At 41.1% G+C, this 65624-nt stretch overlaps 3 protein-coding genes across 3 annotated transcripts in view; 2 read left to right on the forward strand and 1 right to left on the reverse strand.

Annotated features, from left to right (window-relative positions):
• pin4 (protein (peptidylprolyl cis/trans isomerase) NIMA-interacting, 4 (parvulin)) overlaps positions 1-1683 on the forward strand; it is a 3599-nt gene extending 1916 nt beyond the window's left edge. The window contains exon 4 of the mRNA XM_056292116.1: positions 924-1683. Within this exon, the coding sequence (XP_056148091.1) occupies positions 924-1082 (159 nt within the window). The 3' untranslated portion in view covers positions 1083-1683. The remainder of the gene's footprint in view (positions 1-923) is intronic.
• Positions 1684-8380: 6697 nt separating this feature from the next.
• Positions 8381-18349, forward strand: faf2 (Fas associated factor family member 2). Its single transcript, XM_056284249.1, has 11 exons — positions 8381-8475; positions 9356-9424; positions 9634-9768; positions 10303-10379; positions 10462-10600; positions 10742-10827; positions 11106-11197; positions 13389-13566; positions 16054-16225; positions 16406-16549; positions 16813-18349. Exons 1-11 carry the CDS (start codon positions 8413-8415, stop codon positions 16993-16995), a joined length of 1338 nt encoding a protein of 445 aa, XP_056140224.1. The 5' UTR covers positions 8381-8412; the 3' UTR covers positions 16996-18349.
• A 4470-nt stretch (positions 18350-22819) lies between these two features.
• rnf44 (ring finger protein 44) lies at positions 22820-57203 on the reverse strand. Its single transcript, XM_056290199.1, has 11 exons — positions 56796-57203; positions 55888-56080; positions 31419-31641; positions 31083-31202; positions 30302-30475; positions 30031-30192; positions 25437-25552; positions 25210-25297; positions 23391-23512; positions 23197-23296; positions 22820-23085 (listed from the first exon to the last, which is right to left on the reverse strand). Exons 2-11 carry the CDS (start codon positions 55992-55994, stop codon positions 23023-23025), a joined length of 1275 nt encoding a protein of 424 aa, XP_056146174.1. The 5' UTR covers positions 55995-56080; positions 56796-57203; the 3' UTR covers positions 22820-23022.
• Between the last annotated feature and the right edge of the window lie 8421 nt (positions 57204-65624).

Here is a 65624-nt window from a genome sequence, read left to right on the forward strand (position 1 = left end):
AAAATATTTGTGCAGCATTTGTGGAGAGATAGGATAAAGACCAGAGACACATCGTGTACATGATTCTTTTGACTTAGTCAAGACTTTGGTGGCACAGCAGATCCATTCTAGTATATAAAATATGTTGTTCAATATCTGCAGTATTACTAAAGGGGAAAGTGAATTGAGGTGATCAAGATGTAAATTAAGAAGTGATTGCCGCAAGTTGTCCCTTTTGAATTGATTCGATTTTTTTTTTTTGGTAATTGTTTCATTCATAGCTTGATAATCTTCTCTTTATGCCTGACAAGTTGAGGCTAGAGTTTCTGTTATTCTCAAGGATAAATATTAATGGTCATTCCACCAAAAAAAAAAAAAAAAAAAAAGCTGATGGATTTATATGAACTTCCATATCTCAGATCAATAATGTCAAACAAAATTCACTGAAAATTGATCTGAATAAATAATTTGTGTTCTCTAAGTGATGGGTCTCTGTCAACACAAATTAAAATGAATAAAAAAAATGTCAGATCCAAAAGTACAGATTTAATAGAATGAAGTTTTTAAAAAATATACATTTTCAAGCTAATTTTGTGTGTATGTTTGTGTGTGTTTGTGTGTGTGTATATAGTATATACACAGTCCCACAGTTTACAGTTCAGTTGGTTGCTTAATGGCACCTCAATAGTTATTTTGAGTTGCCATTATTTACATTTGGAGCAACAAACATTTTCTTTCTCATTCTAATTGTGGAACTTAATCTAGTCACGTGAATGAGGTTGTAATGCTTAGAGCTGTTAGAATATTGCAAATGTAGAATGTACTAAAATCCACCTAGTAGACTTAATTGCTCATGTTTACTCTGTGGTTCAATCATTTTTGTTGCTTATCCTGAATATTCTTTGGAGATCTGGATATATAAACATTTAATTTGGTCATTACAGGGGGATCTGGGCTGGATGACACGGGGATCAATGGTAGGACCCTTCCAAGATGCAGCATTTGCCTTGTCTGTCAGTTCCATGGATAAACCTGTCTACACAGACCCTCCTGTCAAGACAAAGTTTGGCTACCACATCATCATGGTAGAAGGCAAGAAGTGAGCAGAGGACCCTCAAGACTTCAAGACTTAAATAAAGACAAGCATTGGGATTGTGGAAGTGATAATTTTTTCTCATTCACTTTTCTTCATTACATTGTGTATTTAATATGGTGCAGTATTCAGGAGCAGTTGACAGAATGAGAAATTAAATGATGAAATTGTGGAATGCCGTTTTTTTTCTTTTTTTTCTTCCATGTACACAATTATGCTATGGAAATCAGGAAAAATGTGATTCGCCAGATGTAAAATTGTAATACCTGTAGATATTCACTGTGAATACACAATTACACAAGTCTTTCAATGCTAAAACTACTACTCCTACTTTCGGCTGCTCCCGTTAGGGGTCGCCTTTCAATGCTAAAACCTCTCCTAATTTCTGTGATCATTTTTAAAAAATAGATGGTTCTTTGAACTCTTGGAATAATATAATAAACCACTGTTGTTGTTTTTTTAATAACTCGAAATGTAAAAAAGGAAGGTGAATTCAATATAATAAAACCATGAATAGATTTGTGGCTATGGCCTCGAACGACCAACGCGGTCATTTTGACCGTTTTGGATTTTCAAAGTTTAACAACATTGGGAGGGGGGGCGGACCTGCTGCTCCCTGAATGCTCCTAAAATTGCATGTTTGCATTAAAATGAATTTTAGATCAATTAAACTAAAAAGTTGTAATATCTACCTAAAACGACCACGACAGATCAAAATGACCGGGCATAAATGCGCGTCATCGCGCACGTCATGTCACTATTATGACGTATGTTGGTCATGTCATTTCCTTCGTGAAGTTCATTGCCCTGTCTAGAAACACTGGCGTTCTCCAGGGCAGAGCAGTAGTCTACATTTGAGTTTTGATTATTTCCAACATGTCTGGGTACAGCTGCCGTTTCAGACGCACCATGGCGTTGCCGTATTTACAGGCGTTGGGCAGCGGCGATTTTAAATCGTTTAAAAATCGTATTTGTTAAAATGTTAATTTTGGTGTCAGTCGTTTCATAACAGGCATACTAACATATGCAATGCATTAATATCGCAATTGGGTTTTATCTTGATAGAATATAGATTTTAAAAATCGGCGGCAATTTTGACCGCTCATGGTCGTTTTAGGTAGGAGTGAAATCCTGGTCGCAGTTTTAAAAGAATGCTAGTTTAATGAAGGAAATGTGTTAGTCTGCCTGTCAAATCTACTTTGACACTTTCCCCCAGCCTCCAAATGTTCCAGTAAATGCAAGTCATAAAAAAGAGCCACAAATGCGACCCGGGATTCTAGAGAAAGCTTATCCCAAACAACCAAGAAAGGATTGCTCAATCTTCCAAGATGGGCAAGTGCAAGTAGGGTTGCCAACCGTGGAATCGTTCCTTATTATATATGTATATGTGTGTGTGTGTGTGTGTGTGTGTGTGTATGTGTGTACTTAGTGTAACGGGGGCAGTCCTATGCTGTTCTATGCTGGTCAGCCTGCTGCACGCCCGTCACTCTCATCAGTAGCTCTGCGTTGTGTTCTATTTTGGGTGGGGCCCCAAGTGTTGTTGGGGGGGGGGCCCTCAGTCTCTCATCATCATCATCATCATCATCATGATCAAGGAAGGAGCGGGGACACACAGGACTCTATTTGGCCCACCTTGCCATTTATTTTGGTTTCAAACCCTTCGACAACCGTCCAGTCCTCCAGCGGGAGCGGTGTTTCTTACGGACGTGGGGGTCGAAGTTCAACCACTGCCCGGACTCCACTCGTGTGCGTTAGAAGTAGAAACCGTCCACGGGACTCCGATGTAAGAAAGGATAAACAAGTATTTTATCCCACAGCTTGCAGTATCTTCTTACAGGGATACTCAAGGTTACGTTCTCCTCAACCAGCAAAACTGTCCCACGGTAAGAAACACGTGTGGCTCGGCTCATTGCTGCTTGAGACTCCTCCCACAAAACAAAAATGGCCTCTCCCGCGGTCCGTCTTCCGTGTACCCATAAGACCTCTCTCTTAAAGCGACAGTACACGTATATGACGGTCGTTGTAAAACACATAAAAGTAAATAATGACATAAAATAAAATGTAGTAAACACAAATAACAGCACACAGACAGGATTTGGTGATATTTCATACTCAAACAAAATAAAATAAAAACATTAATTTTAACTTGGTTACATTAGCACAAAAAGTAAGGAAATTTGTGTTTGGTAGATTATTTCTTTGGTGTAACAATGCTTCTTGGCAATAAATCTTATACTGTTGGAAAGCCTGGTTATTTGCCTTTTAAGTAGTGCCACATTTGTAAGGGACATGCATTTGTGGGATGAGCAGCAGAGCTGAGTATGTGAGTTGCGACCATGAAAACATTGCCAAATCTTCTCTGCCAATGCCAAACAGCTAATTTTGCTGTTGCTATTGACTCTTGTTTTGAGCTTCTGGTACCCCAGGTGCTGCCTGATACAAGATTTATTGCCAAGAAGCATTGTTACAACAAAGTAATAATCTACCAAACACAAATTTCCTTACTTTTTGTGCTAAGTTTATATATATATATCTACTACTACTTTCGGCTGCTCCCGTTAGGGGTCGCCACAGCGGATCATCCGTTTCCATTTCTTCCTGTCTTCTGCGTCTTCCTCTGTCACACCAGCCACCTGCATGTCTTCCCTCACCACATCCATAAACCTCCTCTTTGGCCTTCCTCTTCTCCTCTTCCCTGGCAGCTCCATATTCAGCATCCTTCTCCCAATATACTCAGCATCTCTCCTCCACACATGTCCAAGCCATCTCAATCTTGCCTCTCTTGCTTTGTCTCCAAACTGTCCAACCTGAGCGGTCCCTCTAATATAATCGTTCCTAATCCTGTCCTTCTTCGTTACTCCCAGTGAAAATCTTAGCATCTTCAACTCTGCCACCTCCAGCTCCGCCTCCTGTCTTTTCGTCAGTGCCACTGTCTCCAAACCATATGACATAGCTGGTCTCACAACCATCTTGTAAACGTTCCCTTTAACTCTTGCTGGTACCCTTCTGTCGCAAATCACTCCTGACACACTTCTCCACCCACTCCAACCTGCCTGCACTCTCTTTTTCACCTCTCTACTGCACTCCCCGTTACTTTGGACAGTTGACCCCAAGTATTTAAAATCAAATGCCTTTGTCACCTCCACTCCTTGCATCCTGACCATTCCACTGTCCTCTCTCATTCACGCATAGGTATTCCGTCTTGCTCCTACTGAATTTCATTCCTCTTCTCTCCAGTGCATACCTCCACCTCTCCAGGCTCTCCTCAACCTGCACCCTACTCTCACTACAGATCACAATGTCATCCGCGAACATCATCGTCCATGGAGACTCCTGCCTGATCTTGTCCGTCAACCTGTCCACCACCATTGCAAACAAGAAAGGGCTCAGAGCCGATCCTTGATGTAATCCCACCTCCACCTTGAACCCATCTGTCATTCCAACCGCACACCTCACCATTGTCACACTGCCCTCATATGTATCCTGCACCACACCTACATACTTCCCTGCAACTCCTGACTTCCTCATACAATACCACACCTCCTCTCTCGGCACTCTGTCATAAGCTTTCTCTAAATCTACAAAGACACAATGCAACTCTTTCTGGCCTTCTCTATACTTCTCCATCAACATTCTCAAAGCAAACATCGCATCTGTGGTGCTCTTTCGTGGCATGAACCCATACTGCTGCTCGCTGATCATCACCTCTCCTCTTAACCTAGCTTCTATTACTCTTTCCCAAATCTTCATGCTGTGGCTGATCAACTTTATACCTCTGTAGTTGTTACAGTTCCGCACATCGCCCTTGTTCTTGAAAATTGGTACCAGTATGCTTCTTCTCCACTCCTCAGGCATCCTCTCACTTTCCAGGATTGTGTTCAACAATCTAGTTAAAAACTCCACTGCCATCTCTCCTAAACATCTCCATGCCTCCACAGGTATGTCATCAGGACCAACTGCCTTTCCACTCTTCATCGTCTTCATAGCTGCCCTCACTTCCTCCTTGCTAATCCGCTGAACTTCCTGATTCACTATCCCTACATCATCCAACCTTCTCTCTCTCTCATTTTCTTCATTCATCAGCCCCTCAAAGTATTCCTTCCACCTTCTTAGCACACTCTCCTCGCTTGTCAGCACATTTCCATCTCTATCCTTGATTGCCCTAACTTGCTGCACATCCTTTGCAGCTTGGTCCCTCTGTCTAGCCAATCGGTACAAGTCCTTTTCTCCTTCCTTAGTGTCTAATCTGTCATACAACTCACCATACGCATTTTCCTTTGCCTTTGCCACCTCTCTCTTTGCTTTACGCTGCATCTCCTTGTACTCCTGTCTACTTTCTTCATCTCTCTTACTATCCCACTTCTTCTTTGCCAACCTTTTCCTCTGTATAATTTGCTGTACTTCCTCATTCCACCACCAAGTCTCCTTGTCTTCCTTCCTCTGTCCTGATGACACACCAAGTACCTTCCTAGCTGTCTCCCTCACTATTTCTGCAGTGGTTGTCCAGCCATCTGGCAACTCTTCACTACCACCCAGTGCCTGTCTTAACTCCTGCCTGAACTCCACACAACAGTCTTCCTTCTTCAACTTCCACCATTTGATCTTCGGCTGTGTCTTCACTCGCTTCCTCTTCTTGGTCTCCAAAGTCATCCTACAGACCACCATCCGATGCTGCCTAGCTACGTTCTCCCCTGTCACCACCTTGCAGTCTCCAATCCCTTTTAGATGGCGCCTTCTACATAAGATATAGTCCACCTGTGTGCACTTTCCTCCACTCTTGTACGTCACCCTGTGTTCCTCCCTCTTCTTGAAATATGTATTCACCACAGCCATTGCCATCCTTTTCGCAAAATCCACCACCATCTGTCCTTCCACATTTCTCTTCTTGACTCCATACCTTCCCATCACCTCCTCATCACCTCTGTTCCCTTCACCAACATGTCCATTGAAGTCCGCTCCAATCACCACTCTCTCCTCCTTGGGTACCCTCTCCACCATGTCATCCAACTCACTCCAGAATTCTTCTTTTTCATCCATCTCACACCCAACTTGTGGGGCATATGCGCTGATAACATTCAGCAATAAACCTTCAATTTCCAGCTTCATACTCATCACTCTGTCTGACACTCTCTTCACCTCCAGCACGCTCTTGACATACTCTTCCTTCAGAATTACCCCTACCCCATTTCTCCTCCCATTCACACCATGGTAAAAGAGTTTGAACCCACCTCCGATACTCCTGGCCTTACTCCCCTTCCACCTGGTCTCTTGCACACACAGTATGCCTACCTTTCTTCTTTCCATCATGTCAGCCAGCTCTCTCCCTTTACCAGTCATAGTGCCAACATTCAAAGTTCCAACTCTCACCTCCACATGTCTACCCTTCCTCCTCTCTAGCTGGCTCTGGACATGCTTTCCCCCTGTCCTTCTCCTTCGCCCAACAGTAGCATAGTTTCCACCGACACCCTGCTGGTTAACAGTACCAGTGGCGGTCGTTGGTAACCCGGGCCTCGACCGATCCGGTATGTTAGTCTTATTTATGATCCGCATATTTGATTTGGCAAAGATTTTACGCCGGATGCCCTTCCTGACGCAACCCTCCCCATTTGTCCGGGCTTGGGACCGGCACTAAGGATGCACTGGCTTGTGCATCCTCAGTGGCTGGGTTACATCCCACTTCTGACACCAATATAGCGAATTCGGGGGACAACGCAACCACAGGAACTGCCGCGGCCGGGAAGCGAACCCGTCTCGCCCGCACCGCAGGAGACATCGCTAACCGCTAGACTAAAGGGTCAGACCTGCCAGCCAATGGCCAGCGTGTCTTCTTATCCGTGCACGTTACAATATAGTGTATATATATATATATATATATATATATATATATATATATATATATATATATATATATATATATGTGTGTGTGTGTGTGTGTGTGTGTGTGTGTGTGTGTGTGTGTGTGTGTGTGTGGTGTAAGACACATTATATTTGTTATGTCCGCGCCGCCCCTTCCATCCAAACCCTGTCCCTGTCCCGTTCGCGATATTATGAACCCTACATAGGCCTCGCCAAAATCCCGTTTCTGGCTTTGTCACGTGTGCGCCACCGTAGCAACGCGAAAATATGTTGTTATGGGGTTAGCGCTCATCAAGGAAACGCTGTACACCCACAATTTAACCTGTCTAAGTTATCCACAATCAACATTAACGTTTTTAACTCAATCTTTGCTTGCTCCACGTTTGAGCATAGGATACTTCACCCCTTATCATGACTACAAACAAAACGAGCTCCTATATTGTAGTAATATGACTTTTACATTTATACACAGGTAACAACTTACTGATCAGCTTTCTTAAATGTGAGAAAGTCTATTTATTAGATATATGTTCATTTTCAGACAACTAACGTTACTTACCTCCGTTCTGTTGTTGACAGCCAGCAGTCCAAAATTACAAAAGCAGCCAGCTGTCCAAAATTGCGAAAAATACAAAATTACAAAATTGAAGGTAGCTAACGTTAGCTTTGCTTCGCACCGAGTTGATAGTTGATTGTTTCCTTAGCAACGCAGCGGAAATCCGGCGTCCGTTCGCGAGATTTGGGACACGGTACGGGATTTTGGCGAGGGCTATGTAGGGTTCATAATATCGCGTCCCGTTCCTTATTTCCATTTCAAGGAGTTGGCAACCCTAAGCAAGTCATATGTTTGTGATTAGTAATGTTCCCACTTTTCATGCTGTGTTGAGGAATTTTATGTACAAATTTATGTATCGATTAATTGATTCAAAGCATGTACTTATAATGGTTTTAACTGAGCCTACCCGAAGTGAAACAAGGTACTCCTCTTGTTTCTGGAAACACTGGAACAAATGTCTATAGGTTTTAATTATTGTGGACTTGTGAACTGCTTTTTAGCTGTATTTTTGAATTGTTGTCCTGTGTTGTATTTTTGTTGTTGTGTTTTGTTTTTGTTTCTTTTTAATATGGACGTATGTGTCCGAATAAAGTAAGATTTGATTGATTTGATTCCTATTTAGCATTTTTACCCCGAGGACACAATGTGCTTAATATTGAAACGGCCGCATCACATCGCAGTTAATGGAATGGCACCTCTTTACATTTGGCAGCACAGTGCCTTGCTCAAATGGACATGCTGCCTTAACGATAGGCGCTCTACGAACCAAACCACGGATGCAGGTATGAATTTCCCTGGGGGACTGTGATCGGCGATTTTCAGCCACAGCCCAGACGACAGGTGGCAGTAGCTGGAACACAGGGGCTTTACACACACAAGGGAAGAAAGTTGACGTAGGCACGCCTTGGTAGGTGATTGGTGAGGTAAGATGGCGGCGCCAGAAGAGCAAGAATTATCTCAGGCACAGACCGAAAAACTCCTCCAGTTTCAGGTAGACAGTTTAATTTCCAGCCATGAGATATGTCCATTTGCTGCTTCTGTGATAACGGGTCATTATAGACTCCGTATGTGTTTACTCAATTTGCATGTCGCGTTTACAGAAGCGCTTTTTTGTAGTCAACTTCGATACCTCGAGTCCCCCACGGCTAGCTTACCCGTCAACTTGGACTAGCAGTCTGCTAACGGAGCTGGCTAACATTAGCTAAGCCGGCTAACGTGTTAGCGGACGTTAAAGTCCACGGTTTGCGACAGTTTAGCAAAAATATATTCAAAGATACACAAATATCTAACTTTGTCAGTCGCATATGAGGACGATTTTAATCTTGCATCTTACGAAATACACGCGTGTTAAAGTTAGCTTTGGAAATGAACTGTCAGTTGAGTTTGACAGCAGTACAGAACTGCTGTACTATAGCCAGCTATGAGATGAAATTGACAACGTCTTCCAGGTTATTTGTTAAAAGAGAATCCGCTACAATTTCACTTTGATGTTTTCATTTGTTTGCCCCCATAGTCATCAGTTAGTCAAGTGATTACTTCAATTAGACTTTTATCTGGTTAGCTGTTGAAATCTGTCTTAGCATTAACTAAGAACTAACCTGTCGACCCATTTGAATTTCGCATACTCACGTTGGGTACAAGGTTAGCTAGCTTGATAGTTTACGGCTAATTAGCAAAACATGTTACTGTCTTGTGTGTTATATGTTGACTGAGCTGGGTTGATATCGCCGCTAACTAGTTTATCTCATTGAGAACAGGACACAGCATCATCTGGTGCCTAGTTAGCCACCCAATAGCACTGTCCAAATTCAAACACAATGCATTTTTGATCAGCAAGGTCTACAGTTTGGTTTACTTCTTATGCCCAACAGGACTTGACTGGATTGGAGTCCATGGACCAATGTCGTCGTACATTAGAACAGCATAATTGGAATATAGAGGTGAGATCAGACATGGCTGACCTATTCAAATCTCTAAGAAAGTGTGGTATGAGTTCTCTTAAGCTCTAATAAATTTAATATGGGTCTCTGTGTCATATGGCCCTCACAAATATGAGAAATGCATACCTTTCCATGGCCTTGGGGTTTTCAAGTTTATTGAAATATACATGCAAGGTCTAATGTGTTTATGACAATCCTTTGTGTTTCAGGCTGCGGTACAAGACCGACTCAATGAACAGGAGGGAGTGCCCAGTGTCTTTAACCCTCCGCCATCCAGACCCTTACAGGTCAACACAGCAGACCACAGAGTTTATAGTTACATTGTTTCAAGGCCGCAGCCCAGGGTAGGTACACATTAATGTCTGTACCTCTTAAGGAGGCATATGCACTGTTATTATAGAGGGGAATAAAAATGTTCTCCCCAATAAAAAAATGGTGTACTGGACTCCTGTTGAAATAAAAAGAAAATTATATTCAGTGTTTACAACTTATAAACTGATGAACTGCTTTTAAAAATGGGTTTCAAATAAAGTTATTTATTATTCTACAAAGCTATAAAATCTTGTCATGCAGCCACATAAACAGGGATACCGCTTGACTTATTCTGCTTATCATCAACACCTAAAGACTTATTGACAAATAATAGGGATGTATAACAAAGCAAGGGTTCTTCGATCTCAGTGTGTTGCTAAGATGGCTATCTTCACAGGAAAACGTTGTTTCTTGTCACAATTTCATTTTACATTTCTGTTTATCCGTATAAAATCTAGCAAAGCCCTTAACTTAATTTTACTTCCCTGCCCCTCCACCCTAAACCTTGTGCTGTGTTGGCTGACCATGTTGCTTCTGGTTTTTTTGTTGGTTTTTTTTCCCATTAGGGATTACTAGGATGGAGCTACTACTTAATAATGCTACCTTTCAGATTGACATACTACACACTTCTTGATATATTCAGGTAAGTCTAGGATTTCCAATCATGCATTTAGAATCTCTGGTTTGACAAGACTTATTTATTGCATTATGTTTCATCCCTCAAGGTTTGCTCTGCGGTTCATTAGGCCCGATCCTCGTGGTCGTGTGACGGACCCAGTTGGGGACGTTGTATCATTTATTCACAGCTTTGAGGAGAAATATGGCCGGTCACACCCAGTGTTTTACCAGGGAACATACAGCCAGGTGAGTTTGCCAACATGGAGACAAAATGCCCTATATTCTGTAACACCTAGCTACTACTTCAAAGTCAGATATGACGTCAGTCCTTGAGCAAAGTGAAACTGTGTTGTGTTGCACTAATTTTGTTTACTTTGCAAAATACAGGCACTCAATGATGCCAAACGTGAGCTACGCTACTTATTAGTATACCTTCATGGAGAGGATCACCAAGACACTGACGATTTCTGCCGGTATATTGCTTGTTCCTATATGTCTTAAAGCCTTGAACATCGCTGTTTATCATTACTTACATTACATGGCACGTAAACTTGGTATATTTCTTGCTGTATGATGTTAAATTGTAGTTGGGTTTTATATTGTTTATCAAGTGACTATGAAGTCTTTTACATGGTTAAGGCAGTCGAGCTCACATTCACCATAAAATCAGTACTTTTGACTTATGAAACTACATGCGTAGGTCAACACTGCACTCTTAAGTAGTCTGTTCTACTGATTTCTCACTGTCTAGTTCCACATTGTGTACAGAAGAGGTTGTAGCCTTCCTCAACACGCAGATGCTCTTTTGGGCATGCTCCACCAGCAAACCAGAGGGTTACAGAGGTATTGCATTTTACTTTACAATAATCTTTTGTTGTGTGACTGTTATAATTGAAACACATTATGACTGTAATGGTAGAGTCAATTTGTGTCGATTAATTCCACACATATGTTTGCGGCACAGATTCTTTGGTCAGTAAAAATATTAATAATCTCTTGGTGTACTGTTTAAGGCTTCCCCTGCCAAAACCCGTTCTAAACAGGAACCAGTGGGGGAAGTATACTATTTCACCTTCATTATAATCAAGGCCTTTCTTTCAGTCAGGAATGCACCAAGTTCTGAGTAGTGCTTACTTAATTTGAGCCTTATTGCATTATCTGTCACTACTCTCTGGAGGATTCTTTCTCTCTCATCTTGTGAGACAATCACCCTTCTATATGTTATCTACTCTCGTTTATACAAAGAACATCGGTCTATGTCTCAGGCCAAACCAGATGGTATTTGATATAAATTCATTTACATTTTCACATTGCTGATGGAGCCAGTAAATCTATCATACTGTTGTGAATGAAATTGAGACAACTCTGAATTTAAATAACATCCTATGTAATTTGCTATTTATTCACTGTATGAAAAGAATTGCTCCTTTGCATTCGTGGAGCCAGTCATTCAGAATTACTGTACGCCCCTGGTCTCTCTTGCCCGAATTTGCAAGATTAAAGTGAATTGAAATGTTCACTCTACAAGTACCAACTTGTCGAATTTGTTTTGCTGCAGGAAATTTCTTCCACACAGTTTTAAATTAGTAAAATCTGGAGCATTGACAAGGTCCGGCGTAATCTGTTCTGCTATCTGTTCTGGAAAAATTAGGGAGTGATATTTTTGTCGCGATAAATATGGTTTTCAAGGAATTTGTGGAAATATTGCAGTCATAATGCTGCAGCTCTTTACCTTTCTCTCACTGTCTCTCTTCTTGGCTATTCTCTTTGACTAAGGGGTAGCGCTCTGCACTTACAGAAACTGGATAGGTGTTTGTATCATTAAGGTAGGGAGAACTAAACAATCTGAAGTGTGGTTAAGCTTTACCCGAATCAACGACAACGACAGTGCTCATTGCCACAAGTGCAGAATGACCTTTTAAAAGTAAGGGAAGCATAGGAGGAATTTATTCAAACATCTGTAGGCCAAACACAAGATAAATCTGCAAAAATGTACCGTTTTCAACTGCTATGCTTGTAGTCCATCCCTTGTGGTCTCATCTTTCTCGTCCACTGCAGTTATATCATAACAGCACTGCAGAAACGAAATCTGCTAGGATAATGATGAATTATTATGAATTGGCTTATAAATGAAAGTCAACTGCTAAATTAATGTTGAGCTACAAAGACATTTGAAAAATTTGCCAACTTTTTGTTGACATTGAGGCTGCAGCCATCATCATCCAACCTGCCCTCCTCTTGTCTACCACTGACTGGTCTCAGCCAAGCCCAAAGCCCCATTACACTAGCAGCTAGAGAGTAATAAACTAATGTCTATTCTATGCTTGGTAAATGGTTTTTTCCTTACAGAATATTGTAAAACAAACCAAAAACCAAAACCTTACAGGAGTATCAATAAAGTCTACTACTAGTTTCAGCTGTTCCCATGAGGGGTCACCACAGCAGATCATCCATTTCCATCTCTTCCTGTCTTGTGCATCTTCCTCTGTCACACCAACCACCTGCATGTCCTCTCTCACCACATCCTTAAACCTCCTCTTTGGCCTTCTTCTTTTCCTCTTCCTTGGCAGCTCCATATTCAGCATCCTTCTCCCAATATATCCAGCATCTCTCCTCCACACGTCCAAGCCATCTCAATCTTGTCTCTCTTGCTTTGTCTCCAAACAGTCCAACCTGAGCTGTCTCTCTAATATACTCGTTCCTAATCCTGTCCTTCGTCACTCCCAATGAAAATCTTAGCATCTTCAACTCTGCCACCTCGGGCTACGCCTCCTGTCTTAGAGTATCAATAAAGTACCAAACTAATAAGCAGTGTCAATTAGTTGTGATAGTATCGATGAAATTCGGAAAATATTTATCCCTAGTTCTGTATATCAATAAATTATCTTAACTGTTAACCCATTATCAATTCGAGAGAAAAAAATGGTTAGGTCTGGTCAAGCTCATACTTGTCAATCCATTCTTTTATTCATTGAGTTAGAGGAGGACTATGTGAAAACATTTTAAAAGCAGTCCCTGTGCTGATCTGTTTCAGTATCCCAGGCGTTGCGGGAGAACACTTACCCCTTCCTTGCCATGATCATGCTTAAGGACCGTAAGATGACAGTGGTGGGCAGGCTGGAGGGACTTATTCAGCCGGAGGACTTCATCAACCAGCTCAACTTCATCATGGAGGCTAACCAAACATATCTGATGTCAGAGCGTCTTGAACGGTAGGGGGACCCATCAAAACAAGAGGAATAGCTTGACTTAAGACTTGTGAGATCATTTTCACAGGGGGAAAATGACTTTTGAGGTCATTTTCACAGGGGGAGAGGTGTGGGCTTAAACTACATAATTTTAGCCTCAACCCGCTGACTTGTAGCCCTATGGTGTGTGACTTTGCCATTCAGTCAATTTTCAACCTTAACGTTAGACTTTATTAATTTTATCCATCCTTTGTAGTCGCCCCATACAGCTGAACCACGCCAGAAACTGAAGTGCCATTAAACGCCACACATTTCTGGCACGTCATTTTCAGTGCTTCTGTCACATTAGTCGAGCCTGGTGCGATGCGTCCCAAAATTGAAACAAAAGTTTCAGCCTTTATTCTATTGTTGGGCACGTACACTTGCTGATTCCCACAGAAAGTCCTTTTTGTTTTATATACAAATTATAGACAACACATTGACGTCTCATCACCACAAAAAATGATTTATCATACTTCAACTATATGCTGTTTTTTTTTAAATATATAAATATCGTAAAGCAGCTGAAAAACATTTACGATCCGTTTCTTTTTGTGTGTTGAAGAAAGTGGGACTGCTATTTGGTATCTCTTTGCCTCCGGTCATGTAATATGTAAATGATAATGAGCCAAACCAAATGAAGATAAGTCGTAGGGTTAAAAATGTATGGTTAAAACAAATAAGGTCAGATAACTTAGTGAAGGAAGGCTTATTGGATATTTGATGCTGGTGTGACTTATTATTAATTATAATGATAATAATAATGATAATGATAATACATTTTATTTGTGGGCACCTTTCAGAGCACTCAAGGACCTAACCTTGGTTAAAATTTTAGGTTTAAAAGTGAGGTCAAGAACCTCACCTTTTTTTTTTTTTTGGATTTTCCCCCATTTCTTCCCGATTATACTTGGCCAATTACCCCACTCTTCTGAGCTGTCCCGGTCGTTGCTCCACCCCCTCTGCCAATCCAGGGAGGGCTGCAGACTACCACATGTCTCCTCCAATACATGTGGAGTTGCCAGCCACTTCTTTTCACCTGACAGTGAGGAGTTTCACTAGGGGGACATAGCACGTGAGAGGATCACGCTATTCCCCCCCAGTTCCCCAATTCCGTTGCCTACCAACACAGGGATTGCTGGTTCGAATCCACGTGTTATCTCCAACTTGGTCGGGTGTCCCTACAGACACAATTGGCCGTGTCTGCAGGTGGGAAACTTGATGTGGGTATGTGTCCTGGTCGCTGCACTAACACCGCCTCTGGTCGGTTGGGGCGCCTGTTCACGGGGGAGGTGGAACTGGGGGGAATAGCGTGATCCTCCCACGTGCTACGTGCCCATGTCAAAACTCCTCACTGTCAGGTGAAAAGAAGCGGCTGGCGACTCCATATGTATCAGAGGAAGCATGTGGTAGTCTGCCCTCCCCGGACTGGTGGGGGTTGGGGGGTGGAGCAGCGAGCGTGACAGCTCGGAAGAGTGGGCTAATTGGCCGGGTGCAATTGAGGAGAAAAAGGGGGAAAAAACCCCCCAAAACATCCAAAGTATCTATACTGCTGGTGAATAGTTAACATCTATTGGCTTTTTTTTATTGGTCATATTTTAAAGTGTTTAAGGTAAATTTTAAAACTTGTTATCATATGAGAGTTTGTCACACACCTGAACCATAGCTGGTCACAAATGGTAAATGAGGGTACAACTGCCCGTTGATTGAAAAGAAGGCGGTCTAAGCATCAGCTTTGTGTCGATGCAGTTGCCCACTGGGGACCGGGGTTCGCACCCCGGTCTTGTCAGATCCGACTATGGCTGTATTCAATGAAGCAGAAATAATTGGCAACACTGTCTTCGGGAGGGGGCGGAGTCGGGCTTGTATTCGTCACATGAATGCGTCTCTGTGTGTGTCGGAAAAAGCAGTGGTTTGGCCTGGATTCGCTTTGTCACAAAAGTGGCGAGGCGACTCCTCCGAGACTGCCGGCCGGAGAGATGCAGTTGGTGAACGCATGCAGTACGAGGGTGGGTGTTTGAATTAGAATAGGGAGCGATTGGCCACTAAATTGGAAGAAAAAGGGAAAAATCAAAAATAAATTTACAAAAAAAAAAGATTATTAAAAACGCTACAATTTAAAACACATTAAAAGACTAAAAACGGACATCTATTAAAAGTCTTCTGGTGGAGACAGAGCTATGTGAGCCCTCATCACCACAGCTTCCAGCTCGCTCCGTGTGTCTTTGTGGGGGTGCAGTTGTGTTATAACCCATCTCGAGCAAATTCTGCCGACTGAAGACATAGTATCTGTCACAGTATTAGCATCATTGGAATTCTAACAACCCTCCTGAGCAGTATAACATCTTGTCTTTCCTTACACATCTAAAAAAAATAAAAGCTTAGAACCCTAAAACCAAAATAGCACAGCTATCATTGGTTCTGGGCAAAGATGACTAGCATATCTGCGTTTATTTGTTGGTTTTGCTACAGGGAGGAGAGGAACCAGACCCAAGTGCTGAGGCAGCAGCAGGATGAGGCCTATCTTGCCTCTCTCCGAGCTGACCAAGAGAAGGATCGAAAGAAAAGGGAAGAGCAGGAGCAGAAGAGGCAAGAAGAGGAGAAGGTTCGCCAGAGTGCTCTTGCTGAGGAAAGGCGACTAAGGGTGAGATTTTTTTTTCTTCTCCTGTTACATTTACCAGTCTGGACATCGGAAGATTTTAACTCCATCATTGGTTTAGTTGGTACTGTATATACTTCTATGAACATATTTGATGATCTCTTCTCTGATTTCAACGAGTTTGATTTATTTTATGATTTTTTTTTTAATGTTAAATCACTTCAGACTCTCGAGGAGGAGAAAGAGAGAAAGTCAGAATGTCTTCCTCCAGAGCCTCCTGCAGATGATCCAGAAAGTGTCAAAATCGTGTTTAAGCTGCCCAATGACACACGAGTAGAAAGGCGATTCCTTTTTGGGCAGTCATTGACGGTGAGAGCATAAGTCATTGGAATGAAGCATACACACTGAATTAAGCTTAGTCTAACTAGAATTGAACTCAACTAAGTAGTAGAGGTTTTGACGTGATTGTTGGTTCTGTGTGACATTTTCAAACAGTAATTTGAGACGCTGTGGAGCATAATTAACCTTATAAAATGTGCAGAAGCACTTAACTGTTATCCCATAATCATTTAGGGCAAATGTTACATTAATTTATCAACGTGGAAACTTACAGATCTTCCCCCCCCCCTCAGGTAATATATGACTTCCTCTTCTCGTTGAAAGAAACCCCAGAGAAATTTCAGATAGTTACAAACTTCCCTCGCCGTATCTTGCCCTGCCTTCCAACTGAGGAGCAGCCCAACCCACCCACGCTGAAAGAGGCAGGACTCAGCCGCTCCGAGGTGCTTTTTGTTCAGGACCTCACGGACGATTAACAGAATAGCATACCTCTCCTACATGGAAGACGAATTTTTTTTCCATCCCTTAGTCGACCCATTTTATTTCTGTTAAATGGCCATTATGCACAATGGATTGGTGACCTAATCTGAAAATCAAGATAAACCACCCCGCGTCCAGTACATATTTGGTTTTGTTTAAAGGGTTCCCAAAAGCCTGGAAAGTCTTGAATTTTATTGAAATAAACATTATTCCTTCATGTCCTTTATTGATCTTTGTATTTGTCAAGGGGAAGGACATCCTGTATCCCATTATCTGTACCTTCGTGTTTATTTTTCATAATGCCAGTGGTCCTTCCTTACCCATGACTCTTTTAATCAAATGATAAAATACAATGCTAAAATGTGCTGAAACAGTACCTTAAAAATTAGTTTTTCTTTACTCCATGGCTGGGCAATTTGAAGGAGACTGGTTACATGGTAATCATAACTAATACATATTGGATACTTCATTGGATGATATGTATGGACTCTTAGTATGAATGCTTTGGTTACCTTTTTTGTGTTTTCTTTATAAAGTCAGACAAGCTGATGTTTGATCTATTTGTCCCAATTCAACACCCTTTTGGCCTTCAGTTTTCACACATGCTTTCTTCACAGTAACCTGGGAATAGAACTGGTGTAAATGAAGTCTGTTGGTACCGATTGACGATGTGCCGTTGCAGAGAGCAAGTGTGATACTTCAGGGAGCAGGTTGATGGATTTGGACATTTAAAAGAATTGTGGGAACCCTGTTCAAAATGAGCCATGCACTGTATATAGGTTATTTAAGAACAAACCAGAAATTCACAGTACTTAACATGTCTTTTTTTTTTTAATGTGTTTGCGTTGACTCATGTAAATTGTCATAAAATGACCAAATGCGGGTTGGTTGCTATGTAAGAATTGGACTGCCTTGGGTTCAGAACAGTTGAAAAAAATGCGTTATTGAAAAGAGGCCACAGCTTTTACATGTGGTTTTATCTATAGTATAGTACGAGTCTGCCCATAGTGTGCCTGTGATTATTCATAGATGCCTACTTTGCCTGTCTAACATCTGAATGGGCTGGTCATGTAAAGATGTAATTTTCCAACTATAAATTAAACATTTTAAAAATGTTGGCTCTGAGAATACAAAGTGCTTGCACACAAGCAAGTAGGAAGCTGTCGCTTCAGCTAAGCGACACCTCTTTCAAACTTGATACCACAAATAAATGCTATGCTTGATTTGATTGCGTCCCAGCTGTGGAGGAATTCTTCAGGCAAATTGTGTAGTTTCAAAAGAGGTTTTTGGAGTTTCTCACTAACCTTTTAAAAAGGTTGGTAATTTGAAGGGCAGGGGGAATAAAATGGTCGAAAGAATTGGGTTTACCAGTATCAAAACTTTTATTTTACGGGTTTTGGCCGTTTAATATGTCAAATGAAACGCCAAAGCAAGTGTTATATTGGTATACATCATACATTTATTAGTGAACAACCCTCTCAAATCAGCCACAATAATTAAAAAAAAATATGATTGCACTACTTGGTAAAGCAGAACTAGCAACTTTCATTTAAAAAAAGTACAAATCTTAAAAATTTCAAACAGTATACAGATGTATATATAATACACTATAACTAGTAATATGTTAAATGCTACAAACAATATGATTCCAATGGAATGAAAAATTATAACAATAAGAACCATTTCCTATATATAATATATATTAGTTGTTTTTTTCCCCAAATACAAACATGGCAAAAATGAGGTAACTGTAAATGTGCAAGTACCAAAGCAAAATATCTGCCTAACACAGAACACATGCCCCTGGCTCTGCTGGCGGGTGGGTGGTCTGGTGTTCAGGCAAGGACCCCTTGAGGCCAGGGGGGAGTAAAAACAGTAAACCACTACCCCACTATAGCAAAAAAAATAAAAAATATATATATATCATTGGTAAACAATAAATGGCATATACGGAGCAATCAAAAATCACAAATCCTAAATAAATTTTAGCTGCTTATTGGAACACATGTTGCACCACACAAGCTGTGAGATTATTCAGTAATTCTTTTGACAGAAAGACTACAAGACTCTATTTTCAGTTGTCTTCTCAGAATTCTTGTGATTACCTATGCCTTATAGGGAGGCTTTTTTTCCCATTTTATTCAAAAGGGTAGTTGGATATTGTCAATTCCACACTTACTCCCAAAATAATAGTGCTAAAATTTAAGTGAGTAAAGGTAACTAGATGTGAACAATACATTTTAATATATTGATACATTAAGAGCAAGAGCCTGGTAGGCAGGTACAGTACTACATTGAAATAAATGACTTTTCTTTTTTAAATTCTCAAAACTATATTGATTTTAACTGACAATGTTAAGGGGGTATCAGTGTAACATGCTGTAAGAATACATGGGATCCATGACAAACTATTGCATTCACGTAAGTGACAGTTATCATACCTAAAGCAGAACATCTAGCACCTTTTCACTATGGCTTTTTATAAACTACAGTAGTTTCAGAGCATGTACTTTTCAGTCATTAGGGCAAATAACATTAACACAATGTATTCAAGAGTTCTCAACTCATGGGCTCAAGACCATTTTTTTCAGTGTTTTTTTTTCTCCTATAAAATGAAGGTTGCGCAATAAAATCTTGTAGTCATTCAGTTCTATTACAAATGTGTGCAGTACAATGCATGGCAGTTATCAGCTGAGCGTTAGGATCCAAACCCCCAGAACTCAAAGCCAACTAGAGCTAAAAATCAGTTGGGATCTGGTTGACAAGCATGCATATTGTGCACCGTTAAATAGGTCCCCACCAGATTTCTAGATATTCTCCACTTATCACACTTGTTTGAATTGTAAGTTGTGTTTTTTTTTGTTGTTTTGTTTTGTTTTTTTTGTTGTCATGCAAACACCTTTGAAGTCCTTTTGGATGGGATTTAGGTAGGATAGTGTGCACCGTGGCACATGTCGAAATGGGATCACAATCGCTGTCTCTGAACATGTGGTTTGAGTACAAGAACATAAGGTAAACTGTTTGAATAGTACATTTGTAATGAGTTGCAGTGTATACATTGCCTTTTTTCACTGTGAATATAACATTTTTTATTTTTTTCTTGCATGCCTGTCTTAAATGATGTAATATCTACTACTCTTAAGAAAGTATTAGAATTTGTTACCTTAATTTATTTATGGTCTGAGGAAAACAACCAGCAATTATTCAAATATACCCCTCTCATGGCATCCCTTCCATTTGAAATGGACTGTTTTCCTTTATTCTTATATATTGAGCGGCCCTGAGTGATTATTTTTTAAACTTACAATATTATGCCAGCGAATAGATATGTACACATAGGTTAATTCTCAAAGCTGTGGGTTTAACTCATTTAAATGGCTTTTTTTTTTCTCTTGAAGGTGGCACACACGTCAAAGACTCACATTCGCTAAGAAGAAAAAACAAACATGTCAAGATCCCTTTAAACGAGAAAGCAATCCTAAGGGATTTAACTGCCTATTAGTGCTTACCGGGGCAGTTATAGACGAGAATGAATCCAGAACAAAAGTTCTTTTGTTTTTTTTTTTTGTTTTTTTTTCCCCTTCCCCAAATATATCCTATTTGTTTTGTTAGTTTGAACACAAACAAGGAACTAGAAGTCTAACAGTGTATCTACACTATTGAACACTCCCATCTCCATCCGTGTTATTTAAACTAGTGCTGCACGATTAACCTAATCGCAGTCGCGATGTCAGCCTGTGCAATTATATAACCGCAAAAGGCTGCGATTTAATTAAATAATAAAATGTGCGTGTGTGAACGTCTGTCTGTGTGCAGTCTGCATATCTACGCCCGTAATTAAGAGCTGACCAATCAGTCTCTGTTTAGGCAGTGAAGCGTGTGCAGTCTACGGTCACATGACTATCCGGTGTGCTGCGTGCAGACCAGAAAAAAGGAAAAAATGGTTACCAATGACAACGAGCAGGTTAACGCTGATGAACTGGTGGCAAAAAAACAAAAAACAAAAACGCGACCTCTGTTCTATGGCGATATTTTGGATTCAAGCTCCGCGACGTTGAGCAGAAAGAGGAGGTACTGTGTAAAAATGAAAGTCGCTACATGTCACGGCAACACGACAAATCTGTATTCTTTGTATATGTATAAATTTGTTTATTATATCGCAATCACAAATTGCAATATTGTCCACAATTGCAATATGACTTTTTCACCAAATCGTGCAGCACTAATTTTAACCCTTTCCTGATCGCTGTATTCACACAACTGGCATTAGGTGGAGTGTCACCAGTGCCGTCTACACAGGTTTTCCACATTCTTCTGTCTTCAAAACAAGACCCTTACCGTTACGCATTCACACTGAAGCTATACATATGATTTATCTTTTACAACACCATTACCATGGCTGAAGACAATGACGTGAGCAAGTCTCCAGAATTCAACATATAACTATACACATTGTTAGTGCCGACTTATTTCCTTCAATGTATTTTCTCTAAAGGATAAAACCAATAAATAAACACCTTTCAAAAACGACATTTTAAAACAAGTGGAAATGACAAAGGATTTTTTTTTTTTAAAGATTAGTAATAGGTTTGTGCTTGTCAAGGTCATAAGAAGGCAGATCTGAAATCTTTAACAGTAGGCTATATTTGTATATTGGATATTTGGCTCACAAACAAAGAAATAAAAGCCCAGTCTTCCAAAAAGGGGAAGAAAATGTTCATTTAAAACTCACCACTCATTGCACATATTGCTTTCTGCACAGGCCTCCAAACTCTCCAGCATCAGCGTAGCGGTCGAAAGAGGATTACCACCCTCAACCACTGTAAAAATGGAACCACATGCTAGCCTTCCCTCCCGACGCTTTCTGAATAAACAAGCAGTTCTTTTAGTGTGCCCCTTTGTCTTTTTTTTTTCTTGAATTTTATAAATTTGGTGGCAATGCTTGATTAAAATATTGCTAGTCTGAATCAACAGTCCATGCAAATCCTAGCATGCTGCCCTGTATCCAGTGGTTACACAATGCATCGGCTCTGTGAACAGGACACACATACGCACAAAATATGCATACACGCGCACACACTTGCCACAAGGACAATACTGACATGGAGGATGGATGTAGCACTTGTGGAGTTATACCAGATGGTCTCAGAAAGAAGCAGTCCTCTGTCTCCGCCACTATTTTTCTTGGCCAAGTGCCTTGCAATAAGAAGTCTCCACTTCTTTTCTGCCTCCTTCCATCCATTAATCCATGACCACCTTTGTACAGCTTTATGTCCTGGAGTGGATTATCAGAGTAAGATACCCCACAGGTGTGTGTCCCATCATATGCAGTCCATAACCTCAGGCTTAACAGAACTGGTACTTTTAACCACAGCAAGTCACACTTTCACAATAGCATTGGCAAATCTAAAATGAATAAGGGGTAAAACTATTGAAATAATCAATACATTATTGCGAAACATACATTATTAACAAGTCACTTTGCCCAACACCTACACAAACATGCATCTATGATGGTCAGGTGTTGCCTCCAAACACAGACACTCCTGTTGACGTAATCCTATTATTTTTCTGCTAATTGCACAAGGTGTCTATCATCCGCCAGGCCCACAAACTCGCTTCTATCCTTTCCCAATGCAGGACTCCCGCAATTCATGAACACCACGATCAAAACAACTTGATAAAAATGAGACCTTGTAAACAAAAGCAGCAAAACAATGTGTTGTAGGGAAAATCTTTGGAATCTGCAACAAGGGGGCAGAGAAAGACGTTGCTGGCAATCCCAGAACTCTGGCTATAGGCTGCAATAGGCAGTGGGTTTCAAGAGACTCAGACAATGAAGCACAGCAGAGGTACGACAGGCTCCAGAAACATTCCTGGACTGCTTATTATTGAGGTGGGGCAGGAGTGGTGGGTCAGTAAGCTATATTTACTGGAGGACGTAAGTTTGGTGGCAGGTGTCCCCGGCTTCGGGACAGACTCTGGCGTGCGCAGCTTTCCAGTCAGGCACTCAGAGCCAATTCTCACTCCACCTCACGGTGTACATCGGATGCATCGGCTCGGCAGATGGGACAAGTGCGATTGGTCTGGAGGTGCAACCAGGTTCAAGTATAAAGGACATTTGATGTTGCAGTATTATTGCAAAGTACTAAGAATGATTTTCAAGTTTTGAAGAGTACATGTTGGCATCAGCTTACCTTTAACCACTTGTCTACGCACTTGGCATGGAATTCATGGTTACAAGGTAAAACCCGAAGTAGCTGCCTACACTCAAAGTCGCTAAAGCACACAACACACCTGAGGAGGAGAGGAAAGAGTTTAAGGATGCTGCAGTGTGAATGAATCCAATTCATTATGAACTCATTTTAAATGGGATTTGAGAAAGTCTCACAGCGTTTGTTCGGATAGATGATTCTCTGAGTTGAACCTGTAGGACGGAAGCTGCTCTATATCTGCCTTGGTGAGTCCACGTGGTTTTGCTTCACCCAGCCTCTCTGCCAGATTTAGTAATGCCTTCAGGGTGAAAAACAACAGAGTTGAGCTTTTGGTTCCTGTACAGACTCAGTAATTTTGAGCCAAGCATATTTACTGCCAAAATATCAATGGTGCAATAAAATTAAATAAAAAAAAATAATCTGGAAATGGAACCACACCATAGAAAATCTGATGGTATTTCAAATCTAACTACTACTACTATTACTACTACTTCCGGCTGCGCCCGTTAGGGGTTGCCACAGCAGATCATCCTTTCCATCTGATCCTGTCCTCTGCATTTTCCTTTCTCACACCAACCACCTGCATGTCCTCCCTCACCACATCCATAAACCTCCTCTTTGGCCTTCCTCTTTTACTCTACCCTGGCAGCTCCATATTCAGCATCCTTCTTCCTCCGCATTTAACCCATCCTAGCTGTGTAGCGAGGAGCAGGGGACCATCTCCAGTTCATCTTGCCATGCCTCAGTCAGGGGCAGATAGGAGTATTAACCCTAACATGTATGTCTTTTTGATGGTGGGGGAAACTGCAGCACCCGGACAAAACCCACCGCAGACACGGAGAGAACATGCAAACTCCCCACAGAGGACAACCTGGAATGACCCCCAAGGTTGGACAACCCCAGGGTTTGAACCCAGGACCTTCTTGCTGTGAGGCAACAGCGCTAACCACTGCGCCACAAAAATATACCTAGCATGTCTCCTCCACACGTCCAAGCCATCTCAAACTTGCCTCTCTTGCTTTGTCTCCAAACTGTCCAACCTGAGCTGTCCCTCCAATATACTCGTTCCTAATCCCATCCTTCTTCATCACTCCCAATGAAAATCTTAGCATCTTCAACTCTGCCACCTCCAGCTCCGCCTCATGTCTTTTCGTCAGTGCCACTGTCTCCAAACCATATAACATAGCTGGTCTCACAACCATCTTGTAAACCTTCCCTTTGACTCTTGCTGGTTGCCTCTGTGCACGCATCGGCGTTGTGTCGACACTGTTTTACTGCTAGGAGGTCAGTCATAAATTGACATTTTTATCTAGTTTTTAGCCTCAACATCATGTTACTTTTAACTTTTAACAACTTCTAACAACTTTAAAAACTTTTAATTAATTTTATGGTCTGCCTGTACTTTTATCTGGATTTCATTGGATCATCGATTGTTGCACAGACTTGATCGCACTGGAGTCTCCGACTCCATAGTGCTTTCGCTTCTTCAGGCTTTGGGAAAAATGCCTCCCCTCTCTTCGCCCTCCACTGAATACACCAGCTGTGCCATGCTCAGCCAGAAAATCACAGAGCTTGAAAAAAAGAATCTCTATGCTCTACCAAATACAAGAGGATGAAACGTTACAATCAATTGCAATCAAAATTACACAATTTACAATCTATAGACTACAAATCCTTACTGACAAGCTTTTTTTTTTTTAAACAGCATGTGAAAAATGACTACCCCACTGAATATGCTGAAACTGTATAGATATTTTTGGTACCCTGAAATGGGGAAACCCATTAACAATGAGGTTTAGGTGTATTTAATTTCAATTTAAAGCAATCACCTGAAAATCCACCCCCTATTTATTGTATCACTCCACCTGAGCATCTACTCTAAAACAACCAATATTATGTCACTGTACATGAGTCTAACTTTATGCAACATAGTTAACATCATTACCATTATTCAAACACCATTCCAAGTGTCATTGAGGAATGTACTAAGCTCACCTCGTAGTTCTCCATCTCCACATCATCCACATCCAGGTCCAAGCTGATGGCTGGGCCCACTGCTGTTGGAGGCACAGGAAGCATCGACCTAATGGTAGATACATCATAGCTATGTTAAGCACCTCCTGCAGTACCGACTTTTATTTTTCAAAAGAAGCAAGCATGAGAAGATAACACGGGACGAGCCTGGTTTTCTAGAAACAGAGTATGAGTTCAAAAGTACTCACAGGAAATAAGGAAGGAAGCCTGGGTAGTAGGATGGAGGTGGTGGGGGAGGGGGTAGAGGTTGCTGTAACCGGTATCTCTGTCCACTCACTCGCCGGGGTAGCATGTGGGGATATGGCTGAGGAGAATCAGACAGACGTTAAAGAAGCTATAAGAAACAGACCCCCCCCCCCGATACAAGTGAAACAACAGTGCTTTAAATTAACGTTTTTCCTCTAACAATTTATAGCTCAATATTAAGGGTATAGAGCAGCCAGGACCCCCTGGACTGCTACTATTCTGGCTACGTGGCTAGTTTAAAATCATTATGTTGTGATAAAAACATGTACAAGATCGTTACTGTAATGAGCAGGGATTCGGCTTTGTTGATAACTGGCCTTCTTTCTGGGGCTGCCCTTACCTGATGAAAGCGGATGGCATTCACCCTACTGGGGACGGGACCGCTCTTTTTTTCTAGCAATATTGATAGTTGTCTATGTTTAGTTTGACACTAGGGACTTATCATTCAGCAGGTCGCAGGTGATTAGAGAGGCTGCCAGGTTTAAAACTAGTGCGAATGTGGAGTCAACTAGTTTAGTTAATATGTTTAGTCAGGGAATTTCTCACAGTATAGATTATCGGATTGACAGCTTGATCATAACATTGAGACCATCTCCCTACCCTGTTCTATTCCTCCCAAGCTCTCCTTGCCTAAATGTGTGACTCAAATGAATCTAATAATCATTCCTACCACTGATGGTGGTGAAATGTACAACGAAGTAACTAATAATCTACAGAACCAAACATTTAATGTTATCAAAAGTGTGACCACATATCATCCAAAGCGTAGGTCATCAAAATTGTCAACTAATAATACAAGGTGTCTAATTCCAATTAATATTTCATCTATTGGTAGCTCTTAAGTTCTGCCTACTACTGATCACGTCAACACGATGCTTAAATTTGGTTTCATAAATATCAGATCACTGTCTATCAAAACCTTATTAATAAATGATCTGACTCTTGAACATAGTTTTGATATGATTGGCTGAAACATGGCTGAAACCAAATGTTTTCTTTCTCTTAAATGAAGCTTCCCCACCTGCCTATACTTATGCCCATGTAGCTTGGGCAAATAGACAAGGTGGGGGTGTTGCCTTAATATATAAGTCTATTTTCAATCTGATTTCTAGACTTGAATCTAAATTCCAATCTTTTGAGGCTCTTGTTCTGGGTCCATCTCCCTCAGCCACCAAGACTCAGCTCAATCCAGATTGTGATATTCTATCGACCTCCTGGCTCTTATTCACTATTTCTTGAAGAATTTGGATAATTTATTTCAAGTCTTGTTACTCATTCTGATGCGATTCAAGTTCTTTGTGCTTTTAATATTCATCTGAATAAGGCTTCTGATCCTTTAAGTAAAGCCTTTCTGGCGCTTGTTGATACTTTGGGTTCACTCAGTTTGTTCAAGAGCGGTAACACCCTTGATTTAGTTTTATCTAAAGGTATAGCTGTTTCTGATCTGAATGTCTTGCCAACCACATCTGCTGTGTCAGATCATTTTCTCATCAAATTTGAAGCATTATTGCCTGTCCTGTTAATGTTGACATAGATGTAATTACCACTTGCCACATTGGTCCATCCATTGTAGCCGCATTTGACCAGCAGCTGCCTGAAGTCTTAGCTCCTTTCACTGTAGACTGACTCTGTTTAAAATTTCCCTAGTGACTTAAATGTCGCCCTCTCTAGTCTCCTCAATTCAGTTGCACCTCTCACTACCAGAGCTAGGTGACTAAAGAGGCCTACACCTTGGTTTAACGACGAGACGTGCTCTTAAGCAGGACAGCAGGAGAGTGGAACATAAATGGTAAAAATCAAAACTTGAAGTTTTTTGCCCATCTTGGCTTGAGTGTTTATTGAAATACAAGCATGCTTTATCTATTGCAGAAGCAGTGGATCTCTCTTGCTTAATCAATATCAATAAACATAACACCAGATTTCTCTTTGACACTGTACTGAAACTTACTAAAAAGCAGCCGTCTATCAGCTGCTCACCATTCACGGCCTATGAGTTTCTAGACTTTTTCTGCAATAAGGTTGATGAGATCATAAACAAAATTAGTTCTTCAACTGCAGCTACTCCTGTAGATCCTGTCTTACCAAATTCATATCCATACAACGAGTCACTGATAGTCCCTGTTATTACAGCTTTTGAGACTATCTCTCGACACTTTGACTAAGCTCATGTCAGCTTCTAAACCAACTGCTTGCCTCCTTGACCCTTTACCGGCAAAATGTTTTAAAGACCTCTGGCCTTTCCTGGGACCTACAATGCTAGACACTGTTAATTTATCACTGACTACTGGCACGGTTCCCGGCAGTTTTAGGACAGCTGTGGTTAAACCGCTACTTAAAAAAACACACCTCAATCCAGGGTCCCTTAATAACTATTGACCAGTCTCTTATCTTCCATTCTTTTCTAAACTACTAGAGAGAGTTGTGTATCAACAACTTTTGAACCATATAGAAGAAAACTATGGAAATTAACCTTTTTTAATTGGCTTTCAGGGCCTGTCACGCCACTGAAACTGCTCTGACCAGAGGGATGAACGATCTTCTACTAGCTATGGACTCTGATTCCACTTCTATGTTTCTACTACTGGACCCCAGTGCAGCCTTTGACACCATTGATCACTGTATACTATTACACAGAATAAATTGTAATTTTGGTGTCTCTGGCTTAGCTCTCTCTTGGCTTAAATCATAAAAGAACACATTGTGTCTGCTATAAAAATAGTAAATCAAAATCCTCTGATGTTAAATATGGCATACCTCAGGGCTCAGTTCTTGGCCCTTTACTTTTCTCTCTTTATATTTCACCTCTTGGCCAAATTACATGCAGTCATGGGATAAATTCCCATTGCGATGCTGATGATACTCAGCAGTATGTGCCTATAAGGGCTGATGATCATACTCAAATGACTAATTTAGAGGCCTGCTTGGCTGCTGTGAAAAATTGGATGTCACTAAATTTTCTGCTTTTAAATTCAGATAAAACTGAGATGCTGGTCCACGGCCCTAATAGACACAGACACCAGTTTGATCAAGTAACAATAACAGTCGACAACTCTGTGATTTCAAAAAATGAGGCAGCCAAAAATCTTGGTGTTACATTTAATCCCAGCCTTTCCTTTGATAAGCACACTGAAGAAATCACCAAGACTGCCTATTTTTGCTCGCAAAATACAGGGCTCCTGTGTGTACCCAAAGTTAAAAATAAATCAGCTGGTGGCAGGGCCTTTTCCTATCGGGCCCTGTTCTTGTGAAATAACCTGCCTGCTACCGTCAGACAGTCTGTTGAGTCATTTAAATCTAAACTTAAAACTCATCTTTTTGCCTTAGCCTACATTTTGTTGCCTTTAAATTGAGTGCTTCACAACCTGTACTGCATGGCAGCTCGGTTTCTGTCTCAATGAATTTACCAAGCACTGATCTACCAACGAGATTATAGCGCAAAGATTACTGACTATTGCAAACTGTTCACTTCTCTCACATGTATTTTCTCTCTCTCTCTGAATTATGTCTTCTCCTTTCTCTTCTTCTGTGTGTGTGAATGGTGTGATGCAAGTCTCCCTTGTGTGCACGTGCAGTCTGTCCTCCCAGGTCTTCATGGTGATGGTGGTCGCGACCTGGACACTGCTTGGCATCCCCCTCATCACATTATCTTTTTATGTATCTTATAAATCCATATACTTTTGTAATCCTGTTTCAATGTTATATCCGTCTCTCACTCAGACATGTGACTAATATGTTTTTTGGTTTTTTTTTTGTCAACATGGTGATGGTGGTCACATGGCTTGGGTCCTGGGTTGTTCTGGTGGCATCTGGACACTGCTTGGCATCATATTCTTCATATATTTTATAATTCCATTATCATTCTGTTATCCTCTTTCGATGTTGTATTCTGTAAATAGTGTACATACATCCATTGCACGTCTGTCCATCTTGGGAGAGAGATTCCTCCTCTGTTGCTCTCCCTCAGGTTTCTTCATATTTTGAGTTTTTTTGTTCCTTATCCAATGCAAAGGTCTAAGGACAGGTTGTTGTGTTGCTATATAGCCCACTGAGGCAAATTTGTAATTTGTGATAATGGGCTACACAAATAAAAACTGACTTGACTTGATTTGAAAAGATGTTCAATACAAGCTGAATGCAATAGGTGTACATGTGAGTTTGGGATCGAATTGCCAAAAATGGAATGACACTGCAGTTCGGTTCTACTATGGCTGACTGGAAACCATTAGTAGTGATCTACCTAGCCTGAAGCTGGTGCTTTTGGAAAGCATTGCAAGGGCTTGTTGTGAAAATCTGGGCAGGTAACGTGAATATACACTCTTACTCCTGAAACAGTAATGTGAGCAAGGCACTTCCATCTGTTTCAAGTGGAGTTGTTCGGTGGTCAACAGTGGGACACTGTCATTATGCTGTCTTTACACTGTGAAACTCGCAAGTATGAATAAATGGAGGTTTATGAATGTGAGGAAGACAGCAGCTGGATCAGACCATGTGTTTTCGGTCAGTTTTGGTTAAAAATGATCTTAGTAGTCACTTTACCACTCCAAAGGGCAACTCCTGATGCAGAGGCTCTTGAGGAAGATACTGCAAGGGGAGAGAGGGAGGCATCGCTGGTGGGTGATGAGAGGGAGGGTATGAGAATGTCCCTAATGGGTGCTGATCCCCTCTAAGGTCCACATCATTCTCTACCCTCTGCAGAGGCTGAGGGGGAAGGCACATAAAAGAAAAGGGTATTACAAAAATACATTCCACTTTGTTTATTGGAATTACATTGCTACTAATGCCACTGTGTGTAGTGTGGACTACTCACCATGCGTGTGTGCTGAGGCTGTAAAGGGACAAACTGGCTCAGATGAGTAAGGTGCGGTGGCTGGTGGGGGGGCACCGAGGGGGTTGGGTGCAATATAAAATGCTCGCTGGAGATCAGGGGCGGAAAGGCTTGGTAAGACACTGGCATATGCTGCATGGTACATGCTTGGATGAGCTAGAGTGAAAGAGAAAGCAAGGGAAGGAAAATATATTTTATTAACCCATTTTATTATTTTATTAAAGATATGAATCTATGAAAACATAAGGAAAGTAGTCAAAGTACTTCAAAGTTTCAGGACTAACACTGTAAAAACCTGCACCAACCCTATAAAAATATTTATCTGGCTTTCAATATTCATTGATAACATAAAAGCATGTGTTAAGCATATGTAAAACAAAGCGATGCATTATACAAAACTATAGCATGTTATGTCCACAGAAAATGTCACCAAATGCCGCACTACTGTTTCAATAACAGTCATCAGAAATGATTAAGCAACATAAACATTTTGACTTTTTTTTTAATTAGAAAAGAAACTCAGATTATTACAACAATTTATTTTATGGACCTGAATATATCTTATGCTAAAAACATGTAGGAATTTGAAAATGATAAACAGCAGCTGCAGCAGCCTTATTGGTTAGTCATGAGCGGTGACAAATTGGTTGGCTGGAGTGGTATGGTGAGCTACATGGATGCCACTGACATTCAAGCTCTTCCTTTTCAAACTCACAGGAGGAGGAAGGCAGCAGAGCAGAGAGAGCTGTCCGCTGAACATTACCGAGCATGCTGGGAGCTGCTGAGTGTTGCACCCTGGAAGGGGCTGCCCGGTGTGGATTGGAAATCCGTGGGTCGTCACCGTGGTAACCGTGTATGATATTGGAACTGATCCTTGGTGCATCTTTTATGAGAGTGGAGATAAAAAAAAACAGCAACTGATGAATCTATCAAAAAGGTCAATCAAGCAGGCTTTTTTTTGCCAACTTCTATGCCATCTTATGACTTCAAACCACACCACAATAATCATTTGAGTTTCTGTGTATATGCATCTCTGACAGTGTATTTCCTTAAGCATTTGTCTCACAAAGGTTGAGCCATCAGCTTTTTCTTCAGTTACCTGGTCATGTAGATCCACCATAATGGGGCTCTGCTGAGGCAGGTGAGCAGCAGGGTGAAGCATGCGTGGCGGTGCGCTGGTGTGGCTATATTGTCTGGACTCATCTAAAGGAACCTGTTGTTGGTGTTGGGAGAAAAGCGGATGATGGAAGTTCTCATCCTGGACTAGGGAATTGTGCAGTACAGGCCTGTCTCGTCTCCCCCACTGACGTCTCACTGGAGGGCTGTAGTATCATACAGAAAAGGACACCAAGCATGAACAGTTGAAGACAATCTGCCTAGTGTATCAAATCTTACTTTATTCAGACACATAGGTCCATATAAAAAAAAAAACAACAAAAATATAACACAGGTCAACAACACAAAAATATAGCTAAAACAGCAGTTCACAAGTCCACCATGATTAAAACCTATACAGACATTTGTTCCAATGTTTCCAGAAACAAGAGGAGTACCTTCTATCACTTTGTGTAGGCTTAGTTAAGAGCATTATAATTACATTCTTGGAATCAATTAATCGACACATAAATTTAATTCCTCAACACAGCATGAAAAGTGGGTATTTGGTAACTAACAGGCTCGAGGGTGGATGGTTTAATTTCCAACATGAGCTTTAAAAGATGTTGCTCCACAGACGGTCACACACATAAAGACTACTTACTATCACTTAAAAGTAACGGACACGCTATTCCAAGTTCATGGAACAGAACGATGTAAAAACAATAGTAAAATAAAATAATAAAAAACTCAAATGTTTGATGTTAAATTAGGCCAGTAGTTTCTTGGCATTTTTTGTTATTATCATTATGTATGCTTGGTTTTTCCCTGCCTATCTAATACTTAGGCGGCCCACCTGAGAGTTTTCTTCCACCACCTAAAAGAAATGGGCAGTGTTACCCTAAATCTAGCGTTGGAAAAAAAAAGCTTCAGTCGTGGTGGTGTCTGGATGTGCTGACTGCGACTAGGCGGAAGAGAGCATAAAATGAATGAAAAATAGACTATCATAGTAAAAAAAAAAAAAATCACTTCCTTCCCTTCAGGGTCTGTTTCATGCATTTTGATCTCTATATGCCACATGTCACATGTCAGTGCTCTTCTGGGTGTTATGGTGACAATTTTAACCACGGTAAACACAATGTGTCTGATATTCAAATTCAATACCTAATAACTTGTAACTGTTTGAAATGTGATTTGCGCAAGACAGTGGGTGTAACTAGTGTTAACTCCAACGTAGTTCCCCGTTCTCACCAGTAGAGTGCGCATACTCGCTGCAGATCGCCCCCCCTTTGATTTTTGTATAGGACCAGGGCAGAGACATCTCCGTGGTGAAGTCTTTTGAAGCTTATAACTTTTTCTAAAATTCATAACAAGTACTATCTTTTGGATTTTACACTAAGAAGACTCCTACTCTTGTGAACCAAAGTTTGACTGGCGAGCGTCATCTCTTTCTTTGTGTTTTACCGAGCAAAGCTCCGGTGAGTTTAACACTGAGTCACGTTGATAATAGCTTAGTTTATTATGCTAGCAAATTTCATTCTGTGGTATTTTTATTGTGTGGCTGTGTGCAACATTGTGCGTTTTTGTTAAGTATGTTAGAGACTCTCAAAACCAATCTGAGATAGACTGAATGTGTTTGATTTCATGATTTATTCTTGAAAATATAGTAACTAATGTTGCTGTGTTGTACTGAAAGCCATAAGCTAGATGCTAAGGTACTTTCAAGTTAATTCATCTAGTTTTATGTATAGTTATTGTGTCATTTAATTTATATTTTCATAGGCAGAGAAAAAAGTATACTGTACAGTGTAGAGATACAGATTCGAATAATAATTATAAAAAAAGATGCCAATTTAAAAGAACAACTGCTGTTTGCAGGTTGATTTTTTGATACACGTTCGTTAAAGTGGATTCTGAAACAAGATGGCGAGCCAGAGCCCAAACCAGTGAGCCTTGTTGAGCAGAGTGCAGGCCAGCTTGTGTAGAGGGTGTCTTCAGCTTTTGCTCCATCGTGTGTCCAGGGAAAGGAGCACGCCCGTCTCTTCTACTCAGCTTAGATCTTTGCAAAACAAAATCACACTACCCGGGTAGATGGACACTGACTGAACACCAGACAAACGTTTTTTTTCTTCCTTTTTCCTTTTATTGGCCAGTTTATTGTTATTTCTATACAAGTGCACTTGATACTAAAATCTTAATGCTTACCAGTATTTTTCGTGTTGGATAGAATTCAATATACACTGAATGGTTATTTTATTTGACCCGTTGATGATATAAGTATGATTGCTTACACTGAAGGTATTGGTTTGTGAATAAATGTTAATTGCTGTGCTGCTTTTCTAAAACCTTGTCCTTGTTTATTATATCCTCCTTGAGCAAACCTAACGTTACCATTGCCAATAGATGCAGTCTGTACATTGAGATTCACCTTGATTCATATTAGTGTCGAAACTGTGCATATTCATTCCTGTGCTACATTTGGCCTTTAGTACGTATTACACCGTAATTTGTGGCGAGCCAGTCAGGAGGACAAGGTTTTAAAACAATTTTGAGGTTTACATACAAATTACAGATTATTATTGTTATAAATGCAGACAGTAACACAAAAATAATACAACATGGATATTTAACAGATGTATGGCATTAATGCAAAATGGCCTGTTTGCATTGTTGGTTTGACCAAAACAGACACTGATGATGACATCATAACTTCTCTACAGACATATGGGACTATAGCTAAAGTAGTGAGGCTTCAAAATACAGAACAAGAGAATAGTCACTGTAGAGTTTGATTCAGAAACTCCAATGGCAATGTTTCCCCTTCAGATCGCAAATGTGAATGATGCTATAGTGACATGGCATGTAGACAGTATTAAAGTGCATACACATACTACTAGCCAGACAGTAGCCCTTCCCACAGATATGTCTTCTGACTCAAGAAATAGCAGTGAATCTTCTGATGAGAGTGCTCACTCTGAACATAGCATTACACCTCTCATACGCAAGTCCAAGAACAAGAAGCCTGACCTGGTGAAGCTCATCCCTCTTCAGCTAAGTCCCAAAACAGATAAGAAGAAGGTTCACCTGGCAGTACAGAAGAAAACAATAAAAGCTAAAACTGTGAAACAGAGATGATGAGCTAAAACCCATCTGATGTGCAACACATTGTGGTTGAGCATGTAATCAAAAACAACACTTCCACATCTCAGAGCCAGTCCAAGTGGTTACGCTCCTTCTCTGCTGAAGCCTCCTGGAGAGGCCAACTTTGAAACATGGTGCCTCCATGTAGACTTGATGTTCCAAGACAGCCCCAGTGGATGTTCAGTGTAGGAAAACACTGGAAAGTCTGCTTCCCCCAGCCTCAGATGTTGTGAAGCAGCTAGGCTCCTCCGCTCATCCAAGAGGATATGTGAAACTGCTGGACTCCGCTTATGGTTGAGGACGGTGATGAAATCTTTGCAAGGTTCTTGAACACCCATCAAAACCCAGGTGAGAAGGCATCAGAGTATCTACAGAGGCTCCAGATGCTGCTGAGCAATGCTGTGAAGAGAAATGGAGTGAGCCAGTCTGCTGCAAGCCATCAGCTATTGAAAACAGTTCAAATGCGGCTGTTGGGACCACATACTCGTCATGCAATTAGAGCTGAAATATAATTTTTTTTTTATTTCGCAGAGCTGCTGTTACAGCTGCAGACAGATAAAAATAAAAAGAAGACTAAACTGGATCGAATGCACCGCCATTTTGGAACCTCCAAGCCAAAAGCCACTGTGAATGTGCATTCTGTGCCCAACAAGTCTCCTTACACAGATCCAAATGCAAGTAAGTGTGTTACAGGCAAATATCTTAGAGACACAGAGTCTGAAGAAGCAGCTTGCTGAAATCAGCACCGAAAAAAACATAAAAAACAGAGAAACTGCGAGACAGACAGCAGAAAGCTCAGACCTGCCCACGGGTCAAGTTGAGGCACAAGCTCACCAGGTGACATCAAAACCTCAGCCTTGGGGTCCGCGGTGGTGTAGCGGTCGAAGCATCGGCTTTGTGTCAATGCTGTTACCCACTGGGGACCGGGGTTCACGCCTCGGTCTCGTCAGATCCGACTATGGCTGGATTCGATGAAGCAAGAATAATTGGCAATGCTGTCTTCAAGAGGGGGGTGGAGTCAGCTTGTGTTCATCACATGAATGCATCTCTGTGTGTGTCGGAAAAAGCAGTGGTTCGGCCTGGATTCGCCTTGTCATGGAAAAGGCGAGGCGTCTCCTTCGAGACTGCCGGCCGGACAGATGCAGTTGGTGAACGCATACAATACGAGGGTGGGTGTTTGAACTAGAATAGGGAGCGACTGGCCACTAAATTGGGAGAAAAAATGGAAAAATCAGAAATAATAAAAAAAAAAAAAACAAACACTCAGCCTAAAGCCTGGTTCTGCTTCAGATGAGGTGAAAATGGCCATATAGCCAAGGTATGTGAGAACACTATCAACAAAGCTGCTGTTGACCAAAAGTACAAAGAACTGAAAGCCAAGCAAAATGAATGGAGAGCAAAACAAGGACTGCCTTTAAACTGGACCGGCTTCCAGTAGGAGACATACTGAAGCCACAGACAGAGATCAAAGTCCCAAGATGAAATGGAAACCAAGAAAAGCCAAATGTTAACAGACAGAGTCCACCGAAGACGAGCTCCTCAGTGCTTAGTTGGCCCAAGATCCGCTGCTGTTGTCACTATTGAAGGAACCCAGTGTAATTCAATTATTGACTCAGGCTCACAGGTGACTACCATTTCCAAGTCTTTCCATGATACTTACCTGCGTTCTGTGCCAATCCTGCCTCTCAGAAAAATCCTTGAAGCGGAAGGCCCTGGAGGTCAAGATGTGTCTTACCTAGGCTACATCGAGGTCAACATACTGCTCCCAGAAAGGGTTGCAGGCAAAGCTGAAATTGTCAGCACGTTAGCCCTCATCGTTCCAGACTGCAGGTCCAACACAGTTTCCCACCCTTTTAGGCACCAATATACCCCTGGTTCGAAACAAATACAGCAGATACAAAACCGAACAAAACAAGGGCATGGTGGGGAGAGTCAAACTGCAATGCAAGAAAGCCACCGTAATCCCAGCTGGTGAGATGGTGTTGAATGGATATACCAGAAAGGTGCCCAGGAGTATTGGAGTCCCTCGCTGGAGCCTTCCACTCAATCAAGTCTACCCAGTGGTTTGTCCTTCTGTAGCTATGTCATATCAAGCCCTCATCAGACATTCTTCAAGGTCCCTATCCTACTCAAGAATGAGACAGCACATAATATAACAGTGCCAGTGAACCGCAGTATAGCAAATCTTTCCATCCCACTCTTTCTCTCTCCATTGTCGACTTCATCGAACAAAACTGAAGAGCACAAGGTGTCACAACAACCCAGCACTGTTGCTGAATGTATGGCCACAAGCTCAACAAACCATGAAAACACAATCACTTTTGACTTCAGTGAGTCCCCTCTTTCAGAGGAGTGAAAAGAGTGGATCACAACAAAGCTGAATTCCATCCCTGAAGTTTTTGCAATGGGCGACCTCGACTATGGTCATACAACTGCAGTCAAGCACAAGGTCCCCCTCTCTGACCCAAAACCCTTCAAGCAGAGGGCAAGGCCCATTCACCCATCAGACTATGAAGTGTAAGGGCTGCCAGGTAGCACAGCGGTCTATTCCGTCGCCTACCAACACAGGGATCGCCGGATCAAATCCTTGCATTACCTCCGGCTTGGTCGGGCGTCCCTACAGACACAATTGGCCGTGTCTGCGGGTGGGAAGCTGGATGTGGGTATGTGTCCTGATCGCTGCACTAGCACCTCCTCTGGTTGGTCGGGGCGCCTGTTTGGGGGAGAGGGGGAACTGGGGGGAATAATGTGATCCTCCCAAGTGCTACGTCCCCCTGGCGAAACTCCTCACTGTCAGCTGAAAAGAAGCAGCTCGCAACTCCACATGTATCAAAAGAGACATGTGGTAGTCTGCAGCCCTCCCCGGATTGGCAGAGCGGGTGAAGCAGCAACCGGGATAGCTTAGAAGAGTGGGGTAATTGGCCGGATACAACTGACCTTTCGCAAAGTCCCGCCCCCCTTAGTTACTGTTGCTCTTCCCATCAAGCTTTTCAGAACCATCCAGGAAGTTGCCGGAAAACCCAAAAACATGAAAGAAGAAATCAGTGCATTCCCAGAGAAAATAAGTTATGTATTTTGGAGTAATTCATCCTTAATATCATACCGTGAAAGGCAGAAGGGGTTACAGTATGCAGGAGGGATACATTCAGAATATTAAAAGTAAAACTGACTTGCGCGGAGTCTGGGCTGCCGGGTGCGACTGTAATTGAGGGTAAAGCTTACCAGTCGCAATCAAAGAATGAGAAACCCCATCAACGAATTCTGAAAAACATTGTGGACCAATTGTGGACCAATTGCACTTTAGGGTAATTTAAATATTTCAGCTATTATTGGTATATTTTTAATAATCCATTGTCAACATCACTGTATTATAGTGTTGATTTTGGCCAAGGTTCCCCATGGCGTTCTTTTATCCAGGCTTTTTCAGGGGTTCTGTATGGGCTCCTGGGGGTCGCAGGATGGCCACGGATATGCCCCAGGGCCGGGGGAACCGCCCCATGATTTGTTTTTTACCTTCGGACGAGAACCAGTATTTTCAACAAAATAAGGCAAACGAGAAGCCTCCGAGGGTGGGACGACTTTTCCGAACAGCCGGTCCTCACCTGGAGCTCAAAGAGGGGGAGAAACTTTTAAAATAGGCCAGATACGGAGAGGTCTGACTGGCCAGAGACCATCCCAGCCGACCCTCCCCGCGGGTCTTTATGCGCTGAAATGAAAGGTGGAACCTGGCTAACCTGTGACCAGCATAACAAAGTTATGTTAGTGGGCTAGCTATCATTAGCTACCATTAAATTAGGTATCTCTGGCCACAGACTAAGCTGGTTATGTTCATCAGGTACATTAATAATGTTATGTTGTTAGTCAGTAATATGTTGATATGTTGATAATGGTAATAAGCATTGTGTGGGTAAAAGTAACAGTAATAATATGTTAGCTATATTAGCTATCAATAATAGCTAGTAGCAAGCTTAGCTTGGAGCAGACAGGTATTTTTGTTGATTTGATTTGCGAAATCCATTGCACTTCTTGCGTTCTGGGTTTCAGGAAGTGAAAAAAAATTACACCCCCTCCAAACTTTTCAGATATCTAGTACCCAATTTGCAGATCCCATAGGCACACCATTTCAGCATTTTGCTGTCTGTTTGAAAGCTTGACGGACCTCGCTCACATAGAAACCGTTGCTAAGGTAGGACTGGACAAGCACCATTCTGGGGCAGTACTTTGCGAAAGGTGAATTGGGACGAAAAAGGGAGAAAAAAATCCCAAAATAAAAAGACTATGAAGCTGTAAGATTCCACCTGAAAGAGCCTATGCATCGACTACAGGAAGTTAAACAACCAGACCATAAAGGATGCATATGCCTTACTGAACATCAAGGAAACCTTTGCTGCTGTCATAGCATCCAAGTGGTTCTCGGTCATGGATTTAAAGTCTGGCTACTATCAGGTGGAAATGGGTCAAGAGGACAAGCACAAAACGTCTTTTGTCACACTCATGGGTTTCTGGGAATTCAACAGGATGCCCCAGGGAGTCATAAATGGTCTGTCAACCTTCCAGCGAGTCATTAAGAAATGCATGAGCTCTCTCAACCTCAAAGAAGTCCTGGTTTTCCTCGATGACCTCATCGTGTTTTTGGACACACTTGAAGAACATGAACGGCACCTCATGCTTGTCCTCGATAGGTTTAAGGAGTTTGGTCTCAAGTTATCACCCGAAACGTGCCACTTTTTCAAGAAGTCAGTCAAGTACTTGGGCCATGTAGTCTCGGAAAATGGAGTGGAAACTGACCCTGGAAAAATTGCCCCTCTGAACCTGGCGATGGCCAAACAACATCAGTGAGCTGAAATCCTTCCTAGGATTTACCAGGTATTATAGGAAATTCGTCAAGGAAAAGTCGCCAAACCTTTATAAATACTCTGACTGCTGGTTACCTTCCACCCCGGAGGAAGTCCAAAAAGCTCCAAGGTCTTCTCCAACTCGGACCTAAAACGACCCTTAAATGAAAAATGGACCTTAGAATGCGAAAACGCATTCAAAGCACTTATAGAGAAGTTGACAACTGCTCCAGTCCTCGGCTTTGCCAACCCCAGGAAACTGTATGTCCTGCATACTGATGCCAGCCTGCATGGACTCGGTGCAGCTCTCTATCAAGAACATACGGTGAGATGAGCAAGGTGCAAACTACGCGGGAGCCAGGGGGAGCTTGGCTCCCCTTAATAAGACATGAGCTCCCCTGAACACACGATTTGTGAAATTTTGGGGGGTCTCTCAAATATTGACAATATGCTGGCATTTCTATTTTTCTGTGTCTTCATCATCATGGATCATGGGTAAAATTAGGCTATTATTGATGCATGATAACTGACTATGTTATATTATGTTCCTGTTGTTGAACTCATGGTTCACCTCATCCAGACGATATGGAACTACAAGAAAATAAAGCCAAGCCACATTACATGAGTCAAAATAAATATATTTTGAGTGTTTTCAATGAACAGATCACTCATGGATTGCTTTGTTAAGACTCTATCAGATGTGCTGACATAAAGCAAGTAGACCAACATACTTGCAGATATGAATGTTTCTTTGCAACAAGAATCACAGTCAGCCGTTTCTTTGAGGCATGCGCAAGCCCCCCCCCCCCAGTAAAAAAAGTGAGTTCCCCAAAGGCCATGGTATAGTTCGCACACTGGAGATGAGTCATCGCTTATGCAAGTAGAGGCCTGTCCAACTGTGCGTAGCGTTACCCTACCACTAAACTTGAGTTTTTAGCACTCAAGTGGTCTGTCACAGATAAATTCTTTGACTACCTCTATGGAACTGAGTTCACCATCATGACCTACGTCTTGATGTCTGCCAAGCTCGATGCTGCAGGATACCGGTGGCTTGCTGCCCTGTTTAACTTCAGTTTCAACATACAGTACAGAGCTGGCAAGAGAAATGCTGATGCTGATGGGTTATCCAGACGTCCACATGATGCAGCGGAAACTGATCATGTGCTCAAGATGAAGATGACAGGGTGAAACAATTCATTTTAAGGTTAGTGGATGAAAGGAGTGAACCCATTTTCCCCAAAGAAGCTGTCAAAGCTATTTGCAAAAGACATTAGTTAGACAAAGCTCCAGATACTGACGAGGGCAGCCACTCCCTCTAATATACTCATTCCTAATCCTGCCCTTCTTTGTCACTCCCAATGAATGCCAATTGCAAACTATGAGACCATGATATCAATACATTCAGCACAAAAATCAGCCTTTACTGAGGTCCCGACATATATCAGGGCCTGGCCTTTCTCACTATGCAATGTTAGTACCTCTGTAAGTTAACATTGGGCTTTACCTTGGGCTTTTCAGTACCATGACAGTGGCTCACTTTTGCAAAATACATCACTATGGTAACTTGCGCTTTATACTTAACACATGCTGCGTACTGCACACCTAGCCTGACCAGCAGGGTATGTTTAGGCTATATTGTATATGTCCCTCTTCACTAGTCAAGTATCTACAAAAAAAATGATCATAAACATCACAATCAAAAAGGAGCCCATGGACCTGGATAATCAGATGTCAATAAAAATGGATGTCAAATTCAGATAAAGGGCCAAGGTTGGTTTTAGTGAAACCCCATATCTGTGCATTTTCAAACAACGAATTAGTTGCATGCAAACATCAGCGACAGGGGCATAATCCATCCAAGAAAAGTATAAATACTGAAAATGGCAGCAGCTGCAAAAAGTAGTGATACTAGTGAGAATGAAAGACATGTCAGATTTAGACCTGCATGTGCCACTTGTCGAGCGATATATGTACGAGCTCAGAGCCAGAGGACCCCCTGCTACCTTTGGAGTCACCTGTCTGCTCATATGCCCTGTTACAGGCAAGTGAATACTGCTCCCTTCTACCAAGTTGGCCTTGTTGCAGGACTCTAATTAGGAGTCCTGCAACAGGCTAGTATAAACATTTTCTGACAGTTGTTTCTGAACTTGAGTGTACAGTTTTGGGAGAATTTCTTGAGCAAAGAATTTATGACAAGGTAAATTATATCTGGGGTCGATGGTCTTCAAGGTAAACAATCATGATTTTCAACACTATCTCTCATATATGTGTGTCGTAGGGACATTTCATTAGCAACCATAATACTGAACAGTCTTCTGAAATGATGTCCACTGGTGCCATCAATGGTGAAAAATCTGTAAATGTGAAAACTTTATCGCCAAATTTATGGCATTATTAGTGCTCCAAGCTGCATTATTTTCTCTGCCTCTGCAAAGGCAAGTAAAAAAATGTTTGAGAAATTATCCAACTCACCACTTTAACAAATAGACATGTGGGTAAAAATTACCTTCTGTAGTGAACGTGCAGTTAGCATTAATACTTAATTCAAGCATTAACTATGAGAAATAGAGTGAAATGCATTCCTCTGCATTCTCCACTTTCTCAATTTCATTCAAGGTGTTGTTTAGAAGACTGTCATTCATCCCAGCCATCTGAGTCACTATCTCAAAAAAGCCTGATTATTACTAAGTTACTGCTATATACTTAAGCAGCGAGCTATCAAAATTATTTTTCAGACAAAGCACCGTGATAATTTGAGTCACAGTAGAGTTAAGTTCGGTATTGTTTAGATAGGTGAGATTTGAAACTGTGTAACCTGGATTACTTTAACCAGGGCAGTACTGTAATATACTTTTCATGTGCTACATGTGCCAAGGCAGTAATGTAATATAATTTTCATCTGTTACATGTGTAATTGTCATAGTCCATTCATAAAGGGTAAGGATATGTGTAATTTCCTCCACAGATTACTACACAATACCTGGATGTAACATTGTATCTATGTAAATTCATTTCAGTCATCCAGATAGTAAAATATCCAGGGGAGGTTTAAATCTATTCATTGGAAATTAGTTTTCAGTTTGAAGGCGTTTCGCCATTTATTGGATAGCTTCTCCGGTTGTTGAGCAGCCACTACACAAATGAATGGCACAGCACAGGAGAGCGAACCCCTCGGGACAGGACTCAGCAGTTTACACTTGTTTACAAGAAAAGAACCACAGTTTTGAGGACCAGGACGAACACATTCTAGACAGGGAGGACGGATGGCTCAAAAGAGAAGTCAAAGAGGCTATACGTTAAACTGGAACAACCCTCTCTGAAAGGGGGGGGGGGTTACAGCATAATTTGTCTGTTAGTTATGCTGCCATAACATCAATGCCTCAGCAGATACCCCGACACGCCACTCTGGCCAAGTTCAGGGAAGGGGGAGGTGGCCGTATGAGGGATGTCACGTTCAGAGTGTGCTGAAAGAATTTGTGCTTTGAATGGATGTCACCACTTGTCCTCTTTCAGAAAGAGGCATGGCACTACTATGGGGATTAATAATGAGACGTCTCCATCTGGCGGCAGAACTGAAGACGCTATCCAAATGAACAGCAAATACTAATGCAACTCAACGGAGCCATGTGCATTGCTAAATTTATGTACATAGACATTTACACTTTCTGATGAATGAAGAAAATGAGAGAGAGAGAGAGAGAGAGAGAGAGAGAGAGAGAGAGAGAGAGAGAGAGAGAGCGAGAAGGTTGGATGATGTGGGGATAGTGAATCAGGAAGTGCCGTGGATTAGCAAGGAGGAAGTGAGGGCAGCTATGAAGAGGATGAAGAGTCGAAAGGTGGTTGGTCCAGATGACATACCTGTGGAGGCATGGAGGTGTTTAGGAGAGATGGCGATGGAGTTTTTAACTGGAATGTTTAACACAATCTTGAAAAGTGAGAGGATGCCTTAGGAGTGGAGAAGAAGCATACTGGTACTGGTTTTCAAGAATAAAGGCTTTGTGCAGAACTGTAGCAACTACAGAGTTATGAAGTTGATCAGCCACAGCATGAAGATATGGGAGAGAAATAGAAGCTAGGTTAAGAGGAAGAGGTGACGATTAGCAAGCAGCAGTATGGTTCCATGCCACGAAAGAGCACTACAGATGTGATGTTTGCTTTGAGAATGTTGATGGAGAAGTATAGAGACAGTCAGAAGGAGTTACATTGTGTCTTTGTGGATTTAGAGAAAGTATATGACAGGGTGCCAAGAGAGGAGGTGTGGTATTGTATGAGGAAGTTGGGAGTGGCAGGGAAGTATTTAAGAGTGGTACAGGATATGTAGGAGGGTAGTGTGACACCGGTAAGGTGTGCGGTTGGAATGACAGATGGGTTCAAAGTGGAGGTGGGATTACATCAAGGATCGGCTCTGAGCCCTTTCTTGTTTGCACTGGTGATGGACAGGTTGACAGACGAGATCAGGCAGGAGTCTCTGGACTATGATGTCTGTGGATGACATTATGATCTGTAGCGAGAGTAGGAAGCAGGTTGAGGAGAGCCTGGAGGAAGTGAGGGTATGCACTCGAGAGAAGAGAAATGAAAGTCAGTAGGATCAAGATGGAATACATATGTGTTAATGAGAGGGAGGACAGTGGAATGGTGAGGATGCAAGGAGTAGAGGTGACAAAGGCATATGAGTTTAAATACTTGGGGTCAACTGTTCAAAGTAACAGGGAGTGCGGAAGAGTTTTGAAGAAGAGATTGCAGGCAGGGTGGAGTGGGTGGAGAAGAGTGTAAGGAGTGATTTGCGACAGAAGGGTATCAGGAAGATTTACAAGATGGTTGTGAGACCAGCTATGTTATATGGTTTGGAGTGGCACTGATTAAATGACAGGAGGCGGAGCTGGAGGCGGCAGAGTTGAAGATGCTAAGATTTTCATTAGAAGTGACGAAGAAGGACGAGATTAGGAACAAGTATATTAGAGGGACAGCTCAGGTTGGACAGTTTGGAGACAAGGCAAGAGAGGCAAGATTGAGATGGTTTGGACATGTGTGGAGGAGAGATGCTGGGTATACTGGGAGAAGGATGCTGAATATGAAGCTGCCAGGGAAGAGGAAAAGAGGAAGGCCAAAGAGGAGGTTTATGGATGCGGTGAGAGAGGACATGCAGGTGGCTGGTGTGACAGAGGAAGATGCAAATGACAGGAAGAGATGAAAATGGATGATCTGCTGTGGCGACCCGTAACAGGAGCAGCCCAAGGTAGTAGCAGTAGTAGTAGTAGTAGAAGACATTTACACTTACTACAATTTTCCCTATCAGTCCTCTCTAGCTTCTCTCACTAAATCAATTATATTTTAGCATTGTAATGGTTTGATGTTGCCCATATAATTAAATTATAATAATTGTGTCTTGAGATAAAAAAAAAAACAACCCTCTTCTGTTTTGCTTGTGATTGGCTATTTGTTAAAACCACCACCCCTTTTTAGGTGAATATTCTCACAGAAAATTCTTAGTTTATATAACTCCCCGTTCAAAAATGATTTCTCTGTGGCTGCCAAAGTTGGGCTTTATGCATGTATTTGGACTGCATTTATATAGTATGTAGTTTGTTGTTGGTTGGATCACAAAGTAACAATGGTCATGTTCAGAGTTTTCTGTTTGGTCCAGGAGTAACCAGCCAAATGGGAAAAGTGGCCCAAAGGTATGTTCCCCTGGAGAAAATGTTGGCCAGATTTGGTAAATTTGGTATTCTCTCAGATGTTATTCAAGCATGCACACAAGGATGCACATAACACAACATGAGCAAGCCGCATGTGCAATATGTCACCATATTGCACACTGCTGTGGACATAAAACAATGAAGATGACACCATGTCGACTGAAGGATGTATTCATCAATCAGGACAGGAATGTAAGCACACAGTTTTACCTTATTAGTTTGACTATTTCATTGAATACTGTCTTTCCTCAAATAGTGGCCAGGGGCCTTCATTTACCTCAACTTCAGAAGGTACCAGGCCTTTATTGACGGTAGGGCCGGCAATATATCAATATTATATTGATATCGTGATATGAGACACGATATTGTCTGGGAGTTTGAATATCTTAATATCATGATATGGCATAAGTGTAGTCTTTTCCTGGTTTTAACGGCTGAATTACAGTAAAGTGATGTAATTTTCTGAATGTACCAGACTGTTCCAGGTGTTCTATTACTTACCTTTACCCATTTAGTTATTATGTAGGCATCACTGATTATTTATCAAAAATCTGATTGTGTAAATGTTTTGTGAAAGCACCAATAGTAATCTACTCCTGTATTTTCACAATGTGTGTCTGGTGTGTGGTGTGTGTCTGTGTGAGAGTCTATGAACGGCCAAACTAAAGCACTTGGGGCCTTGATTCTTTTTGGAGGTTATTGGGGATGATCAGGGGCACCTATAAAAAATAGCAGAAAATTAAATTAAAATTATGCATAATTATGCATAAATATGCAAAGTATGCATTTTTCTAAAAATGGCTAAAAACCACTTTTCTCGGCATTTCAGATGATTCTGAGCATCTTTGATTTTTTCACCTATATATAAAAAAAATCTGGGACTTAGAAATGTTTTGGCATTATGCAAAATATACATTTTTGCAAAAATGCACTTATGATCCTCATTTTTTTGGAGGTGGTAGGTATTGTTCCAGAGAGGACCAGAAAAATAGCAGAAAATTAAAATAATTATAATAATTATGCATAATTATGCAAAATATGCATTTTCTAAAAATGGCTAAAAACCACTTTTCTCAGCATTTCAGATGATTCTGAGCATTTGGGGGGAGGGAGTTGGAGTGGGGGGGGGGTTTTAGGGGCAGGGGGAAGGCGGTTAGCTGGCAGGATGAAGAGGAAGGAGATTTAGACGGGTGGATAACCAAACCGCTACATTGTAGCGGGGTTCTTCTAGTCCCTACAATATAGTCACAATATTGATAGAGGTATTTGATCCAAAAATATTGTGATATTTAATTTTGTCCATGTCACCCAGCTCTAATTGGAGGCAGGATTTTATTATAAGGGGGCCTTTATTTCTAATTCCCTCTGTTTGATAAATATATTTTCTCATACTTAAGTACAAAGCCTCCTTGCTTTCTGATCTGCTTCCATTTACTGTTTGTTGTTACTGCATTATGCTGCTAATAACAAACTATTGTGGAAGAAATGTTTCTTTTTTGTTATAATCAAGGGTTTTCTTCAGACAAGGAGGCACTGAGTTTCTGAGTGCCCGCTTTACATAGCTGCTTACTTAATTTGAGCTTTAATGAGTTATCTGTCACTTGCTAATTACTCCCTGAAGGATTCTTCCTTTCTCACCCTGTGAGATAATCGCCCTTTCTAGATGCAAAGAAGACTGGTGTGTGTCCCACTCGGTGAGACACATCACTCTTTCTATATGCTAACTATTCTTGTTTATGCAAAGAAGACTAGTCCATGTCCCAGGCCAAACCCAATAGTATTCAATGCTAATTCATTTACATTGTTTTCACCTTGCTGTTGGTGCTAGAAAGTCTTTATCATGCTATTGTGAATGGAACCGATACAACCCTGTGATTTTAAAACAACATCCTATGTGTATTGCTATTCCCTGTATAAAAAGAATTGCTTCTTTACATTCGCAGAGCTAGTCCATCTGAACAACTATAGCTACACCGCCGGTCTTTCTTGCCTGCAATTGCAAGATTAAAGCGAACTGAACTTTTCACTTTACAAGTGCCGACTTTGAGAATTTATTTTACTGTAGGAAAAGTCTCCCAAACTATGTGTGTCCCTGAGTAATTCAACTCTGAAAGCCTTCAGTCAAGCTCCAAGCTAACTTTCTTCCTCCCACTTCCAGCTAGCTGTGCTCTCCTCTTGTCAGCTAACAGCAGCTCACTCTTCTGTTTTGTTCCAGTACCTGATTCTTTTCAGGTCAGTGTCTAATTGCCTTGCAGCTTTCTCTGCTGAATTTTCCTCTGCATACTGCAAAACTCTCTCTTTGAATTTGACATCAAATTTCCATCTTTAGTGCCATGCTGCTCAAATTCGCTCTCCCCCACCCCTACACTGTGTAGGGGTGGACGGTTCGATCCCAAATATCAATACTACAGATACTACATCTCGTTTTTGAAGATCGATTCTAGTGTCAATAAGATCAATACCAGTTTATATTTCAGTTACTGTCTTCTATGTTGTACCTATTTCCTCAAAGAGTAGAACTGTCTGTTCAAACAATGTTCCGTTGTCATGAACACATCTTAGCGCATGCACTCTATATGCTTTTCCACTGCTGTTGTTCTTTCGTGTGCACTCAAATAACGAACATATGCATTGCGTTCTGGCGCCAATTGCTAGGTTTTAGTCTCATGACTTTTGGCCTGTGGTTTTACTTCCGGTAAATCACCTGGTGGTCAACAAAGTGGCCGCAGGTGATGCAGGACACCATGCTGCCTTCTCTGAGTATTACAGGCATTTAGAAGCCAGTGTTCATCAAAGATACCTCAATAAAATTAGAGTATGTGATGAAATATACCCTTACACATTGAAACTGAAAGATTTCTCATTCGAAGTGAAGGATTATCCATCTGTTGAGTTTCCAGACATTTCCAACTTCTTGATTCTGCAAACGTCGCTCTACTCAGCGAAACAAATTAAACCGTTCAAGAACATGGAAGCATACAACTTCTTTGTGAGAGGACAGGTGAAAGAAGATGAGTGGAAGAGCAATCATTCCACATTCAACCTGACAGCGAAAAAGCACAGCTGTAGAGCAACCATGGTAATGGTACATTTAACACTGAACTGTTGTCCAGCAACATGTTTCATCAAATTAGTGTTTAGAAATGAAGTGATGGCTAAGATATTTTGTGTGCAAACTCCAGTAACATTTTTAAGAAGTGGGATTTACTGCTTGGACAGAATCGTGAGTGCAGATCAACACAAACACTAAGACAACTTATGCAACATAGCGCAACTGACTGAAAGCACGAATAAACACGTTTGATCGTAAGCGTAAACTCTGGAAAATATAATAACAGCAACGAAATCTGAGTAAAGGCTCTAAGCAAAGGTTAAGGGGGAATTATAAATTATTTTATATACATTTTCCAGACATTTCACAAAGTGGTCACTACATACTCAAGCATGTTCTGACTTGGGTCCATTTGACTCCAAAGACAGGTCTCTAAGCCACTGATTACAGTGTCTTAAAGAAAAATGCTTAACTCGTTCACCGTTATGAAAACTACCTTCGGTACTCTGAAAAACCTTTTACCTCTTTCTCGATTTGAAAAGTTTGAACAACCCAAAACCCAGCACACATATGGCAATTTTCATCTCTACCAATGTTCTATCACTAGTGCTTACTTGTATCACAGCTGGTTGACCACCAAGTGTTTTTCGCAAGCCCAGATGAAACAGAACTGACGTCACGTGAAACCCAGCAATCCACCACATGCATGCAGTGATGGCAGAACGAAAGAGGAGCATCGTGTGGAGCTATTTTACAGATCTCAACGAAAACGTCGTGGACTGCCATGTATGTAGGGAGACTGTTCGCTACTGTGGCGACACCACCAATTTGTTTAAACACATGATAAAAGACAAGAAAGAGAACTCTAAGCTACAAGAGAAAAGAAGGGAAGATGATGGAATTTTCTCAGACAGACCCCGACAGACAGAATTCACTGGCATTCTTTTCAGAGAGGCAAGGAATATCCAAGTATATATAGGAGCGAAATTAATATTTTAGTCAAACTGGATCTTCAGCATTGGTTAATGTTACATTTTCAAACTGTAATTGGTCATCATTAGCTGTTACTTTAACAGACTGATTAAATATAGACAATATTCAGACATTCAAATAATATATTCAGCCCATTGGAACTTATCTAAATTGATTATTTTAATGGAGTTTACAAAATTACACCTCAAACCTGAAATATGAAAACGGCTGAATATAATAACATTTCTGTGTAACTGTGAAAGTTGGGCTACAAGAGTCCTATATTTAGGCTACTTGTAGTGTGTTATAGGCTGTATACCCAATTGTTTTATTATTTTACCAGGTGATTCCCCAAGAGCTCTGGATATTACAAGAAGGCTTGCAGAAATTATTGTAAAGGACCTTCAACCTCTGTGGTGGAAGATGATGGTTTTATGAATTTTGTTAAGACACTTGATCCACGCTACAAGATTCCAAGTAGGAAAAGTTTAATGGAGGGAACATAGCAGCAACGTATGAAGAATGCTGCTCAAAAGTGGAGAAAAATGTCTGGATGGTGCAAACAGTGTTGTACTCACAACAGACACGAGACATCAAAAGCCACAGAGGATTATTTAACTGTCTTACACCAGGTTATTGATGAGAACTGGCAAATGCAAACATATGTCCTAGACACCTGTAGTTTCTAAGGACAACACAGCACTAACAACATTTGCTCAGAATTAAAAAGAATCACTGGTGAATGGGCATAACTGACAAAGTTCAGGCTGTAGTCACAGACAATGATGCTGCTGCAGTTTACAAAGCTGGTTGGGTGCATTATCCATGATTTGCACATACTTTAAATTTAGCGGTAAAAGACTACATTAAGGCTCTTCCTGATTTACTTCACATTCAGCAGAGATGCAGAGCTACTTTCTTTCACCACAGCACAAGAGCAGCAGAGAGGCTCAAAGAAATTCAGAAACAGCTGACGTTTCCAGAACACAAACTGATACAATCAGTTGAAACAAACAAGGTGGAATTCTGTATTCTATATGTTGGAGAGACTTCTACATGTTGGAGAGACTATGTGAGCAGAAGGAAGCTGCTACCAAAGTCCACTGTCTTCTTGGAAAGAGTTCACTGTGTTTATGTGAGGAAGATTGGTCCATGATCAGTCTCTCCATTGATGCCCTGAGACCCTTTGAAGAAGTGACGAGAGATGACTGAAAAACACGTTTTAGTTTCAAAAGTGATTCCCCTGATTTCACCACTTCCTGAAAGCAACTGCATCTTATAAGCGCAACGGTAGCAAGCTAGCTGGTGAGCTGTCAGTGCAATGCCACGTTGTTTCAAAAGTATTGAAACCTTTTATGGTCTTGCTGTCAGCACCTTCCTGGACACAAGATTTAAAAACCTTGGGTCCTGCTACATAGCAAATGTTGAACCCATGAAAGGGTGACTCATCACTGAAATGCAGTTAGTGAACCAGACCTCAGCCACTTCAGTGTCAGCTCCTGAACCTACCTCAAGCTCTGCCTCAAGCTCTGCTGCAACAATGGCTCCGACTAACTCGAGCTTCCCTGCAGGGGCTGCTGCATCCCCACCTGCAGCAAAAGGTGAGATATGGGCAGAGTTTGACACTCAAGTGCTTGCATCCCAGCAGCATCGCAGGACTGGCACTGATGTCTTAATTGAAGACGAGTAGAAGAGAAGGTAATTTCACGGGATCAAGACCCACTACTTTGGGTGGAAAAAGAATTGAGAAAATATTCCCCTCTCTGAGCAGGGTTGCCAAGAAATACCTGGGAGTCATTGCATCATCTGTACCTGCAGAAAGAATTTTCTTGAAGACAGGCCCGTTAGTAAGCCAAAGAAAAAGTGCAATGAAAGGGGAAAATGTAAATATGTTATTGTTTCTGAACAAAAACCTCTAACTCAGTGGTTCTCAACAGGGGGCCTGGGGCCCAAAAGGGGGCCTTGGGGAATATTTTCTTGAACACGGGATGGCCTTGAAGGTAAAAAGGTTGAGAACCATTGAAGGAAAGAAGAATGGTTGAGGGTAGTTTGTGCTTTTTTTTTAGTTATTTGGACTTTGCTTATTTATAAAAGTTGTTAAAGTTTTAAACATTTATTGTTCTCCACAAATAATTGTGTGCACTATGTTTATTCAAAAAACATTTTTTAATGTTTTCTTTTTGTTATTTGACTTTAAAAACTGTCCTGTGTTTTAACATGTGAATAAGTAATTAACAGTGGAAAGGAAAAAAAACTGGCTTCATTTATGTAGCACTTTTTTCTCTTTTTTTTTTTACAATCATCATTATCAGTTCTGTAACCTGTGGAGGTCGTAGGAGCACAGCTGATGCCTCTACAATGGTTGGGTCATCATTGTGTTTCAGTAGGGGGAGTACCTGGTGGTTCCTATCTCCTCTCCAGGTATGGATGGCCGTTGGTTCACAGAGGAACTCATCTGCCCTTTGACAGGTTTTGTTTTTAGTCCTGCTGGGTGTCCACACACCCTCCTCACAACAACACAAGGGTTGAAGTGGGGGTGCCGGTTTAGTTACCGACGACCCAACGGTTGCAGTTTAACGTCGTACCCAGGATGACGTTTTTTTACAAAGTGCTACATAAATGAACGAAGCTATTTTTTTTATTATTTGCTTACTACATACATGTTTCAGTTGGGAATCAAACCCGGGTCTCGCAGTTGGCAGGTAGAAATCACCTTACAATGATTGCTGACCTTTGGCAAATCATTTAGTAGTCATGAAAAAGTATTCAGACTTTGCCTAGTGACGATGCATTCACCTCATAAAATCATGACACACTGCTCTCCCCTACATGAAAGTACATAAGCCGCTTTTAATGATAAAAAGTATCCGTGCTGATATTGACGATTCTGTCCCTGTATTACTTGGTATCGGATTAAAACCAAATTTTGCGGTATCGCGGTGCTGTTGTAGAAAATTCAGTCACTTGCACGGGTCCCGTATAGTACTGGAAATGTAGCTACTGCTATCTTGTGGCATTTGTACGTTACTACACATTGTATAACAGGCACCAAGAGTTGATCCACCTTTGTTCTATCCACAGTCTGTATTTGGGGCCGCCCTTTAATTAATTGTTAAAGGGCGGCCCCTTTAACACGGTTGTGGTTATCTTCGGTACTCAGCCTGCAGCCTCGTACCTACGACCGAATCACAGCCGTGCTGATATTCAGTATAACAGCACTCCCTCTCATGTGATATTGCTTTTATACAACAGTTCTACAATCGCCATTTATTAGTTAACAGTAAAAAGCAACAACAGATTATGATTTGTTTGTTTATTTAATGATTTATTTAGCTCCGCCAATAAATAGTTCCACAACTGCGCTCTTGAACTTGAACCGTTGCCATGCAACCTGAACACAAACATTTTCCTGCACAGCTTGCTACTTTGTATAGGTCTACACACGTTACTGCTGGCTAGCTACTTTGTATCATGTACATTAATGTGGACGTTTCCATTTATTGTGCAACCAGCGAAATAAAAGTCTGTTGACACTGACAGTCGCTTGAGTGGCATGTGTGATTCCGATGAGCAATCAGACGACCATTCATAATTTAACTCAAATGGTATTTGTGGAAATATATCCATCTTTGCCGTGCAAGTTTGTTACAATCTGATATTGATAACGACTGTTAATATAGCCTAAGTAATGGTTATTAATAGAACACCTGTGCGGCGGAGTGATACCTATAGTTACAAGTCCCAGTGCTGTTATACTGAATATCAGCACTCATGGAATGCCTCTTGTCCAATCAAATGACTTGGTTGGAACTAACTGTTGTATAATGTTTAATTACTTTGTGGAAAAAAAGATACAGACCTGCCGCTCCCTGAACGCTCCTAAAACTGCATACATTTGCATTAAAATGGGTTTTAGATCAATTGCACAAAAAAAAAAGAAGCTATGATAAACGACCATGAGTGGTTAAAATGACGTGTGTAATTTGCACGCCATCGTGCGCGTAATGTCACGTGTTTTTTGCGTAATTTCCTTCACAACATCCAGTTCTTCTTTGACATTTCACATTTCATTGGCATTGTTACGTTTGTTAGATTAGCAATATGTGTTTTCCGTTTTGTTTTCAGGTAATATTTCCAACATGTCTGGGTACAGTCCCCGTTTCAGACACACCACGACTACCACCGAGGCGTTGCAGTATTTACAGGCGTTGGACACCGGCAATTTTAAATTGTTTGAAAAATAGTATTAAGGTTGTTAAAATGTTAATTTTGGTGTCAGTCATTTCTTAACAGACATACTAACATATGCAATGCATTAATATCTCAACTGGGTATTTATCTTGATAGAATATAGAGTTAAAAAACCGTGGTGGTCAAAACGACCACCCACGGTCGTTCGTTTTAGTAGTTTTGACGTTCCGGTCGTTGTTTGGGACTGTTTAAATGGTTATTTTCCAGTTCCTCTTTTTTTTTTTTTTTTTTTACATTTCACGTTTTATATGCCATGTCTCTCTGAAGTTTAAATTGTTTAAAAATAGTATTATAGTTGTTAAAATGTAAATTTTGGTGCCAGTCATTTCCAAACAGACACACTAACATACACAATGCATTAATATCTTGTTTGGGTATTTATCTTGACAGAATATAGAGTTTAAAAACCGGCAATCAATTTGACCGCCCATGGTCGTTTTTGGTAGGAGTGAAATCCCGGTCGTTTATGTTGACTGTAGAAGTGAAACAAATGCATCAAAAGCAAAGAAACATAAGACTGACCGTAATATAGAGGAGAAAACAAAAGAACACAAAGAAAGAAATCAGGTAAATATCGGTGAGACTTTTTCTCAGTGGAGAAAGCTGCAGTCAGAGAGGGGATTTTGTACCAACACAGAGGCATGAGAATATCTGAATGACATTTTACACTTGTTTCACACAGTCAGACTATCGGTGGAGGTAATGCACCATATTTGCCAATTAAAAGAAGACCAAAAACCAGTGTCAACAATACAACTTTCAAGACATTCTAAAAAAGCTTTGCAAATGTTTTATGAAGTAGGAAATGCATTCAACATGTTTGTGAGACCTCAAGGACAAACACAATGTGGTGTGAGAAACTGAAGGTAAACAAAAGCACGTTGTTTACAAGAAAAACTCCAGTGGGTACCTTTAACAGTTTCAAGGCATATCTTTGGCCACTGGGAACTGTAATGGGAATTTGACATTATTTTGGCATGTTATAGAAATTATTAACAAAAATAACAACAAAAAAGAGATTAATTACAGTAATGAAAGTAACCATTAATTTTAGCGCTATTATAACACATTTTACCCCAATTAAAATAAAGACTTAAGGAACGTAAATGCTGGTGAATAGAAAACTCTTCTGAGCATTTGCAACATGACATGCAGACATACGTCAACTCAATGATAGACTGGCGTGAGAATTTCGTATTGAAATGAACAGGATTGTCCGTTATGCGTGTCAACCAATATCTTTGTGTTCTGGCCTTTAGGGTGGAGACTTATTTTGCCGGAGTCAATACTGGCAGAAAAATCTTTACAGCCTTGGGGCTAGGAAATAGTTGCACCATCTTAGAAGCTTAAAATGCGCTGTTCAAAAAGATTCAGAGAAAAACTCATGTCAAGCAGAGGATACTTGTATGTGCAAGTGCAAGGCTTAAAGGCTTTTAATGATCATTTCCATTTTTTTAATGTGCAAGACTTGCACAGCCTTGCACAATTTTAAGGTGCAAGACTTGCACCTTAAAAATGTACAAGGCTGTAAACCTAAAAACATATATAAACACAACAGTCTTAATACACACCTCTACAGTTTGAATCACAGGTGTGTAATCTGTTTAACTTCTTGGAACTTCAACATTATTTTACATTCCAAGAGAGTTGAATCAGTTCATCTGGACAAAAAATTTATTGACAGAAACGTCTCATCGGTCATCTAAGTGACCTCTTTGGTCTAAACTTACTGCAGGTATCCTCATCCTTATAAATAATACAGTTGCATAACAACCGAAACCAATGATCAGTTTCATATGCAAATAGGCATGACCATTTACTAGAGTTTGGTCATGCTCATTTGCATACGAAACTGATTGTTGGTTTCAGTCGTTTGCAACTGTATTGTTTATAAGGGCGGGGATAACTTCAGTCAGTTTAGACTGAAGAGGTCACTTAGATCAGTGTTTCCCAACCCAGTCCTCAAGGAACCCCTATCCAGCAGATTTTCTTTGCAATCCTGAATAGGTACCTGTTTGTAGTTATTCAACCAATCAGCAATTAATTATGTCAGACATTGCACACCTTGCATAATTAAGTGCTGTGAGATGATTGGTTGAGTATGTACAAGCAGGGATACCTATACAGGATTACAATGGAAATCTGAAGGATAGGGGTTCCTTAAGGACTGGGTTGGGAAACGCTGACTTAGATGACTGATGAAATGTTTCTGTCAATAAACGTTATGTCCAGATGAGCTGATTCGACTTTCTTTGATTTTCTTACCTGGATTATTGAGCATGCATAAAGACATTTTAAATAGTCCCTGAACCCATGATTTTTGAAAGACGCGCAACAGAAAGTTGAAATTCACTGAGTCACCAATTTCAATTTGGAGAGGAACACATTTTGTGTTTGTATCTAGAGCCCCGCCTGTAGAAGAGGTTTGGCTGATGTTAAACAACACTGCACTCCTCATTGTTAAAAATTTAATTAGATTATGCATAATTTTGCTAATAAGGTCAGACTCTAAAATGAAGTTCTCACCTTCTCCTGAGAAGTACTGGGGTGTTGCAGGGCTCTCCAAAGAACCTCCTCTGGTTTAAGGGGGCAGTTGGTGGCCGCCTATTTACTGCTATTTCCCATGGTCGCATTGGTGACGTCGTGCAGACGTGTCACACTCTGGGAAAGGAAACCTTATGGTGGAGGCACTTGTGTTTTGCCTCTGATTGTCTTGACCCTGTAAAGATATATCAATCCAAAAATTACAACCCTGCATTTTACGGAGCTGCATGTAGAAATTGCCTACATCAAAGGAGGCAAACAATCGTAGATGATACAGGATGACTGGGTCAAAGACATGTCGCAGTGCTGAGCTCCATCTATCTGTGCGCAAAGAATATAAAAACATTAAGTATAGAATAAAATACATAGTTTTAAAATACATAGTACATCAGTCAGCGATGGAATAACCTATTTTCCAAAACAGGGGTCGCTGTAGCTTGCGTGAACAAAAACATGGGAAGCCATGTGCTCAAGAAACAAAGCAACAACAAAGGATGTGGCGGTTGATCAACAAGACTGCTTGCTAATAAATGCGACTTTCGAGCCACGGTGCCATTATTCGGTTTCACGCAATATGAGAGTCGTGCAGACTTCACTATGGAACGGAGAAACGTTCATGTTGCAAACACCATTAGTTTGTTATCACCCGCTTGAACCCGATGCCCCCTCTCGAAGTGGTTGAGCTAGCTAACATGCTAGTCTGGCTAAGCTAGCTACCGTGTTGTCCAACAAAGACCTGCTCAGCGTTGTACGCGACCATCCAACGGAGTTGGGTTTCATCAGTATGTGACCATATTTAATACGTGATCAAACTGAACCAAGTATAACCACACATACTCACGAATGACTTAAAGTTAGCCTAACCTAACAGCACAGAGCTCAGAGCTTACTTTCTTGGCTGCTACTTTGATTGTTCAATGACACGGGGGAAATGGCAGGTGTTTCGGCTTCATGAACGTCGAGTCCCATCAAGTTATCCTTGTATGCAGACGCGTCGGGGTTTTCAAGTGGCTGGAAAACGGTTGGTAAGACAACCGAACCGTTAACTGTTAGTCGGAAGGTATTCCCCCCCGAGAGGGATTTAAACGATATATCCCAGACTATGCCGATGTTAGCGTTAGCTACCTAGCGTTAGCTTAGCGTTGTCTGTTTTCTACTTAGCCAGCCACCACTAGTTTTTTTTTGTCCTACCGCGGAGGGAATCTCCATAAACGGCTCAGTCAGTTAGCTTTCAGATCGTAGTCGTGAACGGAATTTATAAAGCTCGAACGCAACTGACGCGTTCACCAGCCAGTAAGGTTACAGTTTGTATTGTAATCACAACATTCCTTACACGTTCCTTGAACTGCATTGTTATGGTGAAGCCACGCCTTTCCCACCCCGAACCAACAAATGTGCACCAATGGTGAACGGGAAAAGGTTCCGATGTTATTTTGTCAAGAAAGTATCAAAACAAACCATACAACTGGTTACGCGTGTTTACACATTAGTCTTTCTCGACAAAGACAAGACAATTTCAATTGAGAAAAAAAATTCAGTTATTTCTTTTTCCAGTAACGGTCAAAGCCGCGACGACCAAGCAGTAACAAATGACCATGTTGTGAATTGTGAGACTGGAGCTGTGGCTTTAAGTGTCTCTCCTAAGACAATAGTTTAGGTGTAGGTGTAGATTTACTCGTGAAACACATAGACTCAAGAAGACAGGAAAACCAGCGAAACTGTTTCTAACTCATTTATAATATTTTATGTACAAAACCAAATAAGATTCATTCGACAATACAACACGCCGGCGCTCTCACAAGCACATGCTCTGCCTATGATGAGCAAATATTTTGGGGGAGCTATTCCGGCTTCCGCCAATTCAACACGCAGCGACTGCAAGATGCATACCTTGTGTGAATGACCACAGTCTGATTTGACTCAGGCCAGAATGTTCAACTATAAACGAGACAACCGATTATGTAATAACTGCACTTACGCTATCCAGTCGTCTACAGCATCAAAAGTCAAAACCTCTGTCATCAGTTACTCTGGAAAAAAATGTTTCAGTTATGACTTTGTCATATGCATGTAGGCTGGCGTTAGATACAATACATGCATACATTTTTTATTTTATTTACTTTGTACTAGATAATTATCAGTCTTCATAGGCCTGCCTAGACGTGTGAGGCCCGATTCTGTCCAGTAAGAGTTAATAAATAATGTCTTCACCGATTCGATTATCCCACTACGAGGAAACAGTGCGGATCTTTAGCATTATACGTGATTGCCAAAACCATGGATCCACATCGCAGATGGACTGAGGAGAGCAGCCGTGCTTTGCAGCTATCGCTAAATGTAAACATTACAACATCGCACAAGCAGCAAAACAAGGAGGGGCTGGAGGTTGAGCTGGATGACAGCCCGCGCACCCCGAAAATCTAATAACCAGTTTAACCATCACCCATGACAGACAGGCGCCGCAGATCTCCCGAGTCCCGTCAAGCCAAACCAAAAGAAAAAAAGAAAAAAAAGTTACCTGATTGTTAATATGCAAGCATCTGATCGCTGATAATTCCTTGTAATCCTCACATCTCGTTAAGCTAAGTGCGGCATCCTATCGTCAGCTGTTCCCGTATGGAACATTCCGTGGATTTCACCACTGATGTAAAAAGGTACCTGGCATTAGATCCTTTTTTGATAAAACACGTTCTGCAGGAGTACAGCTGTTCATTGTGGACTTGAATCCGCCCTCTTACTTCAGTTATATCCGATTTTTTTGTTCCTTACATGGCAGCCCAGCCCAGCGGTTGTTGGAGGTTTCTGCAGGTTCCCTGTAATACCCCCCCCCATTTCTGCATATTTTGAGAGCGCACTGTATCCTGCCATTTTTACCGTAATGCACAGATAAAATGTGACATTCTATCTCAAAAAGTCGAGACTCGATGATCAAGTAAGATATATATATATATATATATATATATATATATATATATATATATATATATATATATATATATATATATGTGTGTGTGTGTGATTATTTGTGAAAAAAAACATTAGCAGCTGATGGGTGCGAGACGCACGAAACAAGCCTGTACTGCCATGCATTAAAACATGTTTTTTCCTGTATCCGTGTTTATATATATATATATATACACACACACACACACATATATAGCGTTTTTTTTTCTGAAACCGTCAATGGTGTTATAAGTGATCAGCTAATGAGGAGCGGAATGTCAACACAGATACAGGAAAAAACAACTTTTAAAAAAACTGCATTAAAACTTTTTTCCTGTATCTGTATATATATATGTGTGTGTGTGTGTGTGTGTGTGTGTGTGTGTGTGTGTGTGTATGTATATGTATATGTGTGTATATATATATGTATATATGTATATGTGTATGTATGTGTGTTTGTGTGTATAAATATATGTATATATATGTGTGTATGCGTGTGTATGTATGTATGTATGTATATATATACGTATATATATATGTGTGTGTGTGTGTGTGTGTGTGTGTGTATATGTATATACACTACCGTTCAAAAGTTTGGGATCACCCAAACAATTTTGTGTTTTCCATGAAAAGTCACACTTATTCACCACCATATGTTGTGAAATGAATAGAAAATAGAGTCAAGACATTGACAAGGTTAGAAATAATGATTTGTATTTGAAATAAGATTTTTTTTACATCAAACTTTGCTTTCGTCAAAGAATCCTCCATTTGCAGCAATTACAGCATTGCAGACCTTTGGCATTCTAGCTGTTAATTTGTTGAGGTAATCTGGAGAAATTGCACCCCACGCTTCCAGAAGCAGCTCCCACAAGTTGGATTGGTTGGATGGGCACTTCTTTGAGCAGATTGAGTTTCTGGAGCATCACATTTGTGGGGTCAATTAAACGCTCAAAATGGCCAGAAAAAGAGAACTTTCATCTGAAACTCGACAGGCTCTAACCAGAGTAGAAAAAGAAGTGGGAGGCCGCGTTGCACAACTGAGCAAGAAGATAAGTACATTAGAGTCTCTAGTTTGAGAAACAGACGCCTCACAGGTCCCCAACTGGCATCTTCATTAAATAGTACCTGTTAGAGCCTGTTTGTGCTGTCCTCTGAAGGGAGTAGTACACACCGGTGTAGGAAATCTTCAATTTCTTAGCAATTTCTCGCATGGAATAGCCTTCATTTCTAAGAACAAGAATAGACTGTCGAGTTTCAGATGAAAGTTCTCTTTTTCTGGCCATTTTGAGCGTTTAATTGACCCCACAAATGTGATGCTCCAGAAACTCAATCTGCTCAAAGAAGTGCCCATCCAACCAATCCAACTTGTGGGAGCTGCTTCTGGAAGCGTGGGGTGCAATTTCTCCAGATTACCTCAACAAATTAACAGCTAGAATGCCAAAGGTCTGCAATGCTGTAATTGCTGCAAATGGAGGATTCTTTGACGAAAGCAAAGTTTGATGTAAAAAAAATCTTATTTCAAATACAAATCATTATTTCTAACCTTGTCAATGTCTTGACTCTATTTTCTATTCATTTCACAACATATGGTGGTGAATAAGTGTGACTTTTCATGGAAAACACGAAATTGTTTGGGTGATCCCAAACTTTTGAACGGTAGTGTATATCCATCCACTATCCAAGCCACTTGTCCCAGTCGTAAAAGAAACACTCGGTAGGCAAAGTGCTCAACAAATAAGGAGCAAAATAATCCAGTGAGTCAAGTAAATTCTTTATGAGACAGCACAAGCCTGTTTCATGCCATAAGCAATCATCAGCTAGCTTGAACTGTCTCGTAAAGAAGTTACTTGACTCACTGGATTATGTATATATATGTATGTATATGTATATATGTCTATATATATATTCTGATTCTGATATATATGGGGGAGGCCCTTTGAACAGGAGCATAATGTGACAACCAACTGAAACTTTAAACCTTTTTTTCCATTGTATGTTTTTATGCATTTAGATTCCTCTCCTCTAGCTCCACAAGCATAAATTAGTAATGTGTATAGAACAAACACATTTTATGTGACAATATTTTACGAGGACCATAGTCTTTTTGAAAGACAAGCTGATGTTTTGTTCAATGATGTGATCAAGTGATGCTGATGCTTGGATACAACTGGCCTATTAGAGTTATAAATCACATCAGTATCTCATTCCTCTTCTGTTATCATATTACGTGGTGCACGGTCAGAGTGCTTGATTTATTATCTTGTTCTGGGTGTATAGGTGGCAGTGTAGCAAAACCATTGGCCTGTCATATCTATGATGCTGTCACTGCTTGCCATGTAACACCAATAAACACTGTTGATTTTAACTGGAGGAACAAAGTTCCCCAGTGGTTAGTGCAGTCGCCTCACAGCAAGAAGGTCCTGGGTTCAAGCCCTGGGGTAGTCCAACCTTGGTGGGTCATCCCGGGTTGTCCTCTGTGTGGAGTTTGCATGTTCTCCCTGTGTCTGTGTGGGTTTCCTCGCACAGTCCAAAGACATGTAAGTTAGGTGACTCGACCATACTAAATTGTCCCTAGGTATGAATGTGTGTGTGTGTGTGTGTGTGTGTGTGTGTGTGTGTGTGTGTGTGTGTGTGTGTGTGTGTGTGTGTGTGTGTGTGTGTGTGTGTGTGTGTGTGTGTGTGTGCGTGTCTGTCTGTCTGTCTGTCAGTCCTGTGATGGCCCTGTGGCCTGTCCAGGGTGTCTCCCCGCCTGCCGCCCAGTGACTGCTGGAATAGGCCTCAGCATCCCTGTGACCCTGAGAGCAGGATATGCGGTTCAGGCAATGGATGGATGGATGGATTTTAACTGGTAGCAGAAAGTCTGTTTTACCTTCTTAATTATACTACAAGATGAATCAAAGAAAGTTGAATCAGTTCATTGCAAAAATTCCCAAATCCACTGTGAATGGTACACATGGCCATTGTAACTCTAGTTAATGGTAATGCCAAAATGGTAACGCTGTATTGTTTATAAGGGTGGGGATATCGGCAGTCAGTTTAGACTGAAGAGGTCACTTAGATGAGTGATGAAACATATCTGTCAATGTATGTTATGTCCAGATGAACTGATTCAACTTTCTTTGATTTTCTTACCTGGATTATTGAGCATGATTCAAGACACTACAAGATGAAGTGAGCAGAAGTGTCAAAATCCTGAGGCCTATTATTCTGTTGACTAGAACTGGAACTTACTTAATGGGAAGTGGAACTGTGTAAACTGCCTCCATGTTCCTGCCCACTTTCCCACCCCTGTCATCACTGGCAAAATGGTATACTTACTGAGTCAGAAACCAAAGTCTACATGGATAAGATTAGAAAAGTGGTGTCTGAGCAAGTCCTCACCATGAATGTACCTTGGCTGCCTGTGTAGCTGGTGTTGGTATTGTCTGATTGTGCTTGTTAGTAAGGGGGCTAAGTGGAAGACCGTGTCACTTTATGACACAGCGTGTCATCCCTGGGAGTAAATGAAGTCTACCATGAACTCAAGTGGCCAAGTTTGTTTTTTTTTGCTGTTGTTGTTGATGATGTCATACGTTTTGGGGATGTTTGTTGCCAAGCATGTCACATGCTTTTTTCCTTGTATTTCTTCTCTGTATGTTCTTATTATGTGTTGAAGCCAAAACAACAAAAAAAAGCTTGAGTGTTAAATCATTCCACTTGAACCTGCATCTGTCTGTCCTCAGGGCATTTTATAAAAAACACAATTAGTAGAAGTAGTAGTATTAGTATTAGTATTAGTAGTGGTGGTAGTAGTATAAAGTTGATCAGCCGCAGAATAAAGATATGGCAAAGAGTAATAGAAGCCAGGTTAAGAGGAGAGGTGATGATTAGCGAGCAGCAGTATGGTTTCATGCCACGAAAGACCACCACAGATGTGATGTTTGCTTTGAGAATGTTGATGGAGAAGTATAGAGAAGGTCAGGAGGAGTTACACTGAGTCTTTGTAGATTTAGAGAAAGCATACGACAGGATGCCGAGAGAAAAGGTGTGGTATTGTATGAGGAAGTCTGGAGTTGCAGAGAAGTATGTAGGAGTGGTGCAGGATATGTGTGAGGGAAGTGTGACAATGGTGAAGTGTGCGGTTGGAATGACAGATGGGTTCAAGGTGGAGGTGGGATTACATCAAGGATCGGCTCTGAGCCCTTTCTTGTTTGCAATGGTGATGGACAGGTTGACGGACAAGATCAGGCAGGAGTCTCTATGGACGATGATGTTCACGGATGACATTGCGATCTGTAGTGAGAGTAGGGTGCAGGTTGAGGAGAGCCTGGAGAGGTAGAGGTATGCACTGGAGAGAAGAGGAATGAAAGTCAGTAGGAGCAAGACAAAATACATATGTGTGAATGAGAGGGAGGACAGCAGAATGGTCAGGATGCAAGGAGTGGAGGTGACGAAGGTATATGAGTTTAAATACTTGGAGTCAACTGTTCAAAGTAAAGAGGAGTGCAGGAGAGAGGTGAAGAAGAGAGTGCAGGCAGGGTGGAGTGGGTGGAGAAAAGTATCAGGAGTAATTTGCGACAGAAGGGTACCAGCAAGAGTTAAAGGGAAGGTTTACAAGATGGTTGTGAGACCAGCTATGTTATATGGTTTGGAGACAGTGGCACTGACGAAAAGACGAGAGGTGGAGCTGGAGGTGGCAGAGTTGAGGATGCTAAGATTTTCACTGGGAGTGATGAAGAAGGACAGGATTAGGAACGATTATATTGGGGGGACAGCTCAAGTTGGATGGTTTGGAGACAAAGCAAGAGAGGCAAGATTGAGATGGTTGGGACATGTGTGGAGCAGAGATCATGGATATATTGGGAGAAGGATACTGAATATCGAGCTGCCAGGGAGGAGGAAAAGAGGAAGGCCAAAGAGGAGGTTTATGGATGTGGTGAGGGAGGACATGCAGGTGGCTGGTGTGACAGAGGAAGATGCAAAAGACAGGAAGAAATCGAAACGGATGATCCGCTGTGGCGACCCCTAACGGGAGCAGCCGAAAGTAGTAGTAGTAGTAGTAGTAGTAGTAGTAGTAGTAGTAGTGTAGTAGTAGTAGTTGTTGTTGTTGTTGTTGTTGTTGTTGTTGTCTTAAAACCCCCTTTTAAACTAGCTTACTCGTTTTAACAACATTAACTGCATCATCTTCATCTTGTATTAATTCCTGCTGATGTATGCTCAGTTACTACGTGTGTGTTTTATTGCTGATTGCACTCATGTATTTTGCTGCTTTGTTTATTGTATTTGATGTATGGTGACCTTGAGTGTCATGAAAGGCGCCTTTAAATAAAATGCATTATATTATTATTATTATTGTTGTTGTTGTTGTTGTTGTTGTTGTTTTTTGTTGTTGTTGTTATTATTATTAGTTGTAGTAGTAGTAGTAGTGTAAAACAATGAAGAATTGTTTGGCCCCACATAATTTCATTGATTTTAACGAAATGGTTTGATGCGACAACTGAAACATTTCATTATGCTCAGGCTGTAATCCAAACAAACTAATTTTGAAACTGATCAGGAAAAAAAAATCAGTAGCTTCATTTGTAATGTGTTGTATATATGTCAAATATAAATGAAGCATAGATGATGTGGGGAATATCAAACAGTATTTTCAGACACCCCTCATATGTAAGACTCTACCTGTGGGAATGGAGACATGTACTGTATGTTTTATGTCACAGTTAAGAGATAGGCTATGTCGTACTAGTTTTGTATTGGGTCGAATATCTGATTGTGAATGAAGCCAGCGGACACTAGGGAAGAAAATCCTTTGTGCGGTTCCCCTTAATTATGAGGAGAACACAAGGTTGGGGGGGGGGGTTTGCTGGGAAGAGCTCATTAGTGAACTGGTAAGATCTGTGTTTGCTGAGAAGGGCACCAGTCCATTGCTTTGTTCTGAATAAAAACGTTTTAGACTGCCCATTCATCACTCTGCTTTTTATGAGTGTGAATCGGATAACTGCCGTTGATGCAACAACGGCAGAAATGAGCAAAAAAAAGTGCATCAGACCTTTCTGGGGTTTTTGGCATGGGGTCCTCTTTCCCCTAGGCTGGACACCGGTGACCTGTCATGGCATGCCGCCATGCAGTCTCGTTGAAGGGGCCGGTCAGCTAGTGATTGGATGAGCAGTTTGTTTAGATCTGCCTCTAATTATCACTGAGGCGGACAGCCGTTACGTCTTCCATTTCCATGGCCATTGGTGTGTGGGATGTATGTGGGATATGAGAGTACATTTGAAAAAAGGTGAGTAATATTTATTGTTCTGTTAGTCTGATCATGTTTGCCTTGTTTTGGTTTTTTTTTGTTCTTCACGCTGTTGTGTATTTTGACCGTGTTTTAGATTACACAGTCATTAAATATCTCGTTTCAGCGGCATTGATCTCGTGCAGTAATCAGTAAACAGCTTTGCTGTGGATTTTTTATTAGCACACACACACACACACACACACACACACACACACACACACACACACACACACACACACACACACACACACACACACACACACACACACACACACGTTTGTTTCTCAATGCTTGTGGAGACCCCTCATTGACTACACTCATTCCCTAGCCCTTAACCCTATCCCTAACCTTCATAAATACATGCCTAACCTTAACCTAATCCTAATTCTAACCTTAACCCTACACCCCAAGTCCTCACCTTAAAATAGTCCCTTTTCCTCATGGGGATCCATAAAATGTCCCCACAAGGTAGATAGCTTCTTGTTTTTCCATCCCAATGGGGACCAAA

The sequence above is a fragment of the Lampris incognitus genome, chromosome 1, assembly GCF_029633865.1.
Source record: "Lampris incognitus isolate fLamInc1 chromosome 1, fLamInc1.hap2, whole genome shotgun sequence".
Classification (NCBI taxonomy): Eukaryota; Metazoa; Chordata; class Actinopteri; order Lampriformes; family Lampridae; genus Lampris; species Lampris incognitus.

Bases quoted from the DNA above. Each gene is read 5' to 3' on its own strand.
- faf2 (XM_056284249.1), top strand. From the start codon at position 8,413: ATGGCGGCGCCAGAAGAGCAAGAATTATCTCAGGCACAGACCGAAAAA. The intron at 9,425-9,633 runs GTGAGATCAGAC...TTTGTGTTTCAG, and splicing joins AGCATAATTGGAATATAGAG to GCTGCGGTACAAGACCGACT. The intron at 10,828-11,105 runs GTATATTGCTTG...CTCACTGTCTAG, and splicing joins GACACTGACGATTTCTGCCG to TTCCACATTGTGTACAGAAG.
- rnf44 (XM_056290199.1), bottom strand. From the start codon at position 55,994: ATGCGACCATGGGAAATAGCAGTAAATAGGCGGCCACCAACTGCCCCC. The intron at 30,193-30,301 runs GTGAGTAGTCCA...CTTCCCCCTCAG, and splicing joins AGCCTCAGCACACACGCATG to CCTCTGCAGAGGGTAGAGAA. The intron at 23,086-23,196 runs GTAAGCTGATGC...TTGCACCTCCAG, and splicing joins GCGTAGACAAGTGGTTAAAG to ACCAATCGCACTTGTCCCAT.